We start from the raw sequence: 70745 nt of genomic DNA on the forward strand, positions 1-70745 counted from the left end.
GGCTCCTCAGAGCTTAAGGTGCCTTTATTCTCTTGTCAAAGATCAGGGCCAAGGACCCCACAAGAGTCCCCCAAGTCAACCACTCCATTTTTTTTTTCCTGAGGCCTCTGCAGGGACAGGAGCCCTGTTACTAACTCAGGGCCAGGACATTTACACCATTCCCTTTCTTCATCATTAGAGGTCTAGGTACCAAGAAGGCTCCCAGGGTTGGGGCAAAGACATTAAAAGGCTCTACAGGATTCAGCCTGGAGCTCTCCAGGGAGACTCAGGACATAAGTGAGGACCGCATCCCTTCCTGGGTAGCCCCCAGCGATGCTACAAACAGGCTCAGAAGCAGCTGCAGCCTCCAACTTAGGCTGCTCCCTGACATCTAGCAACACTCAGGGGGATTCAACTGCAGGCTAAGTTGACCTTAGGGAGAAGGAGCCTTCCAAGTATGGGCTGCACAAACTGCCCTCCAACTTCATTGAAACCAGCCTGGCTAGGACGTGCTCTGTATTAAGCTGCCCTGTGCCTTTGGAAGCAGGAAGAAAGAACGTACGCTCACAGTGGACACTTCCGAGGGGGCAAATGTCCCCTGCTTTCTGACAGCTCCAGGGGAGGGGGGGCAGGTCAGAGGGAAGAGACCCAGGCTCTGGATTGCACATCTCCCTCACCTCACTCCCTGCAGCCACCTAGACACCCGTGGGGAACAGTTGGGGCTTTTTATAATCTTTATTTGTTAACAGTTGAGGCTATTTTTCTCCCAGGCTGTAAGAGATGCCAGTGCTCATTAAAAAAAAGTTGTGAAAAACACAAGTCTATTTTGGGGGTGATCAGCCTCCTCAAAGCCTCACACCCCCAGCTCTGTGGAGCTCTGGGGATGAGACCTGCTCTTGCTGGGAAGGTCTGCAGCTTGTAGGAAGCCAAGGATTCTTGGGCCTGTCAGCACTGGCGAGGGGGGACATATTTGTCCCCTCTTCTACCTTCTGGGACAGAAGCAGAACGACCTAGCTCCATTCTGGTGTAGCCCTGCCCGCCTCATGGTGGCTTCAGAACTCTGTGCTGAGAAAGCCACCTCCCAGGAGACTTGGGTTGGAGCCACACCGCTGCCGGGCATCTTGCTTTGGCATGCTAGAGGGCCTGGCATTGGTGGCGGCACTTACAGCTCTTGAAAGACATTAGCCGTCAGGAGATCAAATTTCTCTGCTGAATGAAGAGTCGTTTCAGAGCCGTAGGAGATATTTAATGAGGTCCTGGACCAGCTGTGGGTAGACCTAGAGGGATTAGGAGAAGGCTGTGTATGCCCTCTGCCCGTGGAACCACGCTGATTGCTAATGGAGTCTTCTTGCCGTGGTGTGGTTACAGGCCTGTTGGCAAGGGCCTGGGCCAACCTTGAACGTTCCACCAAGAACTCTCATGATCCCTGTTCCATCTCCCCTGACCTCCCTTTCATTTTGTCAAGTGACCCTTGGGGCCAAGGTGGACATCGGATTTTATTACTCAGCAAGCCTCTCAGAATTCTAACTCTAGCCTCGCTCAGTGCCCTTGTGTGGTCTGCTCTGCACATGGGGACCAGATGGCTGGCATACAGACAGAACTTGGGTTCCTGTTACCCAGAGATGTGAGGGGGAGCACATGGGAAGTGGGAGGTTTCAGTGCTTGAAAGGACAGTGAGGTCAAGTAGTCATCTGCTGTCTTCACAGTGTGACTGGTACCATTGTGCCCAATGGATGGCCAAAGAGATTACAGCCTCTGTCCAAAGTCACATAGCTTTTTGAAAGGTCAGAAGTATGAGGGCAACGGCTGCTTCTCTGCTTTGATTTCTTTTCTTTTTTTCTGGTTTTTTGAGACAGGGTTTCTCTGCGTAGCCTTGGCTATTCTGGAACTCGCTCTATAGACCAGGCTGGCCTTGAACTCACAGAGATCCGCCTGCCTCTGCCTCCTTAGTGCTGGGATTAAAGGCATGTGCCACCACCTGTTGGCTGATTGCCTTTTTGTTAAGGCTTATTTTATTTATATGTATGTGTGTGTTTCTGTGTGTAGTGTATGCTGCACACGTGTGTGCATACCTGTGCGTGCGTGCGTGCGTGCGTGCGTGTGTGTGTGTGTGTGTGTGTGTGTGTGTTCCCTCAGAGGCCAGAAGGGTATGTTAGAGCCCCTGGAGCTGGTGTTGCACATAGTTATAAGCCACCCGATATGGGCACTGGGAATGGAACCTGGGTCCTCAGGAAGAGCAGCAGACACTGTTAATGTTGGGCCTTCTCTCCCCGCTTTGGTTTCTTTTCCTCTCTGGGCTGCTTTCACCCTTCTCCTGTCTCATCACTTCTCCCCGTTCCTTTCTCATCACCAAGTCAACTTTTCCATCCTTAACAGCACAGTGTCAACCGCTCTCCAGGGGGGATCCAGCCGGCTTCTCCAAGCCTTTTGCTACCATTTCTGAGCTCTCCAGAAATTCTAGAATTTTCTTTGGATGGGTGAGACTTGATGAGGACCAAATGGCCTTGCAGAATTAGATTCTCTTTCTTTCACTGTGTGTTAATCCCCATTTCATCCCTTCCAAAGACTTCCCTGTCCGCTCCCAGCCTTGGTGGTCCTCAGCTAGGGTTTGTGGAGTCCTCATTTGCTCAGGAGCTGTTCCCGTGGAAAGGATGACTGACCACATCTAGGCCTTCCATGCTTAGCACCCACATCAGCTGTCCCGAACCTCGAAGGACATGTGGACTAAGCCTTGTCTATGAGAAAACAAACCCAGAGAACATAGTTTTGTCCAGGAACACACAGTTCCATGAGTGACAACCGACATCTCTTCGTCAAATCACTCAGCCACTCAGAATGGCCCGGCCCAGGACCCCATTGTCTGCCTCATAGCTGGCCCCTGTGGCTCCCAAGCTGGAGCATCAGATCTCTGAAGTTGGGTAGCAGCAGCCATGTCCTTGCGCTGGGTAGAGCCTTCCATTTGAGCCGGCTGACTTTGGGGTGACTTACAGTGTGCTCATTCCCTTTCACCCCCTTGTCTCCTCCCATCTTGCCTCAGTCCCTTCTGCCACTTCCATGAGGAGCCTGGAGGGAACCCAGCACGTGAGACGACAAAGGAAAGCCGGCATAGCTCGTGGGAGACATCGCAGAACAGCATGTGAGTGGCTACTTTGTGTGGTGTTGTTCTCTGCCCCACTCTACTCCCTGCCCCCAAACTTTCACCCATCAAATATTTATTAAGCACCTCCTGTGTGCATGTTGAAGCTAGACTAGCATGACAAACAGATAAATATCCCTTTGGGTATGCATGTCTCTTCCAAAAGCGTTCTCAGGACTGGAGGGCTGAGAGACAGCATTGTGACCAGCAGTGTGTGTGTCTTGAGCTACTAGTGGAGCCCAGGAGGTCAAAGAACTGAAGATTGACAGGGGGTGTTGGTGGAGGACTTCCTGGAAGATGTGACATCCAGGCCATCTTAAAAGGATGATTAAGCATTTTTCCAGTATAGGAGGTGGGGGTGAGGAGTATCTTTGTGTCTGGGGGACTGCTTCCACAAAGACCACACCTCCTCATGGGGAGTTGGTAGTGGTCTTACCCTGGGTAGGGAGCTGGCTGGCTGCACTTTCTCCCCTTATCTAGGCTCTGTAGCTCAAAGCAGCTCAGTCTTTGCTCAAGATTTACTTCTGGATTTGTTGCTAGTTCTGAGCGGGGATGCCACCTGCTCCAGTAGGCACACTGGTCATATCACAAGCTCTGGTTTTGTGTGTGTGTGTGTGTGTGTGTGTGTGTGTGTGTGTGTGTTAACTCCAAGAGGAGACGGGCACTGTGAACATGTGCTTATCAATCTGGAAGGCTGAGCTGCTTTTTAAGCACAGAGAACACACAGGCTGGAGGCGGGATGGATGGAGGGGTCTGTCCAAGCTGGGCTGGCCTTGGAAGAGGTGGAGAGAGCCATGGAAAGAGGGTAGCGCTGGGACTAGCCAGGATCTCGAGGTGTGCGCCTTCCCGAGAACCAGGATGGAGGCTTCTCTCTCCAGATAAACCTCCAGCTTAGAAGCAGGTGTCTGCCCACAGGAAAACAGCAGCCTGGTGATGGTCTGGCTTGGCTGTGGGGAGGGAAGGAGGAAGTGACATCAGAGGACAGGTTCAAGGGGATTTTAGGTCCCAGACGGCTGTGGTGAGGGAAGGGATGCTGGGGGTCTAGGACAGGAAATGTTGGGATTAAAACTACCTTTGTGTCGCAGGAATCCCTAACACTGCCATGAGGTACTGCGTCCAGAGCAAGGACGGGAGGTCACAGCAGGGCAGTGCCTAGGCCAGCTGGAAGGGCAGTGCAGATGGCCAGCCAGCCAGCAGGATGATGGAACGGGCAGCGGCGACTCTGAGCGGCAGGAAATGGGCCAAAAGGGAAAGAAGGACCGAGAGCAGAAAGGGGGTGAGGTGGGCAGAAACTCCAGGCCTGAGAAGAAACCTGAAGCAAAGAGAGCAGGGCTCCAGAGCTGGGCTTAGAGGCTCCAACGATGGAGCTGGGAGACTGCTGCCCGGCCATGACAGCTGCTGGCTGCCGCTGTAGGAAGGGGGACAGAGTGGGCCATTGGCAGCTGCTGGCTGTTGTTGGGGTAAATCCAGCCTCGGGGATCTGTCACTGAAAAGTTACGAAGATAAAGTTGGGCAGTGGTGGCTCAGCCCTTTAATCCCAGCACTCTGGAGGCAGGGACAGGCAGTCCTCTGAGTTCGAGGCCAGCCTGGTCTACAAAATGAGTTCCCCGACAGCCAGGGCTACACAGAGAAACTCTGGCTTGACAAGCTGAGAGAGAGAGAGAGAGAGAGAGAGAGAGAGAGAGAGAGAGAGAGAGAGAGAGAAAGAGAGAGAGAGAGAGAGGGAGAGGCCTGGGAAGAAGAGCTACACTTGTTTCTGAGGAGGTACAAGTCAAGACAGGACTGAGTGGGCTCTGACTGGGAATGCTGGAAAGGTGAGGTGATGGGAAGACTTCTCTCTTAGTTAGGGTTACCATTGTTGTGGTGAAACTCCATGACCAAAATCAAGTTGGGGAGGGAAGGGTGTGTATAGCTTACACTTCCACATCACTGTGCATCACTGAAGGAAGTCAGGACAGGAATTCAAACAGAGCAGGATCCTGGAGGCAGGAGCTGACGCAGAGGCTATGGAAGAGTGCTGTTTACTTGCTTCACATGGCTTGCTCAGCCTGCTTTCTTATAGACCCCAGGATGGACTGGGCCCCTCCCCTTGATCACTAATCAAGAAAATATCCTCCAGTCTTGCCTACAGCCCCGTTTTATGGAGGCCTTTTCTCAATTGTGGTTCTCTCCTCTCAGACGACTTTAGCTTATGTAAAGTTGACATAAAACTATCCAGTACAACTCCTGTTTGAAGGAAAGCTGGAAGCAGAGACTGGGAACTGTGTACCCTGGCAGGAGTGGTGATTCAGGCCACCTCTCCAGCTAGCCACTGGCCCAGTCCTAGCCACTCTACTGAAAATGAGCAGGTTTATAACTTCATTTGACATTTACATTGGTTCAAGACTGGCCCCCAAACCTGCATCTTGGACCATTCTATGACTCAGCCTGATTTTCTCTCCCAAGGAGAAGAGGCATTGGCTGCAGAGTTACAGGCTCAGAAGCACACTTCTAGCAAAGGAAAAGTCCTGTTTGTCTGCTCAGCACCGCACCAGTGACATGCGGCAGGACACAGGAAAGGGGATACCAGCAGGCATCAGCACCCAGCTGGCTCTTTGGAGCTGGATGGAGAGACCCAGGCAGGGAGGGAGGCTCTGACCAGATGTAGGAACCCAGAGAGGTTTCATACTGTGTTTTCCTTGAGTACAATCCCTCTTAGGAGTATAAACAATGGAGTGAGGCTCTTCTGTACCAAATACAGGGGGAAGAACATACCTAGGTAAAGTCTAGTTTCTCCTAAACACATATTTGAACTAGTACTTGTTTTATGAAGATTGAGTCTGAACATAAGGAAGCACTCCCAGTCACGGTTAACCTTCTCTCCAGCTCTGGGTAGGTGTTGGAGGTGGGGGAGCATCTGCCGACAGGAAAGTATCTACCTACAATCCAATGATTAAGTGGGCCTGAATGTACACTTACCAGAAGCACCCCAATAGGCAACTTTCAATCACATGCACTGTTTCATATTTCAGACAATACAAATTGAGTATTTATTTGTTTATGGCAAGGTCTCCCTCTGTAGCCCACTTTGACCTCAAACTTTCCATCCTCCTGCCTCAGCCCCCTGTATGCTGGGATTACAGATGTGTATCACTGAATCTGGCTAAAATTCAGTTTTTATTTGACTTTGGGAAGGAGCAGTAAATCTCTCTTTCATATCATATTTTGCATAAACTAATATTAAAATGGATCTACATTCTCAAAGAACAAGTTGGAAGTGTGATAGAGGAAGTTGTGATGTGAGGCTGGCCAGTCTGGGCTTTAAAAACTGTTCAGAGATAATTGACAGTATTTGTAATTTCTAACAGTCCAGACCATCCTAACAAAACCAGCCTTGAACAAGGAAGCTTCCTTCTGATGAACATTAGAATCAAGCCTTTTTTATTTTAGTGTTTGGAGATAAGGTTTTGCTTGGTAGCCCAGGCTAGTCTTGCACTCACGACAATCATCCAGTTTAACCCTCCCAAGCATTACAGCCACCACATCTGGCTTGAATTATGGTAGATTACAGAAGAGCATCTAAGAGCGGACTTCGATAGGGTTTCTCTGGCTAATATTTCCGTGGCATTCTTTGCAAAGTTAAGAAGATACTCGTGAACTCTCTGTGACAACAGGTTGGGATGGGAACCTCTGAGGGTGATACAGGTATCCATGCAAAAAGCTCAATAAAAGCCCCGAAAGTCAGAGTTGCAGGGATGATACAGGAAGGAAGGCCCTTGAGCACTCGGAAAAACTCCCAAGGAGACAGAGGACTCGTGCAGAAATGCAGTTGTATGCCACTGGTGGAGGCTTGGCTGAATTCAGGGAGAAAGAGGAAAATCTTCCCGTGGCCCTCTAACTCGCATTCCCAAGGCGCACCAGGCAGAGTTTCTTCCTAGCCTCCTGGGGAAAACCGTCGTGAGAGTCCAGCAAGTTTTAGAGGCTGGCCAGGTCAGTTTCTGGCCACCATCCGTGGCTCCCAGGGGAGAAGGGAGGGGGCGCAAAAAGCAGCAGAGGAGCGACGGGGCGTGCCCTGGCTTGGGGGCGTGGCCAAGGCGTGGCCTCCGGGTGTCCAATCCCCTTCGCTCCCCTCTCCACCAACCGCGCGCCGCTGTGGGCGGTCCCTGTCACAGCAACCGTTTCTGGGTGCGATATTTTTCCTTTTTTTTTTTTTCCTTCTCTTTTCCCCCCCACCCCCCTCAACTTTGCTTTTTTTGTGAATGAAAAAAGGAGGTCGTGAGCGGTCCCCGGGACTGCGGCGCTCGGCGTCTTAAGACTGCGCGCGTGCGGCGGCCTCGCCCGGCGCCTCGCTCTCCAGCGCGCCGCCTGCAACCTCCGCAGCGCAGCCGGGCGGCGGCGCGGCCCAGCGGCCGGAGGTCCGAGCGGCGGCGCGCAGTCCGGCTCCACGAGCCTCCATGACATTGGGCGCCCGGGGCGCGCGGAGATGCTGATCCGGAAGAGGCAGTGGCTGCAGTGCAGCGCGCGAGGCTGCTCACGCGCCGCGGTCCGGCCTGGGCTCCTGTGCCAGAGTTTCTGATCGCACCCGAACCGGGACCCCAGGAGGCTGGATCTCCAGCACAGAGCAGCGGCGTCGGCGGCGCCCCAACTTGCACGCGCGGAGTGACCCCAGACATCTCACTAAAATGAGCGTGCTTAGCAGGAAGAGATGTGTTCCCTACACTAGAAATTACCCCGTCACATGTAGTGGTGTAAGTACACGATTGATTTCTGTTATGGCCGGGTTGCAAGCAGCCTCTGCAAACGCGCCGCCTCGCCTTGGCTCAGCCTTCAGCGCCCTCCCCTGTCCTGCCTGCGCCCCTCCTGCTTTCCCCCCGGGCTCCACTCTTCCCTTGGGCTCTTGCTGAGGCTGCTCGGTTCAGAGGGGAGAGAAACTAACCTTTCTTGGGTGTTTTTAGGCAAAAGTATGTGTCTTGCATTGGCGTGGTGTGCCCCTCCCCCTTCCCTATTTATTTCATTAAAAAAAAATTGTATGTGCAGAGCAGCAGCATGTCGGGGGAAAAATGAGAGGTTCAGAGTGGTAGAGGTGTACCTTTTTTCTTTCTATTATTATTATTATTATTATTATTATTATTATTATTATTAAGCCAGTACGATTGGGGTGTTCGCTGACGGTTGTAGCGGTGTTTCTTTGAAGTCAACTCCACTGTGGTCTGCCCAGCTGAGTTTTGGCAAAGTATTGGTGGGGAATGTTGAGCTTTGTTTGTTAATGTTCGGGTATCCTCGGATTGAAAAGGTTTATCCTGTATTTAGGCTCCTGTTTTTGTTAACGTGATCATTCAAGATCCCTTTGGGCCTTGCTTTACGTTTTCTGCGTGGGGAGGATCCACCCCTCCACCTTCGCCCATATTACAATGTCAGCTTCCCTAGTGGGAGCGCCTTTAATTCTGAATCCAGCCTTTCTTTGTTCCTCTCCTCCCGATTCTCCCTTTCTATCCATCTTCCTTGATTTTTACTTTCATTTTCTCGATTTTCCTGCCTTTCACGTTTTTTTGTAAGATGCAGGATGTGGGATATTGGTTGCTAGGAGACAAGCCAGGCTCCCAGGGAGATTGTCGTTTCCTTGACAACCAGACTAGGGCAGCCACAGATGAACAAGCCTCCTATCAGCTGTGGGAGGGAAAGGGGGGCTTTTGAGCTCTGCAAAGAGTGTGTGTAGGGGTGCGGGGGTGGGAATGGGAGCCCTTGAGGTTTGTGGGTAATCTGAGCACACCTTCGGATCTGTCCTGGACAGAGTACAAAGAACTGGGAAAGCAGTTGTGCAGAAGGCTGTTTGTGAAGAGGGGAGTGGTGATTTGGGGACAAGAGTTGGGGAAGGAAATATCAGTGACTTGGGATTGTCAAGGAGTGGAGTGGAGTGGAGGTTGTGATACCCAGGGCAGCGTGGAGGGCGATCAGGAGTCTGTGAAGGAATGGGCTGAGACAATTGTGAACGAAAGTCTTGAGTCACTGAAGAGTGCCAGAGGGGAAGGGGCAGTGGGGAAGTTCACTGAGTGGTTTATATCATCATGTATCAGCAGGAATGCAGAAAGGAGTAATATTCTAGAGCAGAAATTATATTAATATCGGCATGCTGTCTCCAGGACAGGATCTTCATTTAAGATAGGCCTGATTAGACAAAAAGTTCTCCTGGCTTAATTGGGCCAGCCTGTATCTTAAAGAGAGATATAATTACACATATGGATATGCAATCTAGCATTATATAATACTATATTACATAAGAAGACAAATGCCTCCTTTCACCCAGGCTCTCTTGGCATGAATTTACCAAAACTCAAAAAATTTCTTCCAACCCTCTTGTACCCATTTTCTGGAGGTAGAGACTGATGTCCTCAAAAAGTGAAGAGGTTTGCCTCTTTCTAGATAGGACAATGAAGCTTGCTGTTTCAACAGGGATGATGATTTAAAAAAAAGGTGGTGGTGGGGAGAGCCAGTTGGTGGATGTGTAAGAGAAGCGTGAGGGGCAGCCAGAGAGGGGCTGGGCTGGGCTGGAGTGTTCAGGTTAGACAGGCTGCTTCCTAAACTCATGGCCAGTGTTTACTACTCTCCTACTTGTTGGCTTGCTGTCCCCTACTGAACTCTGGAAGCAAAATCACAAGGTCTGTGTGAGTGTTATGTCACAGAGCAGCTAACTTGGACATGCCCCTGGATCCAAGAATCCAGGCTCTCCTCCCGTTTGCTTCCAGACCTCCATGCTAGTGAATCAAAACCACAGAAGGAAGTTCTGTTGCCCTCTGGGTTTCTGTCTTCATAGGTGAGACCCTACTTTTCTTTTCTTTTTTTTATTATCCACCCCATAAAGCAGAAACCACACCTACTTGACTCTCCCTGGTGCCCACACATCCCTCAGCTGTCTAACTGGAGACTAGGAACTGTCAAGGAGGATTTTATGCCCTCAGTTCAGAAGAGGAGAGGAAGCAGAAAGCTGATGACTATGACAGTTGCCTGGTGGACAGGACCAGGAAGGGAGCAGGAATGATGCCGATAGTCGCCATAGAGACTGGGTCAAAGCTTGTGGTGACCCCTTGTAGTGGAAGGGTCCAGATCCTGTAAAATTCCGAGGAGGATGAGCCAGTCTCATTGAAAAGTCCTTGCTGCACTTTGTGCTTAGGTTGCTGAGCTGCGTCCCCTTGTGCAAATCCCAGTTGCCATGTTACTTGAGTATTTCAGTTCTGCATTCCTGCATGTTAGCATCTAGTTACAGCCTGCCAGGGACAGAGCTCCTCCGCTGCTGCTGCTGCCGCTGCTGCCGCTGCTGCTGCTGCTGCTGCTGGTGGCTTGGCTCTGGTCTTGGTGGCTCAGCAGTAGAGTGTCTGGGCAGCCTCCAGGATTCCTCTGCGCTCAGCCTTCCTGGACCTGGGAAGGCTTTAATCCAGGTGGCTCCAGCCCCGAGAGGTCTCGCTGTACACAGGGAATGAGCAGGGGCAAACTGATAGCCCTAAGCGCACCTACCCTTCCCCTACCCACTTCCCATCCTGTCTAACCCTAGAAGGGTAGACGCCAATGGAGAGGCTGTCCTCAAAGTCTCCTCAAACTGAGAACCTCAGCTTTTTAACCACGGATACAACTCGCTAACGACAGAAGTGCCTTCTGTCTCTTCATCTGATCAGTTACTCTCTGGGATGGGCATACTACTTCTCTGCCAAGGAAACTGAGGCAGAAATGTAGGCTACGCTTGACCCGCAACTTCCTCCAGCGCCCAGTTTCCCGCATAGACAGTTTGTGTAGCTTCTCCTCAGAGAGCCAGAGGAGTGAGGGTCTTCCGATCTAAGCCTCTTCCTCTGGAGGAGGTTCGAAGGAGGCAGACCTTACTCTTGGGAGCTGGATGTGGGATGCTGCAGATAGCCCAGATAGGGGATGGGAAGCCCTGTGGACCATAGAGTGTATTGTTCTCCCTCCATAGAGCGACTGCCTCCATCCCTATCTCAAAGTAGGTCTTCAGCTGAGAAGATAGCCACGTGGGCAACTGGACCACTCTGGGCAACCAGAGTAAGGAGGGGAGGCTTGTGGTTTCAGCAGGTACATAGAAGGCCCTCCTCAATGAGGCTGCCCGAAAAACCTCTCCTAGCCCATAAAAGGATAGGGTAAGAGGATGGAGGTGAGCAGGCTGGGTCTTGGAAATTTACCATCTGAGAGGGCCAGGGGAACACAGGGAAAGCTGGGAGAGCTGCTGCCCAGCCCTGACATGTCCATTAAATTTTAAAGTGACTCTGCATTGGAGCATGCTGGGAAGGGGTGGGGACCTGGCCCCATGTCTGCTTCTCTCAGCTGTTTGTTCTGCTGCTGCTACAGCCCCAGGGAAGAGGAGGAGAGAAGAGGATGAGGGAGCTACCAGGCAGATTCTCTCTCTCTCTCTGGGGGAGTGGGGATTGGGCCAGGTGCAAGGCAGATTCTGCCTTGGGATCTCTCACAGATCGCCTTCATCCAGAAGCCCAGCCGCAGGATGGTGGGGACCAGAGGGAGATAAGCGATCCATCTGGTGGCATTGTACTCCTCAGCCTGAATGAACTCCTGTCTCCAAGGGCCCCTGCAAAGCTACTTCCCTGAATGTTGCCCACTCCTCTCTCTTCACATCAGCGCCGATGCTTGACAAGGCCACAGACCCAGTGGAGGAGGGCTGCTTGCACTGATCTTGGTCCTCAGGGGTGTAGCACGCCAAACTGTTCTGATACCTCCTCTCCTGCCCCTCAGGTCCCAATTAATGGATTCTGACATGGATTATGAAAGGCCAAACGTAGAGACCATCAAGTGCGTGGTGGTGGGTGACAACGCCGTGGGCAAGACCAGGCTCATCTGTGCCCGGGCCTGCAATGCCACCCTCACCCAGTACCAGCTTCTTGCCACCCATGTGCCCACAGTGTGGGCCATTGACCAGTATCGAGTATGCCAGGAGGTAAGACTCCAAGGCCCCCCTTGCTTGGGGGGTCCATGCTATGTATTTTGAACTGTGGCTTGGTGTCTCTGGAGCTCATGAGAGCCCCCTAGGGGTGAGGCAGAGGTGGATGAAGTAGAAAGAGACCCTGGAGAGAGATCTGAAGGAAGCCGACCCCCAGGAAGGTATCTTTGACCATTTGTGTTTTCAGTGGTGTCCTGGTTAGGGTTTCTGTTGCTGTGATGAACCACCAGGACCACAAGCAAGTTGGGGAGGAAAGGGTTGATTTGGCTTACACTTCCACATTGCAGTCCATTCCTGAAGGAAGTCAGGACATGAACTCAAGCCAGGGTAGAAACCTGGAGGCAGGAGCTGATGCAGAGGCCACGGAGGAGTGCTGCTTATTGGCTCGCTATTCAGGGCCTACTCAGCCTGCTTTCTTATAGAACCCAGGATCACCTGCCCAGGGATGGCACCACCCACAATGGGCTGAGCCCTTCCCCCATCAATCACTAATTAAGAAAATGTCCTCCTGCAGCTGGATCTTATGGGAGAATTTTCTCAATTGAGGCTCCCTCCTTTCAGACGACTAGTTTGTGTCAAGTTGACATAAAACTAGCCAGCACAAATGGGTAAGCCGGTGGCTAGGAATCTAGCTTTGGCTGGGTACCATGTCTTGTGCAATTAAGCCCGAAGTAATAACATTTTCTCCTCCTGCAATAAGCGTGCTCTCTTGAGGTCTCTCCTGCTTCTGCTCAGCGTGGAGACTACCCTCGTTATTGAGTCTCTGGAGATTCCATGTGGACAGCCCTGTCCTCCCCATCAGGGTTGAGCGGGCATCTGCCCCTGAGAACCATTGTCCTGTCTCCTCCATGCCCAGGTGCTAGAACGCTCCCGAGATGTGGTAGATGATGTCAGCGTCTCCCTGCGCCTCTGGGACACCTTTGGAGACCACCACAAAGACCGGCGATTTGCTTATGGAAGGTAGGGAAGGCCTTAGGTGCTTGCAGGGAGCCACACAGGAGAGTTTTCACTGTGTCCTGAGGACCCGAGTAACTCTATACCGTAGAAACTGTGAGAATAGAGTGGAGGAGATATGGCGGTGGGTATTCCCTGGGGCTGAAGGCATTCTGGGCTTCCAGGCCTGGTTTGAGTCCCAGCTCCGCAACCTACTGGCTCTCAGCAGTTCTGGGATGCCTTTTCTCACGGTGAGATGGGGATCATTTCTTTCTTCTTTTTTCTTTTTCTTTCAATGCTGGTCATTGAACCTAGAGCCTCACACATCATAGGCAAATGCTCTACCACTGAGCTATATATATATATATATATATCTAGCCCTTTAAAGCAAAACAAACAAGACCTTCATTCTGAGACAAGGTCTTCCTTGGTTGTCCAGATTGTCCTTGAACTAACTGTTGCCCAGGAAGCCTTGAACTGGAAGTTTTCTGCCTCAGCCTCCCAAATATTCAGCCTGTATCACCAGGCCTGGCAAATATAGTAATTTTTGTGTGATGTATAGATATGTATATTGACATATACATCATGTTCATGTGTGTGCAAATTGGTGGGGAGGAAGCCTTGCACCCGTGTGTGTGTGACTGTGGAGGCTGGAGGACATTCAGTTGTTCTCCACCTTCTTTTTTTGAGACAACCCCCCACCCCTACTACCCCCACCCCGACAAGGTTTCTCTGTAACAGCCTTGGCTGTCCTGGAACTTGCTTTGTAGATCAGACTAGCCTTGAACACAGAGAGGTGCACCTGCCTCTGTCTTCCAAGTGCTGGGATTAAAGGCATAGGCCACCACACCCAGCAAGACAGGGCTTTTTACTGGATCCAGAGCACACAGTTGTGGCTGATCTTGCTGGCTAGAGAGCCCCAGGGATGCCTCCCCCCTGCCCCCCATCTCCATACTGGAGATACAAATGCTTACAGTCATGCTTGACTTTTTATGTGAATGTATGAGTCCTGGGGATCTGAACTTAAGTACTCATGTTTACATAGGAATCATTTTACCCACTTTGCCATATTCCCGGCCCCAAAATGATAATTTTTAACTCACAAGACAGCTATGAGGCCAAATGAATCTTTGTGCTTTAAAATGCCTACATAAATTATGGTCCCCATTATTTTATATTGTGTGGAAGATGGTGGAAGTAGGGTTCATAAGACGGGGCTAGGCTGTAGTGGAGGGGCCAGGAGCAGGCTGACATGTCCTCTTTTCAGGGGCAGGTAAATCCCCACCAACTTCCTCTGCCTGTAACTTTTCTCTCCCTCCCCCCAGATCTGATGTGGTGGTTCTGTGTTTCTCCATTGCCAACCCCAATTCCCTCCACCATGTCAAGACCATGTGGTACCCAGAAATCAAGCATTTCTGCCCCCGAGCTCCTGTCATTCTGGTGGGCTGCCAGCTGGACCTGCGCTATGCTGATCTGGAAGCCGTTAACAGGGCCAGGAGACCCTTGGCTAGGTAGGGGTGCTGGTGCTCAGGGAGAGGGAAGGGGGATGGGGGCAGAGCGTCGCTATGACTCCCTGCTCAGCCCTAAAGGAGTCCCACTAACCCGTACATCTCTCCTTCCATTTGGAGCAAATTCACATCAGAGTCATTAACAAGCATGCTTAATCATTCATTCATTCATTTACTTACTCACTCATTCATCCTTCCATGTCATTGTATACCACTGTGGGAACAGTCCTGTGCTATATTCTGTGAAGAATGACATGGAGGAGAAGATGTGTGTGAGAATATTTGTATGAAAGGGTCTTATAATTTTGTGATGCCAACACAGTTGACTCTTTATGTCATGGGTTCTGCATCTGTGGGTTCAGCCAATGTGAATGGGAATGTCCAGACTCCCCTCACCCCGTCATTATTCCCTAAATAAAGCATGATAACAACTATAGCAGTGGTTCTCAACTTTCCTAACGCTGCAACCCCTTAATTCAGTTCCTCGTGTTATGGTGAACCCCCTACCATAAAATTATTTTTGTTGCTACTTTATAACTGTAATTTTGCTACTGTTATGAATCATAATGCCAATATCTGTGTTTTCTGATGGTCTCAGGCCATCCCCGTGAAAGGATTGTTTGACGCCCCCCCAATGGGTTGTGACCCACAGGCTGAGAAACACTGAGCTATAGCATAGCACTTACATTACATAAATAATCTAGAAGAGTTTTAAAGAATGGCAGGGATATGCACAGGCTATGTAACTACAATGATGTTTTATGTGAGGGACTTGAGTTTCCACAGATTTGAAATCTGAGGAGGATCTTGGAATTGATCCCCTTCAGATACCAAGGGACATCTCTGAGTAGATTAAAGGGCGGATGCCTGGGAAAGAATGGCCAGGCTCCCTCCACCACCAACACAAGTTTGTCTTCCCCTCTCCCACACCCCAGGCCCATCAAGCCCAATGAGATCCTCCCGCCAGAGAAGGGTCGGGAAGTGGCCAAGGAGCTGGGGATCCCTTACTACGAGACCAGCGTGGTGGCCCAGTTTGGTATCAAGGACGTCTTTGACAACGCCATCCGGGCTGCACTCATCTCCCGCCGCCACCTGCAGTTCTGGAAATCTCATCTGCGCAATGTGCAGCGGCCCCTGCTGCAAGCCCCTTTCCTGCCCCCCAAGCCACCGCCCCCCATCATCGTGGTGCCCGACCCCCCCTCCAGCAGTGAGGAGTGCCCCGCCCACCTCCTGGAAGACCCGCTCTGTGCTGATGTCATCCTGGTGCTGCAGGAGCGCGTGCGCATCTTTGCCCACAAGATCTACCTCTCCACCTCCTCCTCCAAATTCTATGACTTGTTCCTCATGGACCTGAGTGAGGAGGAGTTGGGGGGCCCCTCAGGGCCAGGGGGCCCCCGCCCAGAGGACCACCGGAGCCACCCTGAGCAACACCACCATCATCACCATCACCATCATGGGCGGGACTTCCTACTTCGGGCAGCCAGCTTTGATGTGTGTGAGAGTGTGGATGAGGCTGGGGGCTCTGGCCCTGCTGGCCTCCGGGCTTCAACCAGTGATGGGATCTTAAGGGGTAATGGAACAGGGTACCTGCCAGGCAGGGGGCGTGTGCTTTCTTCTTGGAGCCGAGCTTTTGTGAGTATCCAGGAAGAGATGGCAGAGGATCCTCTGACCTTCAAATCCCGGCTGATGGTAGTGGTGAAGATGGATAACTCCATTCAGCCAGGGCCCTTCCGGGCTGTTCTCAAGTACCTGTACACAGGGGAGCTGGGTGAAAATGAGCGGGACCTCATGCATATCGCCCACATTGCTGAGCTGCTAGAGGTCTTTGATCTACGTATGATGGTGGCCAACATTCTCAACAACGAGGCCTTCATGAATCAGGAGATCACCAAGGCCTTCCATGTCCGCCGGACCAACCGGGTTAAGGAGTGCTTGGCAAAGGGCACCTTCTCAGGTATGGGACATGTTTAGAAGACAAGGGGTTCTCTCTAGGAGACTTTCTGAGGGGCCCGGGTTATCCCCATAGGATTGGGAGTTGGCTTCAGCTCCCAATGCCCTGGAAATGTGGTTGTCCTCTTGCTCAGGCCAATAGCTTGGCTGTCTACATCCTGTTACTCATATCACATGGCTCCAGAAGTCAGGTGGGTGGTCAGGACCCGGTGACTGCCCTTGGGGCTAATTCTCCAGCATATCTGCTGTGTCTTTACATGATGCCTCTTCTCCTCCTGGACAGATGTGACCTTCATCTTGGATGATGGGACCATCAGCGCCCATAAACCCCTACTGATTTCCAGCTGTGACTGGATGGCTGCCATGTTTGGGGGGCCATTTGTGGAGAGTTCTACCAGGGAGGTGAGGCTGGAGATGGGAAGGGAGAGGATGGGAGAGATATTCACATCTTTGAATTTGAGACAGCATCAGTTCATGGGACTTTTCCTCAGCATGGGTCATGTTCTAAGCACAGTGATGGACTCAAAACAAGTTTATGAGATGCTGCGAATAGCCAAGAATTCTTCAGTATCCCAGGGGAGGGAATTACAGTATCTTAGTAGTTTGGAAAGCTCTTCCGTATATATCTCATTTAATTTATCCAGACATACCTAGCAAGCCGAACCTTTTATATGCAGGAAAGGGATGTCCTGAGAAGTTATGCAACTTGCACAAAGTTATGCAACTAGGAAAAAAGAGGGTAGGTCTAGAACTCAGGATTGACAATTCCTTGGTTCCTTAATTACATTCCGTTGCTTCCCTGAGATGCATAGAACCACTAGAAAAGCCTGTGTTCCAAGGTGAAAGCAGCAGTGTCTGCAGAGAAGGTTTTTATTATTGTTGAGCTATGGGGAGACCTGTTGGAGATAATGTCATTTGAGATAATGCCATTGAAAAGGGGTTTGCTGTAGATCCCAAGGAGGGGGAATGCACCCTGTGGGGCCACACAGGGAAGGTCGAGAGTCAGCCAGGAAGTGGAGGTGGAGGGATCCTGGCTGTCTGATACCCGGCTCTGGGGTGATGGTGGCAGGAAGTGGTAGACTGAGGTGTGAGTATGGTAGAGGGAGCCCGATTGCAGGCAGCTCCTTTGCTGGCTCCAGGAACTGGCTGGTAAGGCTGGAAAGGACCAGCCAGGCTCGAGGTGTCAGAGCATCAAATACAGAATATAAAAGCACATGACGAATACAGACCCCTTTCTCTCTGATCAGTGCCCGTCCTCAGCTGACCCATCTTCCTCCTCCTCATTTGCCACCCTCTCGGGTACCAACTCAGGCTAGAGTTGGAAGGGGCTTGGTGACAAGCCCTTAGAAATGTTCTCCTGAACCTGATTCTTCTTTTCCATCCTCCCAGACAAGCAGAGCAGCCCAGACACAGCTCTTGGTGTTTTCCATCATCTCTGCCTCCTGGACCACCAGTTGCCCATCACTCTATCTTCTAGTTCACGTTTTCTACTTTGTACAGATGTATAAAATTCAGAGTATCCCCGTGAGGTTTTCCCAGCTGGTCTGTAATTTCTTTGGAGAGCAGGGACATGGTCTTTGACATCTGCCAGGTACCCCTGTTGCCCCCTACCCCAGTTTCTAGCCCTTAGATCATGCTCACCAGAGCCTTGGCTGAAAAACTGAACCAAGAGCAATCCGTGATCACGCGAGGTGAATTAGAATATGAGCTCCCTAAGGTTTCTGGGAAGGAAGTGCAGAGGCAAAGACGAGCAGAATGGCTAAGAGCTGAACTGGTCTCTGAAGTGGGAGTAGGAGTTGGATAGACAGGATATGGGGCCAGGATTCTTTGAAGCCTCAGGGGCCTGTGTGCCCCGGGCATTTCTCAGCACCATAGACGCATTTTAAAGTGCCACCCGATTCCCAGCAAGTCCAGAGAGACTCGCATCTGATGAGAAGGCAGTTTTTGTTTCCCCGCCGCTCTGAAGAGGTCCCAGAGGCCCAAAGCAGCAGCGCTGGGCAGACAGCTGGTTCCCTTTGCTCGTTCTGTAGCCCACTTCAGCTATTCCTGCAGGCACCAGGGGCTCAGGGGAGCAGCTGACCCAAATGGCCCCCTTCAAGCATCCTCCCTGCCAGACGAGTGGCGTCAGGAAGATGCCAGGAATCTAGGTCCCTTTAGAAGACACGAAAGCCCCACTCACTGATGCTGTCAGGTCGCCGAGGATCGGTGCCAAGGTTATGGGGGTTCCCTAAGCAGATTCAGGAACAACCCAGGAGGCTAGCTGGCTGGGGGAGACCGGCCCACCAAGTTAGGTCTTCATCTGCCAGGACCAAGTTGCTCTGGGCCACCCTAGACCTCAGGCCACCTGCCTGCTTCTTCCCACCCTAGGTGGTGTTTCCGTACACGAGCAAGAGCTGCATGAGGGCTGTGCTGGAGTACCTCTACACAGGCATGTTCACCTCCAGCCCGGACCTGGATGATATGAAGCTCATCGTCCTAGCCAACCGCCTCTGCCTACCGCACTTGGTGGCCCTCACAGGTAACTAACTAACTGCGGTGTACAGGGACCTCCCCGGGGCAAGGTCATGGAGACCCCAGGGAGTGATTATGTATCTTTTGTTACCTCTCTCCTCCTGGGGCAGACTGGGATGCCAAGGGAAAAAAAATGCTCTTAGAATTCAGTCTGCTGGGGGCTGGCGAGATGGCTCAGTGGTTAAGAGCACTGGCTGCTCTTTCAGGAGGACCCAGGTTCAATTCCCAGTTCCCACATGGCAGCTCACAACTGTCTATAGCTCCTGTTCCAGGGGATCTGACACCCTCACACAGACATACATGGAGGCAAAACACAAATGCTCATTTAAAAAAAAAAAATCAGTCTGCTGACGTGTGTAGATTTTTCCTGAGGACATAGATGTGCAGTGTGTGTCGGTCTTGGTGGGGTCACTTTAGAGGTCTCATGACATCACAAAATGGTCTTTACAGGCGACGACACTTTGACCTTCACTCGGGCAAGGTCAAGAAGTCAGAAGGACTAGAACATATTTCTGTTTCTGCTGTATGTTTCTTCTGGTCAGCTTCCTGCTCTGTTCTTCTTCCTCTCCTCCTTCTTTGACCTTGTCTTCCTTCTTCCAGAAACGTAAAGCAAACATTGACTAACCCCTCATAGTTCCTTGTGAGGATTGTGTAAGCTGGGCCTGGTACTCCAGGCTGTAATCAGAGCTATCAGGAAGTAGAGGCAGAAGGAGCCTAAGTTCAAGTTTCACCTGAGCTACAGAAGAAGTTTAATTATGCTGGGCAGTTTAGCAAACCTTGTCTCAAAGAAAGTGGGTAGTGATGGGGATGTAGCTCAGTGGTGGCATCTGCCTTCTTGTGAAAGGCCCTGGGTTTAGTAGTTCCTATTATCACACACACACACACACACACACACACACACACACACACACACACACACAGGGTAGGGGGTGGCAGAGAGGGAGAGAGGAGAGATTATGAGAGCCATAGCTCAGCTTTTAAGACGAGCCAATCTCAGAAGCCCTCAAGGCAAAGGAAGATGTGGGCAATTGGGAGATGTAACAGGAAGCAGCCAGGACCCTCAGTGGGAAGGGCATCTAAAGATGGAGACCCAGGCAGGCCAGGCAGGCCAGGCAGACAGCTTCTGTGGACGTTGGGGTTGGTGTTTGTGCTGTTGTTGACTTGGATATGGTGTTAGTGTTGAGGTCAAGACAGGCCAGGAGAGGGCAGAGAGGGGAGCCTTAGAACTTAGACAGGCAAGGGCCAGTGTCAAAGCTGGAACCCTGGGCAGTTAAAGATCGGGGGCAGACCAGGGAGACAGCAGGTCTGTGATGAGACAGGAATCAGAGGGGACATGTCATTCACAGGAAGAAGGCAGAAATGATTGGTCAGGACAGAATATTAAGAGCCAGATCTGTAGGGGGAGTCCAGTGGCCCAAACTAGGGGCAAGAGGGACTTTCGGAGGGAGTAAGAGCTGCATCTCTGAATTATAGTTAAAGCACCCTTTGGTGCCCATGGAAAATGGTGTGATCTTTCCAGAGGCCATAACATTTCAAATTCTGACATGGAGTAATTCTGTTTTCAAAAGACTATCTCTAAAGAAATTACCTCGGGGAAAAACTAAACTCATAAAGGTATTTTTCTAGGATTCTTTTCATTAGGGCAGAAATTGGAAGCAAGTTGGAGAAGCACCCTTGGTTAGGCCCACATAGGTCATTTTCACACGGCTGCCGTTTAAAATGTCAAACCGCCCTGTCTTGTGGAAGGCCTTGCAGAAAGTCACGTCTAATTACTTCACCCAGAAATGATCTGTGAACATCAGAAAACGGGCACTTACAACATGACTGTGCACCTTGTTAAGGATCTGTGGGAGATGCTGAGTTTCAGTTGGTGACTATAAAGCCATTTACATTTTCTGAAGTTATCCCTTCATACTTAAACTTGTTCGTTGTTAAATACAGCACAAATGAATGTATGCTCCATTTAATGGATTACATAGCAACATCCTTTTCTAACCTTGATGGATGTCAGGAGTTTTGAATCTCCCTGGCCACACCAGAAGTTCCCACCCTCACCCCCATTACAATTCCTTTCTTCTCCCTCGAGGAAACCACAGGGCCCACTACTCTTAGAGAAATTCTTACAGACTCACTTCCTTACAATCTAGAGTTTTATCATCCAAGGATGCTTCCTTTAAATGTTACAGCTTGGTTTCTTTTTGTTTGTTTGTTTTGTTTTGTCTTGAGTTGATTTTTTTGAGACAGGGTTTCTCTGTGTAACAGCTCTGACTGTCCTGGAACTTGCTTTGTAGACCAGGCTGACCTTGAACTCACAAAGATCTGCCTGCTTCTGCCTCCCGAATGCTGGGATTAAAGGGGTGCATCACCATGCTCGGCTTGGTTTCATTTTTTTGTGTCATCTTTTGAATTTCATTGAATCAGTGAGTACCTGTTCATTAAAAAAAAAATCTTCCTAAAGTTATTTGTTGAAAAACAAACTGTCATAGTTTGCTGTCTGCTGCTGTGATTAAAAAGAAAGAAAAAAAAAAAAAGGACCAAAAGTAATTTGGGGGATGAACGTGTTTATTTAGCTTACAAGTTACAGTCCATCATCAAGGGAAGCCAGGGCAGGAGCTGAAGCAGAGACCACGGAGGAATGCTGTTTATTGGCTTGCTTTTCGTGGCTCACTCTGCTTGATTTCATATATAACCAGGACCACCTTACAAAGGTTGGTTATGCCCACAGTGGACTAGGCCCTCCCTTGTCAATCAGTAAAGGAGAAAACGCCTCCACAGACATGCCCACAGCCAATCTCATGGAGGCAAATCCTGGATTGAGGTTCCCTTATTGTGGAATATTATTTTAACTATGCAAAAGTGTGTTACATTTGTTTATGCTGCATTTGTTTAATTATGTAAAGATGTGTTGCTGTTTCGCCTTGCCTGGCCAAGGCACCTGATTGGTCTAATAAAAAGCTGAACGGCCAATAGCTAGGCAGGAGAGGGATAGGCAAGGCTGGTGGGCAGAGAGAATAAATAGGAGGAATCTAAGCTGGGGAGAAGAGGGAGAAGAGAAGGGAGATGCCTGGAGCCAGGCAGCTGCCAGCCAGACACAGAGAAGGACATACAGAAAGAAAGGTAAAAAGCCCGGAGACAAAATGTAGATGAAGAGAAACAGGTTAGTTTAAGTTATAAGAGCTAGTGGGACAAGCATAAGCTAAGGCCGAGCATTCATAACTAATATTAAGTCTCCGTGTCATGATTTGGGGGCTGGTTGGTGGCCCAGAGGCTACATCCCTCTTCCCAGGTTGACTCTAGTTTGTAGACAAAAAATAGCCATCCCACTCCAACTCTGGCATTTTAAAAATACATTTATTTGTTTGTTTGTTTGTTTGTTTGTTTATCCATTGTGTGTATGGGTGGTGCTCTGAGGACAGCTTTTGGGATTGGTTCTTTCCTTCCTCCCGGGTGCTTTGGGGATGAAACTCAAGTGGGCAGGTTTCGCAGCAAGTGCCTTGACCTCCTGAGGCCTCTCACAAGCCCTTTTCTGCTGTTTGGGTCTTGTAGTTTCCTGTGGTCTAGATTTTTACTGACTGCATCCTTTTTTTTTTTTTTTGAGAAGGGGGTCCTTCTGTAGGCTAGACTTGCTTCATACTCTGATCCTCCTGCCTCCACCTCATAAATGCTGAGATTATAGTTGTGCACTACCACACCTTGTTTATGTGGTGCTGGGATGGAACCCGGGACTTCATGCATGGTAGACCAGTACTCTACCAACTGAGTTATCACCCCAGTCCCACAATTCCATGTTCATGGTGTAGCTAATATAATTCTCTCCCCAGCCTATTCTTGTAAACTGGCTATTCAATTTAGGATCTAGATCCTGGTGCACTTAAAAAAACAACAGCTGCTTAATATTTCTCTTCTTCAAGAGATGAAATTTGCCTGGTTTTCTTTTCTTTTCTCTCTTTCTTTCTCTCTCTCTTTCTTCCTTCCTTCCTTCCTTCCTTTCTTTTTTTTTTTTTTTTTTTTTTTTGTGTGTGGTTTTAGCAGCCATTGAGTATCACTGCCTAGATCTATCAACTAATTGGCTGCTGTAAAAAGACACTATCCAAACCTAGCCATTCTTTCTTCTCCCAAGTGAGACACACCCACACTTTGGTTACCCAGTAATCGAGTTTATGTAAGAAAGACAGTAATACTTGGTCCTTCCCTTTGATGTATAAGTTTTTGAGATATAGCTCTTTCCTCCCACCCTTGAGGGTAACCAGTGTGTGTGTGTGTGTGTGTGTGTGTGTGTGTGTGTGTGTGTGTTTGGTTTTTCAAGACAGAGTTTCTCTGTAGCTTTGGTGCCTATTCTGGATCTTACTCTGTAGACCAGGCTGGCCTCGAACTCACAGAGATCCACCTGGCTCTGCCTCCCAAGTGCTGGGATTAAAGGCATGCACCACCGCCACCCGGCTGTGTCTGTGTATTTTAAAGTATTATCATGAACAAATTTGATTGGTTTCATTTAAGTGTATTTATTATTTTATTTGTTGTTTTTAAGACAGGGTCTTATAAAGCCCAGACTGGCCTTGAACTTGCTATGTAGCTTAAGCTGGCTTTGAACTCCTGGCTCTCTTGCCTCATCCTCCAGTGCTAGGATTGTAGACATGCACCGACACATTCATTCTTATTGAAGTTCAAATACTGTACCTTTAACCAGTAGCAGTCTCTTCGTGTCTGCTCTGGGGCCCTTGGCTTCCTTCCTGTCTGGAATGAAAAGATGTCCTAGCTCCACCCTGTACCTTTATGTCTCAGACTTGGGATCAGCCATTTCTCCAAAACACCCTGGTTTCTCTGTGGTGATGACCCGGGGCCCTGTACATGCTAGAAGTCCTGGTTTCTTATGGTTGACAATGGAAATGCTCACTGGTCTTGTGATGCTTCCTGCTTCCGGGTCTTTCCTGTGGGAGGAGCTGGAAAAAGGTGCTCATCTTTTAAGGACAAAATACCTCATGGGCTTATTCTGATACTTTGAATTAAATTCAGGACCAAGGGAGTTTACTTCCTCCGTATAAATGTTTTAATGTAAACTGGAAGATTCATGCACTATTTGTTAATAAAGTTTAAATTACTATAAATAACTAGGTTTAACCCACAGTTCTAGATCAGAGTTCTTAGGCTGTTTTCATTTTCAGCAAATAGGAGGCTTCAGGCCCTCTTCATCAGTGGCTAATACTGTGACGCTCTGTCATATCAGATTATATAGTGGGACATGTGTAGTTTGAAAAAGACCGCCTAGTAAGCTTAGCATCTTTTTCATTTCCTATCCCTCCCCCACTGAGGTCATACCCTCATGCCTGTTTCTCCCCAATAGGCACAAACTTAAAGTCTCCCTTGGACTTTCTGGCCTGTTGGGACTTATTCATGGCCTGATCAGTTTGAACCCCTCCCTGCAACAATCCCGTGATGTGGTGGTACATAAGCAGTATGGGTCTTTTGCCATGTTTCTTCAGCTCATTGTTGGCTGTATGTGTGTGTCACAGAGCAGTACACAGTGACCGGGCTGATGGAGGCAACCCAGATGATGGTGGACATCGATGGGGACGTCCTTGTGTTCCTGGAATTGGCACAGGTATCACAGCAGGGGAAGAGATTGACAAGGCCCATAGGCAGAGGATAGGGTTCTGGGAGGTAATGGTTGGGATAGTGGACAGCCTTGGCTGGCCAGCTGGGTAGAGTTTATATCATCTTATATACCAGGAAGCAACTAGAGAACTTTTGGACATCTGCAAAGACAGAGGGGCTGACACCACAGGACATCAGAGGGGACCCCAGAATAGGGCTGGGGTCATCTAGGGGGTACTAAGGATGCCCCTTCCGTAGTTAACTGCCTGCCTCCTTATTGCCAAACAAAGGAGTCACAGTGCCAGGGATTTGGTCTTGGAGTGTGGCTGGTGTCAGGTTTTCTAAACTTCGTTGCCCATTTCTTAGGGCAGACTGTTTTGTCTGCAGATGGGAGGAGAAGGGAACTGGGTGGGGTAAGAGCTGAGAAGGACAGATGCCAGAGGAAGGGCATGTGGGACATGGATATCAGTAGCACCGATGCTGGAGGCACTTGTGGGGTTGGTAATAGGGCCTAGGAGCCCATATCAAGCATTGCCTTCCTCAGTTCTGGGTTAGCTCCCTTATGAGTGTGTGTGTGTGTGTGTGGGGGGGGACTTTATGACTGCAGAGCATCTGCGGGCACTGCCCAGTGCGGCTGCTCCATAGGCCTCTATGCGGAGTCCCTGCTCCAACCGGGATGCGTTTCTGTACCGTTCACAGTTCCACTGTGCCTATCAGTTGGCCGACTGGTGTCTCCACCACATCTGCACCAACTACAACAACGTGTGCCGCAAGTTCCCACGAGACATGAAGGCCATGTCCCCAGGTGAGTCTCTGCGCCAGCCCCAGCAGCTTCTGTAGCAGGAGCTAACCTGGACCCTGGGCAGGAGTGGGCTTAGTGCTGACCTGGGGCGACCTCCTAACTCAGCACCCCTTTGCATTGTGCTCCAGAAAACCAGGAGTACTTCGAGAAGCACCGGTGGCCACCAGTCTGGTACCTGAAAGAAGAGGACCACTATCAGCGCGCGCGGAAAGAACGCGAGAAAGAGGACTATTTGCACCTGCGGAGGCAGCCCAAGCGGCGGTGGCTGTTCTGGAACAGTCCCTCATCACCGTCCTCCTCAGCAGCGGGCTCGGCGTCCCCATCCTCCTCCTCGGCTGTGGTCTGAGATGCTGCCAACCCTCTTCTGATCCTGCTGCTGTTGTCCTCATTAGCCCTTGTCCCTTCTGCTCTTCTTCATCATCCTGTCCACCCGACAGGGCACGAGGGAACTCACCTAACCAGGGCCCTAAGGGCAGAGCTGTTCTCACCAGCCAATGTGGCTCAGGCCAAGAGGAGCCAGGGCCCTGCAGATCAGAACAGGGTCCACTTACAATTCCAGGCAGGGCAGGGAAGCATCTGCTCCGAGGCGGGGAGCAGGAAAAGAACTCAGAGCTCTTGATAGTCTCTCTCTGGACTTGACAATAGAGTCAATGGAAGAAAGCTTCCCTGTACGTGGGCTTGTTTGTATTGGTCTCTGCTTTGGCCGGGGAGGCAGCTTCCTCCCCAGGAGCTGGTCATGTTTTTCCACCATCAGACTTGAGGGTTGCAAGTATTTTGTGAGCACTGTCCTGTGGGCTTACTCAGATCCCGCTTGAGAAGTCCGGGTGGAAAAGAAGTCTGCAGAGCCCATATCAAGGCTTCTGCACCATGAGATGTGGCTGCTGGGGTGGGGTGGGGTGGTGGGGTGGGGAAATGGAGTAAACTGCATCCTGCTAGCATCTTTTCAGGGCTACAGGCAATGCAGACAGACGTAGTGGTGGGCGGCGGCGGCGGCTTTGATTGAGGATTCAGGTTTATAGGCAGTACAATGAGCCTTCTACTTCACCCCTCCTGCACTGCTCACATTTGGACATGAATGGAGGAGAAGGAGGAAGGGTGGGTTCTGTGCTCAGCAATCCCATGCTCCTCTAGGCTTCTTCCCCTGTCTCTGGGTGGCACTGCTTTTTATGGGGGTGAGGCAAAAGTAGCCCAACAAATGAAAACCAAACTCAAAAGAAAATCACCACCAAGACCACGCTATCCTTTGGGCACTCCCCCCCCCCCCAAGAAAGAATGAAGTTCCAAAAAGAGACCCTGGAGGGAATACGTTTACAAAGCTGAAGGAGGCCTCTATAATAATGTGGATATGAAGGGTCCAATGCCTTTCAGGAGAGGACTGGTCCCCTCCATATCTGAGGATGCTGTTGCCCGAGGCTTGATGGTTATAGGTTGCAGGGTCGCAGGGTCGCAGGGAAGGTTTTGGCTTTCGGGCTTAAGTAGCTTTGGACTTTTTCCATCTTGATAAAGGCCTCCTCTTCCAAGGGCGACTTCACAGGATGTACACGGAGCATGTGCTTTCGGGGATGGGGTGGGTGGGGTGGGAGGCTTTTGGCCGGGATTAAATGCCAGGAAAGGACACACTGGAGAACAGGCCACACAGCTCACCCTGGTTCTGGTTGAGGATAAAAGGGAGAGCTGGGCAGGAAGGAAATGTTAGTCCAGAGAGGAATCTGGGTGACTGGAGAAAGAACACAATAGCTTGAAGCCCCCATGGAACAAACACTGGGCCTCAGTTGACCCTTTCCACTTCCTAATTGTGATCCATACTTCACCACCTTTTAGCATGTTTCAGACTTATGAGGTAAAGTCCCACGAGGCAGTAGGAAGTACTGACTGATGCCCAGGACCTAGATAGGTTGCTTAGGTCTGGGATTAAAGCAAACCCAGAAGCAAAGGCAACCCTCCAATTGTGTGGTACCGGGACCTAGAGTTCTCATCTTGCCTTGTCAGGAGGAACAGGCAGTAGCAGGTCTCCCAGAGTGCTGAACTTGGGAGTCTGAGCCTGGACCGGCCAAGACTGCAGCGGCCTCTTGGTCAAGTCCTCCAGAATCGCTGGCTGGGGAAGCGTGTTGTGTGCTGCCTTCTGCTGGCTAGTGTGCTCTCCTGCAGCTGAGCTCTAAAAGGCTTCAAGCGTGAAGATGAGTCTGTAAGCGTGGAAAAGGAAGAGCCTCTCACACCTTCCTTTGAGGACAGAGTTAGGGGTACATCTCTTGGGAGCTGCAGGTGATAAATAGAGTCCAGTCCTAAAGAGCAAGGGGAATTGGGTCTCTCATTCTAGCAGCCTGGGCATTCACCAGTGATGAGAATGGACAGGGTCAGGCCAGTGGGAGAAAGTGAAGATTTGTGGAATTGGTGGAAGTCCAAGGAAGACCATGCCCCAGCCAGGCCAGTTCATCCCTCAGGGACCCACCCCCCTACCCTCCACAGCTGTCAGAGCCAGTATGCACCAGATGGAGCCCTACAGCTTAGTAGAAGCACCCAGGGGGACTGAGTGAGCCAGGAAAGGGGAGGTGCAAATTGCAGTCTCAGTCCATGGGTGCTCTGGATTCCAGGGGGACAGAAGCAGGACACTCCAGTGGGGGGGGCAAGCCTCTGGCATAAAAGCCTCCCTGTCAGGGGGCGGGCAGTGACAGAACAAGAAGCTCCCCTGGACTATGTCACTCAGTATTGTCTTAGAGGATGGGGGCAAAAACAAATGAACAACAACAAAAAAAAAACCCACACCTTTTTATATAAGGTTTCATATTTAATTTGGTCATGAATTCATAATACATGAGTATTTTGTACCTAATGGCATGCCTTGTTTTATTTATTTTATGTTACCAAGGGAGTCAAAGAAAAGGCATCAAATGTGGTGGTAAAACATATACCTACTTTGGGGCTGGTCCAGAGCCCAGCAAACCCTGATGGACAATTCCAGCATCTGCATGTAGGCACAATGCTGATACCCAGAATAATAGCCTCTCCAGGCACTGTCCTGCTGTGTGACTAGAATGTGTTGGAGGAGGTTTGGCCAGAAGTTGGGCTGACAGACTGAGGACTTAAGGAGATGTTCGGCGGTTTAGAGCACTTGCTCTTGCAGAAGACCTGGGCTCGCTTCCCAGCACCCACATAGTGGATCACAACCATCTGTAACTCTAGTTCAAGGTGCTCAGAGGTCGCTGCCTGACCTACAAGAGCATCAGGCACGTTTGTCATGCACATATATGCAGGCAAAACACTCATACATCTACAAAAAAAAATCAATTATTTACCTTTACATTTTTTATTAAGAAAATTTTTTCATTTATTTTACACACCAATCAAAGATCCCCCTCTTCTCTCCTCCTGCCCCCCCCCCAGCCTCTCCTCCCAACCCACCTCCCAGTGGTGGCATACCCATTTAATCCCAGAACTTGGAAGGCAGATGCGGGCAGATCTCTGAATTGGAGGCCATCCTTATCTGCATAGTGAATTCAAGATTAGCTAAGGCTATATACATATTTAGAATCTGTCTCAAAGACAAATTAGTTTTTAAATACAGAATAGGAATCGACACAGGACAAAAATCTGAATGTGCCAGCTCTCCAGAAATCCCTATCACAGCATTTTAAAAATAATTATATATGGCTATGGTGATGCACACAAGTAATTCCAGTTTGAAGGAGGCTGAGGCAGGAGGATTGTGGGTGAGAGCAGTCTGGGATTCATAGCCAAGACCCAGACTCAAAACCAAAACCCAAAGAATTGACATTTCAATGTTTAGTACTGTACAATGCTCAGGTGCTTACAGAGATCACGGTCCTCAAGTATGGGTTTCTATGCCCCAATATGCCCCAGGGCTTGATTCACTAGGACTGAGAATTCATGAGTTACTAGTATTTCACATTCATATATGCCATCCCTGAGAGCATGCAGCTATCAGGAGCAAGTCTCTGTCCCCTCCTCCCTTGACCCCAGGAAGGACTCAGAGTCACTGACATTAAATGCACGTGAGCTTATTAGGCACCTCTGGCCTAACTTACGTCCCATCTCCTCACCCCAGCCGTAGATGAGAAGTCTAGATAGGAACCAGCAGTAGAACACTGTAAAAGGGGACTCATGAAATGGGCTTACATGCCTAGAACCACAGGGCCCTGTAGCTTCTCAGTTCAAATAAGAGGAGTCAAAAGATACCCCAAACCAAGGCTGACGGTCTGAGACGCCTTGGAGAGTCGCTGGGGTTGAGTCTGTGTGGAAAGATCAGAGAGGCTGGAGAAGGGTGCTCCTGGTGATGGTGGCAGCATCCGACAGACCATGAAGAACAAAGTTTGCCAGCACTGGCTGGCTGCCTCCTCCTCCCTCTTTCATCCCATTCCCGGCCCCAGCCTATTGGACAGTGCTACTCAATCTATGGCAAGTCTTCCCATCTCAGCTGCTGTTCTACATGTCAATCCTCTCTGGAAACACCCTCGCAGACACCCCCAAAAATGTGTGCTACAATCTCCTAGGCGCCTCTCAACTGGATTTTAAAAATTACATTTACTTTGTGTACACACACACACACACACACACACACACACACACACACACACGCTTATGCTACATCACACATACAGGGGCCAGAAGACAACTTGTAGGAGTCTGTTCTCGTCTCCCATCATATGGTTTCTGGGGATAGAGCTTGGGTCATCACGCTTGGTAGCAAGCACCTTTATCTGCTGAGCCATCTCCCTGGCCCAGCCTCTCACTGTCTAATCAAGATTACCCATCACCAATGGCAGGTCATGGACCAGCCATGTCTACCACAGTGGATACAGTTCCCAAGTCTTGACTCATCTGGCAACACCTACCTGTAAACATGTAAGTATTTATAGACAACTATAAAGTCATTAAACTTACAGATTAATAAACTGGGGTTGCAGCCCAGTGGCAAAGAAAGTGCTAAGCATGAACTGGGACCTGCATCCAGTACCCAGAACCATAAGACAAAGACAAACAGAAATATAAAGTGGTATAGCTTAAAAGACCCAGTTATCCACACCTAGACAGGTCAGGTATGTGTAAAGGAGGACTGGAACCCAGACTAAGGAGAATTGAGGCCATGGAACAAAACAGAAGTTGTTTCTTTGGGGTCTCAGAGGCACTTGGAGGCAGGATGCCACTGATTCCCCAGCAGGAGGTAGGAAAGGGGGTGGGGGATGGGTTGCCACAGGTAGCGCTTTTTATGTTCTCTGTGTGTCCAGACCAGCAAACACACTGGAGGGAGTGAGAAATCGGTTCACCTGGGAGTTAGATTCCAGACAGACCCTCAGCCTGTGAGCCAGGGGAGCTGTGCAGCTGTGTGGTTGAGCAGCAGTCTGGTTGGATTGGAGGCTAACAATAAAGAGCAGTCACCTTGGTTGGAAACTGGTGACCTTTTAGCTGTTCTCAAGGACAGCTAAAATTTCTATACTCGGGCTGTTTTGTGCTTCCCTCTGTCACAGGGAGGTGGGGGGGGTGGGGGCAGGGGCAGTTTGTCTGTGGACAAGGGGTCTTGGTAGACATGTGAAATGAACATGTTAGACCCTGGGACAGGAACACCCTCTTTGTTTCCATAGTCGGCTCTCAACACGTTTAGACAGCATATGATAATTTACCAATAATGCACATTACAGGTTCTCATGTAGCCCAACTGACCTCAGACTCTTGATCTTCCTGGCTCCACCTCTGGAGGGCCAGAAAGACAGGCTGGTTCTACCATACCCTGCCAATGGCAAACCAAGATGCTGCAGATGCATTTGAGTGTTCAGTGCTTGCCTAGTATTCACAAGGCTCTGGGTCTAGCTTCCAGTATGACAATAATACAGTAATATGACAATAAATACATAAAGATAAAATAAAATTAATTCTAAAGTCACTGAAGGTCTTTAGACCCATTGCAGCTTCCTCTTCTTTTAAGACAGGCCTTCTCTACACAATCCTAGCTATACTGAGTTCACCATATAGACCAGGCTGGTCTTGAACTCATAGAGATTATCCCAGCTCTGTCTCCTCAGTGCTGGCGTGTGTCACCATGCCTGGCTCTGCTGTAGCCTGTTGATAAAGGAACTTTCCAGATTTCACGGCATGGTCTTCAATTTCGTGCCGGGCACACCTCTCTCCCACGGCCTCCAAGGCATCCAGCAAATGGTTGATGGAGGCCCCCCGGCCCGTCTGGTTGAGCCACCTCAGCAGCAATTGGTACAAGACTTCTCGTAGGGCTGGTGTTTCAGCTCTGACCACTTGAATCTCATTGTCTGTGAGGCCCATCTGTCGCATGAGGCTGTTCCAGGAGTTATAGGGTACAACGTTTGGACAGTAACTGAAGATTTGCTTCAGGGCTGGGTGTCAGAAAACAGGGGGGACAGGTAAGCTGCAAGCCCTTCACAGAGCGTGGAGGATCCTAAATCAGATCCAGAAGCCAAGGGGAGGACCTAATGCCCTCCCTTGCCATTCCATGGATGCTGTTGTAGCCTCACCACACCCAAAGCCCACCAAGAACCTGGGTGCTGGAGAGATGGCTCAACTGTTAAGAGTACTGACTACTCTACCAGAGGACTCGGGTTCGATTCCCGACACCCACATGGCAGCTCACAACCATCTGGAGCTGTAGTCCCAGGAAATCTGACACATTTTCAGGCCTCTGCAAGGCACTAGGCATGCAAGTGGTGCACAGACATACATGCAGACAAAACACCCAGACATACAAAGTACATTTTTTAAAGAAGTTTTTTTTTTTTTAATATACCTTAAAAAAAAAATCCCGTTCTGCAAGAGGGCTGCTGGCCCAGTGGGAGAAGGTGCATAGATTGTGTGTGTGTGTGTGTGTGTGTGTGTGTGTGTGTGTGTGTGTGTAGAAGGGTGTTAGCACATGGCATGAACCACAGAGGGGCACAGAGGGGTGGGTGCATAGGATCTCAGGGAAAGGAGGCTGTTTAGGCTGTATTCATGGTGAAAGGGGTACAGGGCAAGCCTATCTGCCTCTGTGTAAAGAACAGAGCAGAGAGGTGGAGGACCTGTCCATGCCAGCTGACCTCCCTCACATGTTACATCACTGCCACTAGATGGTGTACAAGGAATGACTGAAAATCTGAACCTGTCGCTAGGTCACGGAAACTCACTTATGCGGTTAGGATGACATAAATGAGGTATGTATGAAATGTGTCATCCTGCAACCCGAGAAACAGAAGGAGCAGGGATAGCAGTCCCATGAGCTCCAGGAGTCACCACAACATGTTCTAACAGCCTTATTTAACCAGTGAAAGGAGGGTTAGAGGTGTAGCTTAACTGGTAGAGCATTCTAGCACTGAGAATGGGGGCTGAAGAGAGAACCCGGGGGTTAAAAGTACATACTGCTCTTGCAGGGGACCTAAGTTCTGTTCCCGGAACCCATGTAAAACTAACTTACTAACGAATGAAATATGAAAGGAAACAATTGTCATTTGATTCATGGACTCCTCAAACAGTACTCATGAGATGGTCTCCATTCATTCTGCACGACATCTCTGAAGTCAGGTTTGGGCTTTAGAGTCCATACAGCTCATCAAACTAAGTCTGGCCACGTCAGGAGCTTCTAGTGTAAGGCCCGTGGGTATTACCACAGGCCAGTGCACCATTCTCGAGGCCCTGGAGGAGGCAGGGGTGGGAACTACGAGGGAGAAGGGAGGGGCGGTGGCAGAGTGACAGGGAGATTCTAACAATTCTGTCCCGATGGAGACAGAAGGGAGGAGAGGGGGAGTTATGGTCCCTAAGTCCAGTGACAAGAGTACAGGCTTTGCATCCATCCTTAGTTGTCATGGCCAAGTGCCATGTGTCACGGGAATGACCGCTGGAATACTTTTCCTATCCCCCGGGGTTGTGCTATTATTGCCTCATACAAAACACTCACCATCAACTGCGTCGATTCCCTTTGCTGGACCCAGCAACTTCCTTCCTGTTGGAGAACTCACAGTTTCCTCAGGCTCCTGTAAACAAACACCCTGGTCAGAGTCAGGTCACAGACACCCTGGTCAGAGTCAGGAGATCTGGGGCCCGGGCCTGATCCTGATTACCAGACTTAGGTCACAGTACCGCCCCTCTAGAGTCTCTGTGAAGACACAGGTAAGCTTCCTGCCTCAGTAGCTTGAAGGCTCTTGATGCTGGTGGCCCAGTGCGGCATAAATGCTCACATCAAGTGTTCTGCGACAAGCGTACAACCGTATAAGCCTCCATCAAGACGGAACATTCCCCCTTACTCTGGGGTTTTCCTTCTGGCCAACCTCTCTGCCCCAGGCTTCTGACAAAACTCAGTTGGAGACTACAGAGGAGAGAACTTTGCAAAATCCAAGGTCAAGATTTGTTTCAAGGCTCTTAAGGTGTTTTAATCAATAATAACAGCGCACACATCAACTGTCTAAGTATGGAAATGAAAACAATAGCATTGGGGCTGGGAAAGTATTTGGTACAGATGAATATGAAATTTGACCATTTAAAAGATGTTTAGTTTACGCGCATGTGTGTCTACGTGGGTGTAGGTCGTGTGTATGAGAGAGGGAGCTGTGGAGGCCAGAAGGGGGTGTCAGGTGCCCTGGAACTGGAGTTACAGGCAGTTCTGAGCCACCCAGTGCAGGTGCTGAGAACTGAACCCAGGTCCTCTGAAACAGCTAACTGCTGGGTTAGCTCTCCAGCTCCTAAATTTGACTTTTAAAAAACAAATTGGAACCAAAGGATACTGTAAATCTCAAAGGTGGGAGAAAGATCACTGACCTAAGTCATCATGGACAAATTAATTAAAGCAGGTTTTTTTATTGGTACTCACAGCCTGCCTCACCCTAACACAGGATTTGAGAGGTCAGCACTGGATGTGGGGAAGACAGGTCTTATAGAACTCAGGGTACGGGGGTGTTTCCAACTGGGGATTTGGCAGACAAAATAGGTGGGGTTACAGGTGCAGACCATGAGCGTAACAAGTTAGTCCTACATGGGCTCCTGAAACAAAGACAAGGTTGCAAGGTGGGCATAACAAGGTAATCACAACCACTGGTAGTCATAACAACAGGTCGTCATAGGTGGTCACATAACCTTCTGAAACAAAGGTTGGGTTGCAAGACGGTTATTAACTTTCTAGAAACAGGCAGCACAGAACCACTGTAGTTAAGTTTTAAAAAAACAAGTACCTGCTTATTTTAATATACTTGAAAATCTCACGTACAGCTGAGTATTGTATATATGTCTGTGAGTCTTTCATGTAAATGATTTTGATACGGCGTAAAAGTTTAAAGAAAAGATCCAAAGAACCTGGCATCACCAGGTTCTCACGTCTCAGGAGGGGGTGAGCTGCAGGGTCCTCTGACCACTCACTGAGCCCCTTTCTGCACTGTTAGCAGTCCATCACGTAAGCTGAGCGGCTGGTGACCGTTTTTTAAATTGTATTTCCCTTTCTCTTTAGGAAATAGAAACTGAGCATAGTTGCAAAAGTGACCCAGAACTCTTCCAGGTGGAAGGAAGTCCCTGTCAGGATGAACATTTGACTGGTGAGTGAGGAGGGACCAGGGGAGAGGGGGAGGGGGGCTCAATATTTAAATGGAATTGGGGGGGGGGCTATGAGTGGCAAGAAGTAAGTGTATCTGCTGATTTTAACCATTAAAAATGAACCGTTTTAACTGTTAAAAATGAAATATTAGAACAAATCGAGGGACAAACATTAGGAACTTGGGGCTGGGAGGATAGCCCAGTCAGTAAAGTGGTGGCCACACAAGTCTGAGGGCCTGAGTCCAGATTCCTAAACCTGCATCAAAGCCGGGCCCGGAGATGAAGTAACTCCAGTCCCTGAGGATTCGACACCCTCTTCTGACCCCCTCAGGCTCCAGAAACACACGCAGTGCACATACATACATTCAGGCGAAACACTCAAACACATAACATAAGGGGCTGGAGAGATGGCTCAGAGGTTAACAGCACTGGCTACTCTTCCAGAGGTCATGAGTTCAATTCCCAGCAACCACATGGTGGCTCAAAACCATCAATAATGAGATCTGGTGCCCTCTTCTGGCCTGCAGGCGTACATGCAGGCAGAACATTGTATACATAATAAAAAAAAATCTTAAAAAAAATAATAACACAAAGTAAAAAAAGCCTGGGGGTGAGGGAGATGGGCATAGCTGCCTGAGCTTGTAATTCAAGCACCAGGATGGGGACAGGTGAGTCCCTGAGACTTGCTGGCCAGCCAGCCACTTTAGCTAGTATGTCCCAGGTCCAAAGAGAGATCCTGCCTCAGAAAACAGTAAGGTGAAGAAGAGAAGTGAGGAAAACATTTGACAAAGACCTCTGACCTCCACATACCAATGCATACATACATGTATACACACATGAACACATATGTGTAATACAAGAAATTAGAAATCTATTACCCATATGAGAGAAAATACTTATATAGGGGCATTTTTTTTTCTTATGAAGCTCTTAATGACATTAGGATAACGATACGCAAAAATGTGTAAAACAAAGCCATGTACACTGGAGACCACTGATGCTTTGCTGTAACAAAACCAACAGAAAGTGCTAAATGTCTGATTAAAGCTCATGAAAAACAGCAGGGTGTATATGCATGACTACGTGTGTGAGACCCTATATATGTAATTTTGTGTGTGTGTGTGTGTGTGTGTAGGCATGACTGTGTGTGTCTCTGAGTGTGTGCCCATGTGCACACCAAACAGCACTTCCTTAACCTTGACCTGGAAATTCTACTTCGTGGAATCCTCCCCACAGATGTGAACAGAAAACCAAGGAAATGGTAAAAACAGGAGAAGTATCTGGGCAGGACTGGTGGCACAGACCTGTAATGCCAGCTGCTCTGGAGGCTGAGACAGAAGGGCAAAGCTGAGGCCAGCCTGGATAACTCAGTGAGATATTGTCTCAATAAAACGTTTTTGTAAAGTGACTGAGGATGTGGAGTGCTTGTCTAGCATGTGTGAGGCCCCAGTACGTCCAACAAAAATCAAGCCCAAGGACTCAGCCCTTCTTTGCCACAGTATCTGCTCCATGCCTGTGCCTCCCCAGGTTCTGAGGACACAGCAAGAATGTCACAGAGACTCGGCACGTTCCACGGGACGGCTCAGTCACCACACTAGGCCATACGCAGCCTGTCCTTTGTCTCCTTGTCTCTATATCCCCTGGACCAGGAGATCTGGTGACAACTGCCACTTTGTCTATGAACCAGAGCTGTCTCCAGTGACATCTGCCACCAGATCTTGTCTGCCCAATGTGCTCTCAAAAAAGAGTGGACGGCCATTCTCTGCTGCTTAGGGGCTCAGTATGATCATCGCCCTGAACATCAGATCCTCGTGAGGGACACAAGTGTGTGGAAATGACTTTGAGAAGCAAAGAGGACACTCAGGAGTCCATACCCAAGGGCCCCTGCAGGGTCTTACCCATCTCAGTGCGGCCACCCTAGGCTCACATATCCATGACCTGCTGCTGGCACTCTGTGCTCCTGCTACAGTGCCAAGGGGAGGTCACTACTCCCACCTGACCCCACCCACAGGAGCAGGGCAGAAAGGGCAGAGTGCAACATGACCTGGAGCCATGTGGAAGCTAAAAATGGCCACTTGCTTGAGAGTGGACCCAGAGCCCCAATCACTTTAGTAAGCCAGCACAGCAGCCCTGGACAGGTGGAGATGATGTGCCTTCCTCCCTGGGCTGTGCAGCCTCTCAAATGCCCTGGTAGCTCTTCCAGAGGACCTGGGTTTGATTCCCAGAACCCATAATGGCAGGTCACAACTGGCTGTAAACTCCAGTTCTAGGGGATCCGATGCCCTCTTCTGGCCTCCATGGTCACCAGGCATGCATGTGGTGCACAGACATACATGTAAACAAAACAGCCATACACATAAAATTAAAAAGCGCTCTGCTCTTCAGCAGAGTTACAGTCTCGGGGGCTTTCATTGCAAGACTGACCGTGTTGCAGTGAGAGTCACTTCCCATGCTGGATGTCTGCATTCTCATGAGAGACACATTCACAGCGCTTGCACTTTCAGGGTTCCGTTCACGGCCTAGAAGAGAAGGAGGTCCCCAGAGCAAGTGGGCAGGGGACTCATCAGACCTTTTTATTTGAGCGGAGTGAGCTAGAGGCTCCAACACTGGATAAGGAGGGGCCATTCCTGCTTGGGGCTACCCTCAGGCTGAGAAGGCACTTGGGGAGAGACTGCATGAAAATAACATACCTAGAACCTCTGCTGGTTCTGCTGTAACCAGAGCTGTCCCCCGCCCGCTCCTGTCCTGACCTTTATCCTCAGCTGAGGAGTTGATGTCTCTTTGTCCTGACCACGCCCTCCTCTCTCAGACTTGGTTTAGAGAGTGAGATGGACTGGTAAGATTCTGGGGCTCCGTGGTTTTGGGGAAGTGGGAGATGGTATATCAATTGCTGGAGCAAGAGAGGGCTAGGCTTCAAGGACACTGGGGTTTGGGACACAGGGAGGGCAATTCTGAAGGAGAAGAGCAGGTTAGGGAGATTCAGATTCGGTGTCCAAGGGACCCACCCTCAGCTAACACTTACCTGGGTAGGCTCTTTTCATATACTGCAATACTCGCTTCCAGACCCCAGTCTTCAAAATTATAGCCAAAGCTACAATTGCCAGCAGAGATACCACAAGTCCTATGATGAGGCCTAAGAATGAGTATTTGGGGTCACACTTCCGGTTTGTCTTTGGGGTACAAGGAGTCTTTTCAACTTCTCCGTTGGTACACCTGGGCACACACAAGGAACAAATGATAAGATTTTGTGAGAAGGCTGCTGGCCAGATGTGATGAAAGGGGAGTCACCCACTCTGCCCAACGTCCCTGAGATGGCATTAAAGGAAGGACAGGCTCCTGTGTCTACACTCCAAATTTGTTCCTACATCTGGGCGCACACAGTGCAGACTTTGGGGAACTCTCTGTAGGCATGGTGGCAAATTTTCTGCCTTTTCTACAGGGTATGTGCTGAACTGCCCTGGGCCACAGGGAGATCCTAAGTTAGGAAAGAGAAGGACAGAAGCCTGTGTGTTCACTGCTGAGCCATGTCTTTAATAAGCAGACCTTTTTACTAATCATAGTAAATACCACGTGGTCAGGGAAGAGTAAGTGAACTATTTTCCCTCAAATTGCTGAAGTTAAGACTTCAGGGACAGGGTCCTGGGGTGAGGCTGGCCGAGTTGGCTCAGGTGCTCTGAGAACCCTGAGGGAGCCACACACACACAGCCTCATTATATTTTTTTGCGTGCTTGTAACACTTTTGTCTTTATAGGCTTCTGTCTGCACAAGAATTCTGAGGTGATGTAAGTAAACACAAGCCAGGCTATAGTCTACCCATTCTCATGCTATATTCTACAGATAGTAGACAAATTATCTGGCCAAGGGAAAAAGAATGGGTGGGAAAGTCCACGAAGGGATTGGTGGGGGACAGGGACATGGAGAGGTTTGCAGTTGGACATGGAGAGGCCACAGCAGGATCAGAAGACCCCAACTTCTTAGAGATACCCTGTGGTGTGGGAACTCCGTGGAGTCGGAGGAAAAGAAAAGGATACAAGGAAGCTTGGGTCTTCTGGGGTTCCCCTGGGCTTGTAGGAGTTCCAGGGCCCCTGTGTCATACTCAGAGCATCTCTGGCAGAACTCAGGAGAGTTTTCATCTTCAAAGGTGCCTGGTTTACACTGACACACCGTGTCCTGGGTGGAGTTGCATTTGCTTTTTTCCTCTTTATCTGTAAGAGTTAGAAGGATCAGTTTTCCTGGTTACTGGGGTAACTCTTCCTCCTGACACAGTTCCCTCTGCTCAGCTCAACTGAACTTAGGAACTAATAACCAGGGCCGGTTTCTATAACACCACGGCCCGGAGCATGCAGACGACGGCTCCCATGAGCAGCTACCAGTACTCAGAGCCGTACAAAAGGAACACAATTTATGACCTCAAGCATCAGATTTGGGAGGAACAGTCTTTTAGATCATGAGGACAGGTACTAGGGATGCACAGAGGATGATCTTCAAACTCCTGGAAACAGGAAGAGCATGAAGAAGCAGAGACTGAGCTCTCACACCTAGCAAGAACTCAGAGCCTAGAACAAGAGAGCCTAGCCCAGAGCCAGCTGGGAACCCAGCCTGAACCCGTTCAGCCATTCTTTTCTTTGTTACCAACTATGATGGTTAATCTCAACTGTTAACTTGATAAGATCGAGGATCATCTGGGAGACGGGCCTCTGGGCATGTCTGTGGGGATTATCTTGATTAAGCTAATTAGGTGGGAAGACTCATACACTCTGGGTGGCACCATTCTTGGACTAGGCTCCTGAACTGTATGAAAAGGAGAAAGTGGACTGAGCACACACATCTGTTACTCTCTGAGAACGGGAGTTGAGCAGCTGCTTCAGGCTCCCACCCACCTTGACTTCCCTGCCATGATGGGCGGTTGATACCCTTGAACTGTGAGCCAGTTCGACCCTTTTGCTTTGTCTGAGCTTTCCTCTCGGCAACAGGAAAAGAAACTAAAACAATAACTACGACCTCAACACTTTAGCAGGCCCACCACAGGAAAGATGAATGCACATTGAAGTTTCTGTGGAAGGTTCTAGGAGTGGCCTCAGGTCTCACAGGACTAGAAGGCAGCCATTACTAAGAAAAAGCCAATGGATCCTGAGGGTAAGGATAGAACACGGCATGTCACTTGTAGCTGGAGATTGACTACAGGGACGGAGGGGAGACTCTCAGTGGCTCTTTTCCTTTCTAAGCTGGGGTTGCATCCCATGATCCACACTTCTGACTTCAACTTCTAGAAAATGCAAAGCCGGCAAGTTACTACTTGTGGTAACTCAAACTTTGTTCCTGGGTATCAAATCCATTGCAGAGTTGAGGAGACTCATGCTGAACCCAGAATGAATTAATGCCCTATTCCAAACATGCAGGGCTCTTTACTCCTCAATTCTGGAACTCTGGCTGGAGACCTCCCTGTTCCACTCAGAACCCTGTATCTATCTATCCATCAAGGCCCAGCTCTAATGCTGTGCGCTCTGTGGAACCCCACCACTCCTCAGGACAAGTCCTTGCCCACAGGCACCAGGGTGCTTTCTGTTCACCAAGTGTGCCAGCTTATAAATCAATGGGTAGTGAAGGCAGTGGTAACCGCCCCATGATGCACCCGGGGGTACTAGGCCCTGCTCTCCACAGGGGTAGAGTAGTTTCTACCTCGTTCTCAACGGATGATTGCAATGATTCCTAAAACACAGCACAGATGAATTCCCCAGGGTTTTTGATTTTTTTTAAATTTTTGTCTCATTGAATTAAGGATAGGGGGAGAACAGCGTGGGGTAAAGATCAAATTGGGCTGGAATTGAGGTTTCCGAGTCCAGAGCAGTTATGAGTCCCACCCCCACCCCCCAGGCCCCACCTATGGGAAGGAGGCCCTTTGCTCCGTACCTTCCTTACAGTCGCTGCAGGGTCTGCATGAGGCCAGGCTGTTGAGAGAGCTGGTATAGTCTATACCATCCGTGCAGGGATTGCAAGCCCTGGTCTCAGGTGACAGGTAGGAGCCTGAGGAGGGGAAAAAAAAAGATGATGAGGGAAACCACAGGACTTGCAGAGCCACGGTGAAGACCTGTGTCCTAGTTAGACCCGGGAAGGGGAGATCACTACTGAGGAACTGCCTTCCTCAGACTGGCTGTGGGCATGTCTATGGAGCATGCTCTTTTCTCCCTTCCTTTCTTTTCTTTTTTTAATGACAGGGTCTCACTATGCAGCCCTAGCTAGCCTAGAACTCACTATGTAGGCTAGGCAGAAACAGGTCAAAGCTTATGTGGTCTACAGAAGCACATTCCAGGATAGCAAGCGCTAAATAGTGAGACCTCCCACCCCAATAAAAAAGAAAGCGGATTATGAAAGATAATGAACCTTGGTACATCAACAGAGTAGGTAATTTGTAAAACAGACAATCTATACAGGCAGACGATGGGAAACCAACTCAAGATGCAGCGATCAGGTACCCGTTCTCTTTCCAACCCTTCTGGGACCTCAGGCCTGCATCCCTATCAGGGTGGGAGAGGTTGGTCCTCCACCGACTGGAGCAGTAGACAGTGTTCCTAGTGACTGGGTCTGTGTAGTGGAGGAATAGAAGGTACCACTGTCTACCCTCTGTGTATGCCTGCACCACTCAGCAGAGATGGACTGTCCTCAAGATAGGTGGCTCCAGCACAAAGTCACCTCCTTGGGAACTGTGTCTTCTCAGCAGCTGCCTCCTGTTCCACTCATTCCTGGAAGAAGGCTGAAGCCATGGCCAAAAGGAAGGGAAGCAGCCTCTTCTTCTTTTACTTTTTAAATTTATTCTGTGTGTCTTTCACAACATGTATCTTGAACCCATGCATTTGCCCATCTCTTTGCATCTGCCCTCTGCTCCTACACCCCCCCCCAAATAAAACAAAATTTAAGGGGAAAAAAAATCTCATCATGGAAGCTGCAGTGTGACACAGTGAGTCACACAGTAAACATCTTTGTCCACATATCTTTACTTGCAAGTGTTTATTACAAAGAGTCACTGGTCTGGTTCGAGGCCTCTAGTTTCTACTATACCATCCATGCTGGGCCCTCACTGGGACTCTTCCTGAATATCCTGTTGTTGCCCTGTGTCATAGAGATCCTTCAGCTCTGGGTCTATGGGTCAGGCCCCTTCATGTGCTCTAGCAGAGCGTAGATGGGGTAGATGTTGGGGTGGGCCAAGTCATAACCCTGGTTCTGGGCCTGGGCACCTGCAGGGTTGGTCTGCCTGCCAGTTCTTCCCATCCTCGACACCAGGGTGAACTCTCCAGCATTGCCCCAGCTAATTTACCCCTTGTAGCAATGAGCGAGGGGCCAGGCCAGTTCTCCTGCCTTTGTGCCCTCAGACTCAGCTCTCCCACACCATCAGGGCCAGCTCCACTGTTGCCCAGGTGAGGGGCAGGGGCCACTCTCCAAGGCACTGCAGCTGATGAGGGGCAGGGACAGCCTTTCTGCTTCCATGACCCCAGGGCCAGCTCCTATACCTGTCCCAGGTGTTGGTGGGTAGGGGGTGGAAGGAGGGCATCTCTCGGTCATCCATGCCACCATTTGTTAGGTGAGAAATGGGGACAGCACCCCCATACACAACATTGGGCCTCGGTCACCCACACCTCTGACAATAGGGCCAACTCTGCTGTGCTGCCTAGGTGAGGAGCAGGGTCCGCTTTCCTGAATGCCATAGCTTGTAAGGGGGGGGGGTTTCAGGCAGTAAGGGGTGAGGGGTAAGGGGGGCATCTCTCCCCTACCCATACTACCACATGACAGTAGTGGGGATAGCTCTCCACGCTTACAACTTCAAGGCTGGCCCACCCACACCTCCACCAACAGGGTCGGCTCTACTGTGCTGCCCAGGTGAGGTGCAGGACCTGCTCTCCCGAGTGCTGCAGCTGGCGCAGGGCAGAGACAACTCTCCCACTCTTGTGACCTCAGGGCCAGTTCTCTCACCCGCCCCAGGCATTGATGGGGGCAGGGAAGGGCCCCCCCTCCGCCCCATCCATGCTGCCACAAGATAGATTGGGTACTGGGGACATCTCTTCCATGCTCATGGCTTCAGGGCTTGCTCACCCACACCTGCGCCAACAGATTGGCTCTATTGTGCTGTCCAGGCAAGGTGCAGGACCGGGAGGCAGCTTGGCAGCTTCTTTAGGAGGCCAAGGAGCGTGTATCTTATCTCTGCAGTGGTACCACAGGCACAAGGAGCAGCCAGAGCCTGCAGGGTTGTAATGGGGCAATTCTAAAGAGACACTTGTGACCTCTACCTTTGACTATAAGACAATTGAGACACTGCACTCCAACCAATTGGAAATCTTGTACTGGGGAGAGAAGAAGAATGATGCTATAGCTAGGCAGAGACAGGAATTTATAAGGAAAGAGACTTGTAACTTGTCAGACCACCCTGCAGGACAGAATGGGGCCAAAACAATGATGGGTCAATAATTCTGGTCATCAAAGAGATAGCTCAGTGGTCAAGAGCCCTGGCTGCTCTTCCAGAGGAGCCGGGTTCAATTCCCAGCACCCACATGGCAGCTCACAGCTGTGTGTAACTCCAGTTCTAGGGGATTTGACACCCTCACACAGACATACATGCAGGCAAAACACCAATGCCCATAAAATAAAGTTATTAAAAATATGGAAATAAAACAACATATAACTTTGGCCCCCCACTTAACCCTAAACATCATGTCAAAGATGGATTTGGGGGGGGGTGTCACTAGACCCTCTGTCTGTTTCCAATATGGCCACAATAGACAAACGACCTTCTTCTGAATTCTAGTGTCAATCAATGACTCTTTTGATTGGCATACTTATTGAGGATGATGGTAGTGTCTGGCTTGCCAGGACTGCCAGAACACGGACTCTGACTTTGATAATTCTGGGATAGGACCAGGCTGGGAGCTACCTAAGGTTCCAAGGAGAGTTAAGATGGGGGAAAAGCATGTGAACACAGCGGGTTTCTATGGTTTTATGACTGTAGGTAGCATCCCCAGAATTCACACGATGCAAATAAGTGAACCATAACTGGACGGCAGAGCCGGGGCTACAGGTAATGTGCTCATCCAGCATGAATGAGGCCCTAGGTTAGATCCAGCAAAAAGAAAAGAAAAAGAAAAGAAAAAGGAACTGGATAGCCAAGGGTAAAATAAGAAGCTGGACCCTTACCTGATACTGTGTACAGATACCTAAACGGAAGCATGGAAACTACCAAACTCCTAGAAAACATGGAGATAAATCTTCATGACCTTGCATTTAGAAGATACCAATAAGTATCTATGGCATAAAGAAAAAATGGGAACTTCAAGGACCAGAAGACTGGAAGAACACGGAGCTGGGGGTGGAGGGTGGGGGCCACAGACTGGCAATCAATCTAGAACGCACCTGGTTGACACTTTATTTCTGATGGGCTCTGACCGGCTCTCTGGAGGTCAGTGTGTAGATCACCGACTGGCTCAGCTGTCACTGTATCTCCGAGGCTCTATAGGAACAAGGCAGGGACTGCTTTAACTGGCTGTTGGGTCTCACCATCACCAGGCCATCTCCCGTTCCCTTCCCTCCAGCTTCTAAAACAACCTGGACCTTCGACCCTCCCTCACTTTTTTTTTTTTTTTTTTTTTTTTTGGTTTTTCGAGACAGGGTTTCTCTGTGTAGCTTTGTGCCTCTCTTGGAACTCACTTGGTAGCCCAGGCTGGCCTCGAACTCACAGAGATCCGCCTGCCTCTGCCTCCCGAGTGCTGGGATTAAAGGCGTGCGCCACCACCGCCCAGCCTCCCTCACTTCTAAAACTGCCCAGTACTTGTGTTCATATTCCTCTTTGCTTCTTACAGAAACTTGAACTACTCCTCTCTTTTACTCTTTCCTGTTTAAACAAATTAAATTTGTATGCACATAGTGGAAAATAAGAGGAAAGTCTTTAAAATAAAAATTTCATTTTCTCAACTAGAAATAACATGTATCCTTTACTGTCTTGTTTCCCATGTGACTACTTAATCACATGTCTGCCTTTCTCTCTCTCTCTTTCTCTCTCTCTCTCTCTCTCTCTCTCTCTCTCTCTCTCTCTCTCTCTCACACACACACACACACACACACACACACACACACACACACAGAGTTTTTAAAAACACAGTCAGGAGCTGAGAAGATGGCTCAGTGGATAATACACTGGACACACAAACATGAAGACCTGAGCTCAGATTCCCCAAACTCATATAAAGCTGGGCACAATGGCACACATCTGAAATCTCAGGGCTCCTATGGCTGGCTAGGAAGTGGAGACCGAGAATCCCTAGGAGCTCATGGGACAGTCAGCAGTATACTCAGTGGTGAACAAGAGAGATCCTGTCTCATGAGGTGGAAGGTGAGGGCTGACACCCGAGGTTGCCCTCTGATCTCCAGACAAATTCCATGGCACTGCATTCACACAACCTCATTAAGTGTGCACACACCGATTTTTTTTTCAAAATGCATCCAGGTATACCTTAGGTAAAACAACATCTTAATCACTTTAAACATATAGGCCAGCAGTGCTAAGAGTATTCACATTGTCATGTAAACAAAATCCAGAATTCTTTTCATCCTACAAAACTGAAAGTCGGTACCCATTAAAATAACAAACTGCTCACTCCTCTGTCTACCTCTCCATGCTGTTCTGCTTATCCTCTTTTTCTTTTTTGTTTTGTTTTGTTTGTTTTTCAAATAGCTAAAATGGTACCAAAAGTAGCTAAGAGCCAAGAGAGTATGGAAAAACGGTTCTTACGCAGGGCTGCCTGGCATTAACTGAACCTGTCCTAACCTTGGTTCCTACTTTGATTCTACTTACTCGTTTTTCAGACATAGGCATGTTCCACCTCAACAGCGAAGTATTAAAACAGAAGGTAGAAAACTGTAACCAGCCCGGCAAAAATGAATACAATAAAATAAAATTAATATATGAATTCTTCAGAGACACTGGTGTGCCTCTCTGACGATTAGAAATTAGAAACAATGGACTCCAAGAAACTGGAATTCCCCTCAGTAATCTCGTGCTAGCAGAAGAGGAAAAGTCTGGATTCTTGCCCTAAGAGCCTTTTTACTCTTTTTAAAGCCAATAAATTTCTAATCCAAGAAACTTCATTTAAAAAAAAAAAAAAAAAAAAAAAAGCCGAGCAGTGGTGTCACACGCCTTTAATTCCAGCACTCCGGGAAGCAGAGGCAGGCAGATCTTTATGAGTTCGAGGCCAGCCTGGTCTACAGAGCGAGTTCCAGGACGGCCAAAGCCACACAGAGAAATCCTGTCTTGGGGGGTGGGGGGTGGGGTGGGGGTGGGGGTGGGGGACACCGGGACAAAAAACAAAACAAACAAACAAAAACAGTGATGCCACCCTAGAAATGAGTTCTTGAGCCGCAGGTATCAGAGGCCCGCGCTAGTAGCTGGGCAGGGTCAACCCTCCAGCCCCTACATCTAAATTCTTTCGGCCCTGTAGGTCCTCAAAGAATACCGGGTCCTCCCGCGCCCCACCGTCCCGGCTTTCCCTGCCCCATCTCGCCCCAGGCATGGTGTCCCGGTGGGTTTTGCTGGGCTAGCTGGGTCCTTCCTCCTCGCCCCTCGGAGTCCCACCTTGGTCCTTCTCCCCTGCCCCGTCCCTTCCACCCAACGTCAGAACCTCCCTCCCTCCACTTTTGGGTCCTCTCACCCACCCACCGTCCCCTCACCGGAGCTGCGCCTCGTCACATCCTCCCCAGTCGAATCTTCCGCCCACTTCTCCAACCTACCCTGCCCCTTGGGGTTCCCCACCCCACCATCGAACCTTCCACCCTTCACCATCGAGTTCTCCCCGCTCCACAGTGGTGTCCCCCCCATATCGTCAGGCCTTTTCCCCAGCGCCAAGCACGTGCGCTCCAGGCCCGGACGGCACCCTGCGCCCAGCTTCCTGCGCCGGACCGGGCACCGCCTTCTCATCAGGCACCGCGCGCCCACCGGGCACCGCGCGCCCACCGGGCACCGCGTTCTCACTGGGCGGTACTCACCAGGAACAGAAGGACAACAACTTGTAGTATGAGGAAGGTCTTGGGGACCCTAAGCCGAAGTCTGAGCCCCAGGAGTGACCCGGGACCTGGAGTGTGACCTGCCCAGGCCGCTGAGCCTGTGGGCACGCTGCGTCCCCGAGACTTCATCGAGTTAGGTTTGCACTGATTCCCGACCCCGAAACTTCTCAAAAACCACCAAGAAGAGCTGTTTCCCCTCTGGATTTCCACCCCGTTGCTTGGCCGCGCTTCATCTGCTCACGCGCGAAGCGGGAAGAAACTTTTCTGGAGTTCTGGGCCACACCCATTCCAGGAGGAGCTCAGTGACGTCCAATTAATCCCTTTCCTACCTTTATTGGGAGCCCCGCCGCAGGGCGCACAGTCTCAGGACAGGACTTGGTACAACTTTTTTTTTTTTTTAAAGAACCATAACATTTTTATTATAGTTTTCGAGTCATAGGTATGTTTATGATTATAAAAACTCACAACACTCAATAGTCTGCCTGCCCCATCATACTTTGACTAATATTATGATATTCACCCTAGTAACAGAAGATAAATTTATGCTTCTCTACCGTCTAGAACACTATTTGTACCACCTAGGAAAACCTGATTTCACTGAACAACTACCCCTCGCTGCCTGCAGACCTTCATCTTTCACACTGGGCACAGCACAGAGCTGGTCGCAGGAACATCTGCCTGCGCCCTTAGCGTCCAACCATGAAGACACCTGAGTTTTCATCTTGTGTGGCTGGAGGAGCTGACTCAGAAGGTGGCTGACGTGGTGAGTCCTCCTCCTCCCCCTTTCTACCTTTTCTTCCTCTTCTTCTTTCTCTTCTTTCTTCTTTCTTCTTCCTCTTCTTCCTCCTCTTCTTTTTTCTTCCTCTTCCTCCTCCTTCTCTCCTCCGATTCCTCCTCTTCTCTTCTTGAATTTGTTATTGTTATAGTTTTTATGCTGCCAGGTCATATCCGAGACCCCAGAACAGGAAATGATAGAATAGATGGCATCGCTGGGCCATGGTGATGCACTTTAATGCCAGCACAGGCGGAGGCAGGTGGATCTCTGAGTTTGAGGCCAGCCTGGTCTACAGAGTGAGTTCCATGACAGCCAGGACTACACAGAGAAATCCTGTCTCAAAACCACGTGAACACACACACACACACACATACACACACACACACACACACACACACACACACACACATCGGGCTTAGTGATGCCTTTAATCTCAGCACTCAGGAGGCAGTGGCAGGAGGATCTCTGTGTGTTTGAGGCTATCCTGGTCTATATAGTGAGTTCTAGGACAGCCAGAGCTATGTAGTGAGACCCTTGTCTTGACTAAACAAGCAAAAAAATTATAACAAGAGTTAGACTTTACATCTGCTGCTGGCCTTTGGGTTTTCAGTACAGTATATCATTGAACAAACTTCTTCACACAAACTTCTTCACATTTGTCTCAGTATAGGTTTTTTTGTTTGTTTTTGTTTTTTTCTTTTTTTGGTTTTTCAGGACAGGGTTTCTCTGTGTAGCACTAGCTGTCCTGGAACTCGCTTTGTAGACCAGGCTGGCTTCGAACTCACTGAGATCTGCCTGCCACTGCCTCCCAAGTGCTGGGATTAAAGGTGAGCGCCACCACTGCCCAGCCATCAGTTCAGTTCCTATTTTTTTTGTGTGTGTGGGTGCCGGGGGGGGGGGGGATGCACACTTTTCAAGGAAGTATGCTGCTCAAAGCCTGAGATAATTCAGTAAGGTTTCTGGTACTCAAATAAAGTGTTCAATTTATTAATAATCTGTAACTTCTGGAGCTGGGTGTGGTGGTACACCCTTTAATCCCAGGACATGGGAGGCAGAGGCAAGTGGATCTCTGTGACTTGGAGGCCAGCCTGGTCTACAGAGCAAGTTCCAGGACAGCCAGAACTACATAATAGAAAGAGACTCTGTCTGGGGGGGGGAAAAAACAAAAAACAAAACAAAACAAAAAACCCCCTCTGACTTCTGTGCAATCACTCACCTTCTCCCTGGTTGGCTCAGACAACACCAGCATTACAAGAAGCGGCTCCAAGTGCTCTATCCTAGTGGCCTTTCAGGTGAGTGTTCTCAGCACACATCCCACCAGGTCACAGAGGATGATGTTTGATGATCATGGGAGACATTTGGAAACTGGGTGTGGGCTGGAGGTGGTACCCGTGAGGTGATTGACACCTCTCCTAGGTGTCCTTGATCTGTACTCCCAGGGTTAGGAGACAGCCTGTGCCGTCACTTGCTACTGAGTCCTTTGAGACATTCACTGCAAAGGATAGCCAGGAGGAAAAAGATGGGACAGTATGTAGGGGTATGTTTGTAACAGGACAGAGCAGGCCAGAAACACAAGCCAAGAGTCACCAGACAGTGACATTTGCATACACTGCTTGATTACCCCTGGAAGTCAAATCTACCGTCAAAATTGAAGTGCTGAGATTTTTGTATCCAATGCTATATATCAAAGGTCCTCAACCTGTGAGTCGTGACCCCTTTCACAGGGGCCACCTAAGACCATCAGAAATATCAGATATTTGCATTACAATTCATAATAGTAGCAAAATTACAGTTATGAAGTAGCAACGAAAATAATTTTATGGTTGGGGTCACCACAACATGAGGAACTGTATTAAAGGATCGCAGCATTAGGAGGGTTGAGAACCACTGTCATAGACCATGCTACATTCCTTCGCTTTGGTGTATCTGGCTTATTTCATTAGCGCGGTGTCTTCCAAGTCCATCCATGTGTCCATGAATGATAGAATTTCTTCTCTTTATAGGGTGACGTAAGCAAAATTACCTTTATACACCAGTTTTGATGGTCTGAGCCTGAACCTGGGAGTGACATTTCTGGGTCATATAAGAGTTCTACTTGCCGGGCGGTGGTGGCGCACGCCTTTAATCCCAGCACTTGGGAGGCAGAGGCAGGCGGATCTCTGTGAGTTCGAGGCCAGCCCGGGCTACCAAGTGAGTTCCAGGAAAAGGCGCAAAGCTACACAGAGAAACCCTGTCTCGAAAAAAAAAAAAAAGTGTTCTACTTTTTGTTTTGTGCAGAGCTTCCACAATTTCCCCATATAACTGTACACATTTATATTCCCAACAATGGTGTACAAACACCCTTTTCCCCAGAATACAGAATACCACTATTCCATTCTTCTCTCTTCCCAATGACCACCACACAAAGTACCACACTCCTTTTGTAAATGTTTTCCTAAACATTTGGATGCTATTGTTAGTGGAACTGGTTCCGATTTTGTTGCTTTGAAATTACTTGCTACACCTACATACAAATGTTACTCTGTTGCTTTGAAATTGCTTGCTTCACCTACATACAAATGTTACTCTGTTGCTTTGAAATGCTTGCTACACCTAGGTACAAATGTTACTGAGTTTCATGCACTGGTCAGGTAGTCTATGATCTTGTTACATTTATATATTATGACCTAGTTATAGATCATTTAGAGTTCTGTATGTAGGCAATCATTTTGACTGTAACTAAAAAAAAATTTAGTTCTTCTTTTCCAATATTTAATGCCTTTTAATTATAGTTCTTATTTAATTGCCCTGGTTGGGACTCATTCTTAGTACAACATTAAATGGAAATGGTTAAAGCTAACATGCTTGTCATATTCTTAACCAATATTAAGTATTATTATCTGAGTACATACCTGCTAGTGAGATTTCTGGGTCATTTGGGATGATATTTGTGGTAGTCTTAACATTTTTTCCCCCAGAGCTGAGGACCGAACCCAGGGCCTTGCGCTTGCTAGGCAAGCGCTCTACCACTGAGCTAAATTCCCAACCCCTTAACATTTTTTTATTACATTTATTTTATTTGTGTGTGTGTGTGTGTTGCCTGCACACATGTACATGCCACAGGGTCCGTGTGATAGTAGGGGACAGCTTTCAGGAGTTGGTTTTCACCTTCCATCATGTGAGTTCGTAGGTTCAAACTGAGGTTATTGGGCCTGGAGGCGGTGCCATTAGCCACTGAGTTATCCCTTGGAACCTGTTGTAGTTTTTTGTTTTTGTTTTTTGTTTTAAATAGATGCCCCTTTCAGATTAAACTCCCTTCCACTCCTAATTTGCTAAGAATTCTTATGAATGGCAGTTGGAATTTGTCAGATAATTTTTTTTTTGTATCTGTGGAGGTGATCTTGTGGTTTTTCTCTTTCGTGTTATTAAATAATTTGAGGACTTTCAAATGTTGCATCTTGCTTGAGTTCTTAGACCACATTTGGCATGTTTTTTTTTTACATATTGCTTGATTTGATTTGGTAATATTTTCATGTCTGAATTGACAAGGGATATTAGCCCATCAGTTTCTTTTTCTGTACTGACTTTGTACAATTCTGATGTCATTATCATCCTGGCTTTAGAAAATAGACTCAAGTTTCTGGGGGGAAAATTATATAAGAATAGTTAATAGTTCTTTCTTAAATGATTGACAGCATTCAGCAGTTGCATCATTCATATTTTCCTTTTTTTAAAAAATAAGATTTATTTTATTTCATGTGTGTGTGTAAATGCCTCCATACATGTAAGTGAATTGCAGGCATACCTGGTGCACTTGGACACCTAAGAGGGCATTAGATTTCCTAGACCTGGAGAGCAATTGTGAGCTGCCTTGTGGGTGTTGGGGACCATACCTGGGCCCTCTGCAAGAACAGCAAGTGCTCTTAACAGCTAACCAGCCACCATATTTTCTATTCCTTATGTTATTTTTTAATTAAAGAACACTTTTTAAAAGATGGTATTTATTTTTATTTTATGTGCATCGATGTTTTGCCTGTTTGTATGTCTGTGTGAGGGTGCCAAATCCCCTGGAACTGGAGTTATTATGTGGGTGCTGGGAATTGAACCGTGGTCCTCTGGAAGAGCAGCCAGTGCTCTTAACTGCTGAGCCATCTCCCCAGCCGCCTTCTGTTTTAGCAAGTGAACATTTTCAAGGTATTTGTCTCCCTTAGGTAGGCTCTAACATCACAGTATTAAAGCAGCTTGTAAAGCTCTTGAACACTGGTCATAATAGTGATATCCAGTTCCTAAAATTCTGATTTTTATAATTTTTGTTTTTTTCTCTCTTTTTAAATGAGCTTTGCTAAGGGCTACTAAATTGTCTTACTCTTTTCTTTTTAATTTTTTAAAAAAACTTTAATTTTATGTGTATGGGTGTTTTGACTGCATATGACTATGTATCATATGTATGCAGTGCTTGAGGAGGTCAGAAGAAGGTATCTGATTTTCTGGAACTGGAGTTGCAGATGGTTGTGAGTTGCCATGTGGGTGCTGGGACTTGAACCCCAGTCCTCCAGAAGAGCAGCCAGTATTCTTAACAGCTGGGCCTTCTCTCCAACCCTTTTCTTAGTCTTTTCATTAAATATGCTATCTATATTAGTGTTATTGGCTTTTGTATTTTATAGCTATTCTCCTCATTATTATTTTTCTTCTATTCATTCTGCTCCATTTTGTCCAGCTTTTAAGTTAAAATCTTGATCATTAATACTCCCCCTCCTCTTCTTCCTCTACAGCAAGACCTTGCTATGTAGCCCAGTCTGGTTTGGAATCTGAAACTCTTTCTGTCTCAGTCTTCCAAGCGCTAGGATTACAGCTGTGCACCACCACATAGGCTCTTAAGATTTTCCTTTTACTATTGCAAGCACTTATGTTTTAATGAAGCCCTGCTCTGTTTGCTTACCATTGTTATCATTCAGCTGAAGTGTTTTCTAATTTCCACATAGTTTCTTCTCTGACCCATATTAATAAGAGTATTGTATAAATTATAAATGTATCTTTTCTTTCTTTTTTCTATTTTTTTCTCTTTATTGAAAAGAAAAAAGATTTTATAGATTTTTCTCCCTCAATAATATATCCTTGTAACTGGATGGTTCTCTCCTGTGCACTAGTTCCTGAATAACCCCTCAGAGGTTTAATATTATTTATAAAAGCTTGGCCATTATCTCAGGCTTGTTACTAACTAATTCTTACACTTAAATTAACCCATAATTCTAAACTCTGTTTAGCTACAGGGCTCATGGCTTGCTACCTCATTTTCTACACATCCTGCTTGCTCGGCTGCTGGCTAGTGTCTCTCTCTTGCTCCGCCCTTCTTCATCTCCATCCTCAGTTTGATTGTACTGCCTAACCTTATCTTGCCTCTCCATTGGCCAAAACTGCCTTATTATCAACCAATAAAAGCAACACACATTCACAGCCTACAGAAGGACATCCCACAGCATATCTTGATTACAGTTTCTCAGTCCTCTATTCCTCCTTATTACTCTCCACATCCCCTCACATCTAAATCAACTTTCTTTCTGACTCTCATTAGAAAAAAAGGCTTCTAAGTAATAATAATAATAAAATACAACAAAATGAAATATAATAAGATAAAACAAAATTATCACATCGAAGTTAGACAAGACAAATGAAGAGAAAAAAAAAGCACAAGAATCAGAGACCCACTCATTCATACACTCAGGAGTCCCATAATAAAACACTAAACTGGAAGCCATAATATATACAGAGGACCTGGTACAGGCCCGGTTCATGCTGCCTTGGTCTCTGAGTTCACATGAGCTTTGATCCCGGTGATTCAGAGAGCCTTGTTTTCTTAGTGTCCTCCATCCCCTCTGGCTCTTACATCGTTTCCAACTTAATGAGGGGTTCATTAAGTCCTGAGGGGAGGGATTTGATGGGGACTTCTCATTCAGGATTGAGTGTTCTGAGGTTTCTCACTCTCTGTGTAATGTCTGGCTGTGGGTCTCTGTATTTGTTCCCAACTGCTACAGGAGAAAGCTTTTCTGATGATAAAATATGGCTGAGCAAAACACTGATCTATGAGTATAACAGAATATCATTAAGAGTAATTTTGTTACTTTTTGTTCTTTTTTTTTTTTGTAACAGTAGTATTTGGTTTTACCCTAGGTCCCTAGGCTATCTAGTCCCTGGTTTTTGGTCACCTAAGCAATGTCAGATATGGGTTCTATCTTGTGGTGTGGGCTTTAAGTAAAATCAGATATTCCCACAAGCTTTGTGCCATTGTCCTAGCATTTGCTGCAGGCAGGACACCATGGTAAAAGGTGTTTGTGGCTGAGTTAGTGTTTGTGTTTCTCCTTTGGTAGCATGCAGAGTACCTTCCTGTATATAAGACCCTAGCATGTAGTGGTGAAAGCTCTATGTAGGCACCAGTTGGACTTCTCCATGTTCAATGAGTTGTGTAGGTATTGTCTTCAGCAACAGGACTTTGCTGTCTGTTTGTGGAGAGCAACCTATAGTCTTGGAAACAGCCTGGGTTGTTTGGGGACTCCCATGGGATCCCTTTAGCCAACATTTCAATTAGATGTAACCCAATCCCAGTACTAGAAGCTTCACTTGATGACAAGAAATGGCCAGTTGGAACTCTGTCTCCCCTATTTTTATGTAATTTCATTTAAATTGTCTTCATATATGTATATATTTTAGAAAGTGTCTAGTGTATAGGGTTTTCACACTGTTCCTCAAATGGCCCTTAATTTTAGCTGTCTCTCCCTGTATTCCCCCTTCAGCTCCCTTTCCCTTCCCCTTCCTCACTTGATCTCCCATTCTAGCCCTCCCCATCCATCTGTAACTATCTCTTCTATTTCTTTTTCCTAACACAATCTATCTGTAGCCTATGCTCCCTTACTCTATACCTAATCTTGGTGGTTCTATGGATTGTAGCTTGGTTATATTGACTTAACAGCTAATATCCACATATAAATGAATACATACCATATTTCTCTTTCTGGGTTTGGGTTACCTCACTCAGAATGATTTTTTTTTCTAGTTCCATCCATATACCTGCAAATTTCACGATGTCATTTTTAACAGCTGAATAATACTCCATTGTGTAAATGTAACACATTTTCTTTATCCATTCTTCTGTTGAGAGACATCTAAGTTGTTTCCAATTTCTGGCTATTATGAATAGAGAAGCAATGTGCCTTTGTGGTAGGAGGAAGCATCCTTGGGTGTATGCCCAAGAATAGTGTATCTATCTGGCTCTTGAGGTAGATTGATTCTCATTTTCCTGAGGAACCACCACACTGATTTCTACAGAGGCTATACAAGCTTGCTCCCACCAGCAATGGAGGAGTGTTCCCCTTACTCCACATCTTCATTAGCATAAGCTGCCACTTGTTTTATTAATTGCAGCCACTCTGACAGGTGTTAGATAAAGTCTCAAAGTAGTTTTGATTTGCATTTTTCTGATGGCTAAGGATGTTGAATATTTCTTTAAGTGTTTTGTAGCCATTTGAGTTTCCTTTACTGAGAACTCACTGTTCATATCTGTACCTCATTTTTAAATTGGATTATTTGTTTTCTTGATATCTATTTTTGGTTTTTATATATTTTGGATATTGCCCCCTATATTGGATATGTAGTTGGTAAAACTCTTTTTCCCATTCTGTAGGCTGCTGCTTTGTCCAAATGACAGTGTCCTTTGCTATGTAGAAGCTTCTCAGTTCCATGAGATCTTGTTTACTAATTGTTGATCTTAGTGCCTGTACTAATGGTGTTCTGTTCAGAAAGTCTTTTCCTGTGCCAATGAGTTCAAGGCTCGTCCCCACTTTATCTTGTATCAGGTTTAGTGTATCTGGTTTTATGTTGAGGTTTTTGGATCCATTTTTAGTTTTGTACAGGGTGATAAGTATGGGTCTTTTGGATTTTTTTACATGCAGCCATCCAGTTTGACCAGCATATTTATTGAAGATCCTGTCTTTTTTTTCCAGTATGTGTTTCCAGCTTCTCTATCAAAAACCAGGTGTCCATGGGCATGTAGGTTTATGTCTGGGTCTTCAATTTGATTCCATTGATCAATGTGTCTGTTTTTATGCCAATAGCATGCTGTTTTTATTACTCTATCTTTGTTGTTCAACTTGAAATCAGGGATGGTGATACCTCCATCAGTTCTTTTATAATTTAGGAATGTTTTAGCTATCCTGAGTTTTTGTGTGTGTGTTTCGATAGGAAGCTGAAAATTGTCCTTTCAAGATTTGTGTTGGAATTTTGATGGGGATTGTGTTGGATTTGTAGATTGCTTTTGGTAGGATGGCCATTTTTACTATGTTATCCTATTGATCCATGAGCATGGGAGATCTTTCCATCTTCTGATATCTTCTTCAATTTATTTTTCTCAACAACCTGAAGTTTTTTATCGTACAAATCTTTCACCTACTTGGTTAGAGATACCCCAAGATATTTTCTATAATTTTTGGCTACTGTGAAAGGTGTTGTTTCCCTGATTTCTATCTCAGTCCATTTGTCATTTGTATATAGGAGAGCTACTGATTTTTGTGAAGTAATTTTGTATCCAGCTGTTTGGCTGAAATTGTTTATCAACTGTAGGAGTTTCCTGATGGAATTTTCAGGGACTCTTACATACATTATCATCATCTATAAATAAGGATACTTTCACTTCTTTCTTTCCAATTTGTATCCATTTGATCTCCTTCGGTTGTCTTATTGCTCTAGCTAAAACTTCAAGAAATATATTGAATAGGTATGGAGAGAGTAGACAACCTTGTCTTGTTCCTCATTTTAGTGGAATTGTTTTGAGTTGTTGTCCATTTAAGTTGATGTTGGCTATGGGCTTGCTGTAAATTACCTGTATTATGTATTATGTTGAGGTATGTCACTTTTTTAAAATTCACAAATAGGATTTATTATTCAGTTTCTCCTATTTTCCATTATCTTTCAATGAAAATATGCTTACATTTTGAAAACACAATATTTTACAGATTTAATGTTTCAACTAATCTTATTTGAGCATTAATGAGACAGCTCGGTTGGAAATGTCTGTCTTGTGCAAGGCTGTAAACTCTTCTTGAGTTACCATATGAAGTTGGATAAAAGTAGACCCCACAAAGTGGTCTTCTATTCTCCACATTTCTGTCATGGTCCCAAAACCCATAGTCACATTACACACAACACAATAGAAAAAATTTTAAAGTAAATCTCACTGCCATTACATTATCTGGCATTTCTATAATTCCCTTAGAAGGCAATACTTTAAGATATTATGCCAAATGGATAACTGGTGAGGACATTAAGATGCATGGAACTTCAAATAATTACATATACACAGTACCTCAAGTTATATTGAAAAATATGGCCGGGCGGTGGTGGCGCACGCCTTTAATCCCAGCACTCGGGAGGCAGAGCCAGGCGGATCTCTGTGAGTTCGAGGCCACCAAGTGAGTTCCAGGAAAGGCGCAAAGCTACACAGAGAAACCCTGTCTCGAAAAACCAAAAAAAAAAAAAAAAAAAAATTCAGTTGATTACTGATTAACTTAAATTATTACATTTCTTCCAAATAGATGAAAATATTTCTTTGGATACATACATGAAGTGTTTAATGTTTTTCATATTCTCGATTAAGTATTTTAACATTAACATTGTTAAAAAGTTTTGACAAAATAACAATTGTTGGCAGTACATCATCTACCCCTAGACTTGTACTAAGGAGATGACACAAGAAGATCGTGAATTCATACACATCCATGACTAATTACTGACATTCAAGCCACACTGGATAGCAAACAACATTTCAAGGGAACTTGTGAAAAACTATGAAAAATAAAACCAGGAACAAAAATCCAGTACCCTTTTACAGACACCCTTGCTTGAAAAGCATAGTCACATACTTCCTGAGAGTTAAATAGAAATGAACCACTAGATGACGGCCATCCCATTCTATATATTGAAGCAGATAAATACCTCTTAATAAGTGAAAGCACAAAAGAAGATGAACAAAAGCCACAAAAGGAATATAAGGACCACAAAATAAACTTCACTAATTGGATTTGCCACACATATAGTACTCTTCAATATCTATCTCAAATGTTGCAAAATAGAACTCACAGTGTGGTCTTCATATCAGTCTTTAGTGAACTTGGTTAATAATTTACTTACTTCAAGGCTACAATGAAAAAGACTTCAAACAAGTTTTTTTTCCCTTGAAACTGAAAACAATTTTGATGTCTTAACCAAATTGTTTGCATGAATATGATTTTTCTTTTATATGAGTTCCTCTCTATTTCCTGATATCAAGATGATTTAAAAAAAAAACAACAAACTTTTAAAATATTGACAGGGATAGAGACATGGCCAAGCCTTTAATACAAGTTCATTCCCTGGACCAAGATCTGGTTTTTGATGACTTCCAGTAATTCTTGCTACAAAAAGCTCCTAAAAAGGATCTAACCTTCTTGAAACCAGAATGCACATACACATACCCACACAAAGACACACAGACATTGCATGATTAAAATAAGAAAAAAAATCTTTAAGCTAATTTTCAATCATGAATGTTTTTCTATTGTAATTCCTGTAACTCCAGTGTTGGGGCATCTAAAGGGTTACAGAGTTTTTCTCCATCATGAATTGGTTCATGTAACAGAAAGCAAGCATGTATACTTGAAGTCAGAGAAATCAATCATTCTCAGTCTGTGATATCATTTGGGAAGATGTAGGAAACGCTGCTCTGCTGGGACGAAATATGTCATTGGGGGCTGGCCTGAGAATTTACATCTGCACAGCATTTCCAATTTACACTTTCTGCTTCATGCTACAGGGAGAGGATGTGCATTCCTAGCCTTCTGCCTTAGCTGCCCTGTCTGACACTTGTATCCATGCCGCTTTCACAGGGTTCATGTATTGATCTTTTACATCTTCTAGAAATTTGACAATGTTCTTCAATATTATGGTCTTCCCAACTGTATCCATGTTGTAGTTTCCCAGCTTGTCCATGCTCTCTGCTCAGCTCCCTGCAGCAGCACTCACAGCACAGCACACAAAACTACAGGCTCCTGCTCCTCTTCAAAGTCAAGCCTGAAGCCAGCTGCTGGAAGGACCCTGCACCACTTCTGACTGGTAGGTCGCCTGGAGGGCCTGATTGGCTAGTGAGGCCTCACAAACTCTTCAGCTGATTCTGTTTCCTCACACTGAAAGCTTCTGAGTCCTCACCTCTAAAGGTCTCAGTTGAACTGCTTAAAAGCTGAGGTATGTCACTTGTATCCCTATGTCTCCAGGACTTTTATCATGAAGGGGTGTTGGATTTTGTCAAATGCCTTTTCTGCATCTAATGAGATGACCAGGTGGTTTTTGTCTTTCAGTTTGTTTATATGGTGGATTACATTTATTGATTTATGTATGTTGAACTATCCTTGCATCTCCGGGATGAAGCATACTTTATCATGGTGGATAATCTTTTTGATGTGTTCTTGGATTCAGTTTGTAAGTGTTTTATTAAGTATTTTTGCATATATATTCATAAGGGAAATTAGTCTGTAATTATCTTTATTTGTTCGGTCTTTATGTGGTTTGGGAATCAAGGTGACTGTGGCCTTGTAAAATGAACTGGGCAGTGTCCCTTCAGTTTCTATTTTGTGACATAATTTGAAGAGTATTGGCATTAACTCTTCTTTGAAAGTCTGGTAGAATTCTGCACTAAAACTATCTGGCCCTTGGATTTTTGGGGAGTGGGAGTGGGTGGGAAACTTTTAATGACTGATTGTATTTCACTAAAATTGCTTATCTGATCTTGATTTAACTATTTAAGTGGCATGTATCGAGAAAATTATCCATTTCTTTTAGATTTTCCAATTTGTTGGAATACAGATTTTTAAAGTATATTGTTATGATTCTCTGGATTTCCTTGATATCTGTTGTCACGTCCCCCTTTTCATTTCTAATTTTGTTAATTTGGATATTCTCTCTAAGTCTTCTAGTTAATTTGGATACAGGTTTGTCTGTCTTACTGATTTTCTCTTTGTTTCATTGATTCTTTGTATTGTTTTGTTGTTTCTATTGTATTGATTTTAGCTCTGAATTTAATTATTTCTTGCCATTTGGTCTTTTTGGGTGTGGTTTCTTCTTTTTATTCTAGAGCTTCCAGGTGTGCTGTTAAGTTGCTAGTATAAGATCTCTCCAATTCTTTTATGTAGGCACTTAGTAATATGACTTTGCCTCTTAGAATGGCCTCCATTGTGTCCCATTAGTTTGGGTATGTTCATTCAATTCTAGAAAGTCTTTAATTTTTTTCTTAATTTCTGACTCCACCCATTTTTCACTCAGTAGAGAGCTGTACAATTTACATAAGTTCAGAAGTTTTCTGTTGTTGTTGATAACCAGTTTTAACCCCTGGTGGTCAGATAGGATGCAGGGTGTTATTTCAATTTTCTTCTACCTGTTGAGACTGGATTTGTGTCTGTGTATGTGGTCAATTTTGGAGAAAGTTCTATGAGGGGCTGAGAAGAAGGTATATTCTTTTGTGTTCTGGCAAAACGTTCTGTAAATATTTTGTGTTCATTTAGTTTATAATGTCAGTTAGCTCCAACATTTCTCTGTTTAGTTTTTGTCTGGATGACCTGTCTATTGGAAAAAGTGGGATATTGAAGTTTCCCACTATCACTGTGTGAAGATCATTATGTGATTTAAGCTCTAGAACTGTTTCTTTTATAAACTTGAATGCCCTGTGTTTGATGCATAGATGTTAAGAATGACCATGTCCTCTTAGTTGGTTTTTCCTTTGTTGAGTATGCTTCCCTATCTCTCCTGATTAGTTTTGGTTTGAAGTCTATTTTGTCAGATACTAAAATGGCTACACCAGCTTGCTTCTTAGGTCCATTTGCTTGGAAAATCTTTTTCCAATTTGTTATCCTGAGATAATGTCTATTTTTGATGTTGAGGTGTGTTTCTTGGATGCAGCAGTAGTATGAATCCTGTTCTTGCATCCATTCTGTTAGTTTGTGTCTTTCTATTGGGGAATTGAAACCATCGATGTTGGGAGATATCAGTGAGCAATGACTGTTGATTCTTGTTACTTTGTTGTTGCTGTGTACTTCCCCTTTTTTTATTTTGCTGGTCTGGGGTTATTTATTCCTTGTGTTTTCTTGGGTGTGGCTAACCTCTTTAGGTTGGAGTTTTCCTTCTATAACCTTCTGTAGGACTGATTTGTAAATAGATAGTGCTTAAATTTGGTTTTATCATGAGATATCTTATTTTCTCCATCGATGATGACTGAAAAATTTGCTGGGTACAACAGTCTGGGCTGGCATCAGTGGTCTCCTAGAGTCTGCAGCACATTTGTCCAGGCCCTTCTGGCTTTTAGAGTCTCCACTGAGAAGTCAGGTATAATTTTAACAGTTCTGCCTTCATATGTTACTTGGTCTATTTCCCTTGTAGCTTTTAATATTCTTTGTTCAGTACATTTACTGTTTTGATTATTATGTACTGAGGTTAGTTTCTTTTCTGGTCCAGTCTATTTGGTGTTCTGTATATTTCTTATACCTTAATAGACATCTCCTTTAGGTTAGGAAATTTTCCTTTATGATTTTGTTGAAAATATTTTCTGCACCTTTGACCTGGTATTCTTTTCTTTCCTATATTCCTATTATTCTTAGATTTGGTCTTTTCATAGTGTCCAGATTTAGTGGATATTTTGTTCCAGGAGTTTTTTTTTTTTTTAGATTTATCATTTTCTTTGGCCAATATATCCATTTCTATTGTGTCTTTAATACCTGAGATTCTCTCATCCATCTCTTGTATTCTGTTGGTGAGGCTTGCCTCTATAGTTCCTGTTCAGGTTCCTAAATTTGTCATTTCCAGAGTTTCCTCAGTTTGGATTTTCTTTATTGAGTATATTTACACTTTTAGGTCGTGAACTGTTGTATTCATTTCCTTCCACTGTTTGTTGGTCTTTCCATAGATTTCTTTAAGAGTTTTATTCATTCTCTCTTTAGGAGCCTCTATCATATTCAGAAAGACTATTTTAAGGTCTTTTTCTTGTGCTTCGGCCATGTTGGAATGGTCAGGGCCTGCTATAGTAGGGTTTCTGGGCTCTAGTGGAGACATATTGTCCTGGCTGTTATTGTGTTTTTATGCTGGTGTCTAGACATCTGGAATTGGGAAGATTGTAATTCTAGGCGCTGGTGTCTGGTCTTGTCTTGGTTGGGTGGGTAATTTTTTTGGGGGGTGGGGTTCTGTTTCCTCTATGGTTTTTAGGGGAGTATGATGGCTGTGCTCCCTGTTAGGAAATTCTTCAGTCAGCGTGATAGGTGTGGCTACTAAAGGATCCAGGTAAAAATGTTTCTGGGTATTGGGAGCTGACACATAGGATTGGGGATGGGGAGGGGATGTGAAGGGGTCCACAGGAAGGAGGAGAGCAGGAAGTTCCACCAGGATCTGCTTAGTTCCCTGGAAATTAGAGTAGAGAATGAGAAGAGGCCACAGCAGAGTGTCTGCTACAGAGCTGGGGATGAGATTTGGGGATTGGATTTGGAGTGTAGGTGAACAGTCTTATTAAATAAGAAACACAGAGCCAATTACAGAGTTAAAAGCCCAAGAGGTCAGCGCAGTAGCTGAGAGCTGAGCTTACCCTTCGCTGACACTGCTGTCCTTCCTCTCAGCAAGAGCGCTACTTCCTGTGTATCTGTCTTTTTATAGACTTTCTGTTCTGCCTTCTCATTGGTTGTAAACCCAACCACATGACCTCCTCATCACTGCCCATCTATACAGACCTCCAGGTCTTCTACGGTTGGTATTGAGATTAAAGGCGTGTGTCTCCATGCTGGCTGTATCCTTGAACACACAGAGATCTGCCTGTCATGTGATCAGGATTAAGGGTGTGCACCACCACCACCTGGCTTCTGCTATGGCTTGCTATTAGCTCTGACCCCCAGGCAGCTTTATTTATTAACATACAAATAAAATCACATTTCAGTACAAATAAAATATCACCATATTTCCCCTTTTCTATTTTAATAAAAAGAAAAAAGGAAAAAAGTTATAACCAATATAAGAAAAACTATATACAAAAGTATAATAACTATATTCCACATATACAAGCAATAACTACCTAAACAATGTCTAGTCCATTTGTATTTGGCAAATTCAGAGAAAATAATTCCATTATCTATCCTATTTTGGTAAGTCCAAAATGTACCTGATTCACTTTCTATCCTAACTAATCTTCAACTATAACTAACTAATCTTCAACTCCCTCAGAGACCCAAGAAGGAAATAATTATTACCTAACAAAAAATAAAAACAGGAAGTGCATGCAAGCAGCTTCCAAAAAAATGTGAGTTGACAGAAACAGCCAGCTGCCTGGACAGTCACCTGAGGTTTCTCTGCAGTGTTGGGGCATCATCTTCAGCCTATAGGCTTAGCATATCTGACAGACTCATTTGTGAACTAGGATGTACACAAGGTCAACAGTTTGATCGCACATTTGGTGAGAGCAGTCCATGTACCAGAAACACCTGAATTCCACTAGTGTCATGTCATGATTCAGGATTTTAAATTCTGGAAATTGTTGATTTTTTTTTTTTGTTTTGTTTTGTTCTGTTTTTAATCCAGCTGTCCATTCTTCTTGGCGTGTGTGTGTGTGTGTGTGTGTGTGTGTGTGTGTGTGTGTGTGTTCATCTTGGCATCCCATTCTTCTCCACATCCTTCTATTAAATGCCAGTCTACTATTGAGAGGTGTGAGCTTAGTCACTCTTCAAGAATAACTGTTTCAGCTGCTGTTCCACTGCACATCAGAAGCCATCGGCCCACTGCCTGTTCAGCTGCCTTAGAAGAAAAGGGCACTGTACCTTTTCCAGATTGCAAAGGCCACTTCAGGGATGGTGTCATAATGTCCTGGCCTCAGAAGATGCCTTTTGATAAAGCCACAACCACACTTGTCTTGGCAAGAATCGGTAGTCCTTTGTTTCATGTCCTGTCTGTCCATTTTGTCCTGTTTGTCAGCAGTCAATTCGAGGATACTTTGTTGTCCAGTGGCTAACTTTTGCCACAATGAAAGTTACTCTGACCCCCATGCAGCTTCATTTATTAACATACAAATAAAATCACATTTCAGTACAAATAAAATATTACCATACCATTGAATAATAATGTAAGGTTAGAGGTATGGAAATCTACCAAGACTAACTTCTTGGAGGAGGAGATTATGCTAATGTAGAAAGGCAATCACTATATAATGACCACACCCTGACTTTATGCCATGCAGCAGCCTTGGGACAGATATGAAGAAGTAGGAAAAAAAAAACTTAGTCATTTACTAAAATTATACAGGACCCAAAAGAAATCTTCACTGATATCTTAAAAAAATTGACTTCACCAGTAAATAGAATGATACCAAATTCTGAAACTAGACAAATAATAATTGAATCTCTGGCTTTTGAAAATGCTAATGCAAAAGGGTATGGTGATATTTTATTTGTGCTGAAATGTGATTTTATTTGTATGTTAAAAAATAAAGTTGCCTGGGGATCAGAGCTAAAAAGCAAGCCATCTAGCAGAAGTCTGGCAGTGGTGGGGCAGGTAGAGTCTCTGTGTGTTCAAGGACACAGCCACTGGTGACCCGAACCTTTAATCCCAGTACGAACCATAGAGATCTGGAGGTCTGTATAGACAGGCAGTGACAAAGTGGTTGGGTTTAGAGCCAATGAGAAGGTAGAACAGAAAGGCAATAAAAAGACAGGTCACATAGGAGAAGGTCTCTCTCTCAGGGAAAGGACAGCAGTGACTGGTAAGCTAAAGGCTATTTGTTAGTGCTCTGACCTCTTGGGCTTTTAACTCTGTATTTGGCTTTGTGTTTCTTATTTAATAAGACTGTTTAGAATTACATTTACAAAAGGGTAATTAGGCCATTAAAGGTAAGATCAGCACCCTTAGAGGAATGGATCTGAGATACAGTCAATATTGAATTTCATAATTATGATGATGCCTGGATAGGAGAGGTGATTTCCAGAGGTTTGAAGGAAAAATTGAAATATCAGAGGTTTCAATTGCAGTAAGCAAGGTCACCTAAAAATGGATTGTAAAAAGGGCATTCCTAGAATTATTCTAAAAATAATCCCAACAGAATGTCCCTCCCTTCTAGATTACACAGAAGGTGTAAAAAGACAGGTATTGGACTAATAATCATAGATCAATAGGGGACAGACAAGGTAACCCTTTGCCATTAGGAAACACCTTGGGGGCCCTATCTCAGGCCCCCATGTCAAATTTGGTTCAGTCATTTCCTGTCATCTTGGAGGAAACTCCTTCCCAGAGCAATTAAAGAACCTAATGCCTATTGTAAGAAACCATACTGCTCTCAATGATAGAACAGCCATAGAAGAAAGAACAAAGAATTTAGGAGAAACCATAAAGTGAATATTTTGACAAACTTCTATAAATGAACAAAGACCAAAATTAAAAATATGAACAAGTGACATCGTCATTGAAGGTCTTGTAGGCATAGATGTGAATGTAACAATCATTGAACCAGAATTTTGGTGTCCAAATTGGCCTCTTCAGGAGGTAAATGTTCAGCTATTAGGGGTTGGAATGTTATCTCAGGTAAAACAGAGCATGAGATGGGTCAAGTGTATAAGGCCAGAAAGACAGAGTGGAAAATTAAAGCTATATGTGGTTAACATCACAATGAATTTATAGGGATATGATTTGTTACAACAGTGGAATACCCAGATTAACATTCCTCCAATCTCAGAAACAAACCATAAATTAACATATGTTTCTGAAAAAAATATTAGAAGGCATTATAAAAACAGTCACCAACCATTCAGGTTGTACAAGAACAGGGCATAACAGCTACTGATCTTTCAAAGGCACCAACAGCCCTACCTTTAAAATGGTCAACAAATGAAACTATATGGGTTGAGCAATGGCCTTTAACACAGGCCTTAGAACAGCTGATGTAAGAGCAGCTAAATGCTCAGCATATTGATGAACCAACTAACCCTTGGAATTCTCCTGCATTTGTTATTAAAAAGAAATCTAGAAAATGGAGAATGGTAACAGATCTAAGAGTTGTTAATAAAGTGATTGAGCCAATGGGCTCTTTACAGTCTAGAATTCCTTTGTCTTCTCTGTAACCCAAAGGATGGTCTCTTATAGTTATTGATTTAAAAGACTGTTTCTTCACTATACCTTTACAAGAAAAAGACAGAGGAAAAAATTGCCTTCACGGTGCCTGTGAAGAGATATCAATGGAAGGTTCTCTCATAGGGAATGTTAAATAGCCCCACCCTGTGTCAATATTTTATACGACAGCTATTGAAATGATACGTTAGCAATTTCCTCAGTCTACTATTTAGTTACATGGATGACATCTTACCAGCTGGCTCAAATGTAGATACTTTAGAAAGAATGTTTGAAGAAGTAAAGAAAATTTTGCCTTGTTGGGGATTACAAATTGCGCCCCCCCCCAAAAAAAATACAAAGTGGAGATTTTATTAATTATTTAGGATATAAAATAGGTCTACAAAAAATTAGACCCCAAAAGGTGCAAATTAGGAGTGATCAATTGTGGACTCTTAATCACTTTCAAAGATTGCTAGGAGACATTTCCTATCTACGGCCCACTATTGGGGTAAAAAATGATAACTGAGTAATTTGTTTAAAACCTTAAATCATGACAAGGACTTAAATAGTCCAAGAGAACTATCAGCTGAAGCTGAGAGAGAATTGGCTTTGGTGGAAAAGAAATTACAGGATGCACATGTGGATCATTTGGATTCAGAGCTTGATTACAGTCTGGTTATTTCACCCTCTACACATTATCCTACAGGAATATTAATGCAGAAGGAAAATATTATCTTAGAATGGATCTTTTTACCACATAAACAGAGTAAAAAATTAAAAAGTTACATGGAAAAGGTCTCTGAGTTGATGCTAAAGGAAAATTGAGACTTTGTCAATTAGCAGGAATAGACCCAGCAGAAATTGTAGTACCTTTTACTAATGATGAAATTGACATATTATGGACAGAAAGTGAACCTTGGCAAAGAGCTTGCAGTAATTTTTGGGAGAGATTAACAACAAATTATCCCCAAAGCAAGAGAATACAATTTATAAGGAGAACTGATTGAATTTTTCCTCATACTGTCCGAGGAACACCAATATCTGGAACCCCAATATCTGAAATCCTGATATATATATACTGATGCAAACAAATCAGGAAAGGCAGGTTATAAATCAGAAAATTTAAGTAAAATGGCTCAAAGCCCTTATAATTTTGAATTATATGCTATTCTGATGGTATTAATGGATTTACAGAACCTCTTAACATAGTTACTGACTCTCAGTATGCTGAAAGAGTTTTTTTACACATTGAAATTGCTGAATTTATTCCTGATGAGTCATAATTAACTTTGTTACTTATTCAGTTACAAGAAATAATCAGGAATAGGAATCAACCCTTATATATTGCACACATCTGATCCCGTATGGGTCTGTCAGGCTCTCTAGCAGAAGGTAATGATGAAATTGATCAACTATTGATAGGAAATATGCTGGAGGCCTCAGAGTTTCACAAAAAACACCATGTCAATTACAAGGGTTTGAAAAGGATTTTTCCATCACTTGGCAACAAGCCAAGGAAATTATAATGAAATGTCCTACTTGTTCTTTATACAACCAAACTCCACTACCTGCAGGAAGTAACCTAGATACTCAAAGGAATGAAATCTGGCAGATGGATGTGTTTCATTTGGTAGAATTTGGAAAACTAAAATATGTACATCATACCACTGGATACCTATTCAGTATTTCAATGGGCAACTGCTTTGAGTTCTGAAAAAGCTGATTCTGTAATCACACATTTGCTAGAAGTCATGACCATCATGGGAATACCTGTACAAATTAAAACTGACAATGCTCCAGCGTATGTCTCTGGTAAAATGAAACAGTTTTTTGCTTATTACAATATGAAGCATATTACAAGTATGTCACACAATCCTACAGGGTAAGCAGTCATAGATCAAATTGAACTCTAAAGGATATGCTTAATAAACAGAAAGGGGTAATAAAGACCCCGGAGATAGATTGCATAATGCTTTATTAACTTTGACTTTTCTCAATGATAATGAGAAAGGAATGACAGCTGTAGACAGACATTGGATAATAGAAAAAAAACCTACTGAATTAAATCAGTCTGTATACTTTAAAGATGTGCTGACCTCAGAATGGAAACCAGGATATGTGTTATGTTGGGGAAGAGGTTTTGCTTTTGTTTCCACAGAAAAAGAAAAGCTATGGATACCACCAAAATTGATAAATATTCTATTTGAACAAGAGAGACCTCTTAATTAGAAGAGGTGATAGTTCATCAAACAGCATGGCCATCCAATCCAAACTAACTTTAAGACTAACAAATGCTTCTCATTTGATCAGATATAACTTGCCAAAAGTTATATCTTCGGGAAACTCCCCAAAATTAGGGTTGGAGAGGGTTTTGTTTTTGTCTTTTCAGGAGAAAAGGAACCTGGGTGACTATATAGGTAGTCAGCTGTTGCTGTCATTTCTCACATTTTTTGGAAGTTGCTTGCTTGCACTTTTTCTTACTCAGGTAATATTTCCTTCTCAGGTCTTTGAAGGAGTTGAAGAGTTTATAGTTATAGTTGTTTTCCTTTTTGCCACATTCAGAAAAAAAAATTCACTAAAGAAATGTAAAGTGTATAGGGTTGAGAGACACAAAAAGATAGTTTTGTTAATGCAAGTTAGAATAGAAAGTGAATCAGGTACAATCTTTTGATAGGATAGATAATGGAGTATTTTTTTCTGAATTTGTCAAATGTTAATGGACTGGACATTGTTAATGTAATTATTGCCTGCATATATTGTATATGGTTATTTTACTTATTGTATATTGTTTTTCTTATATTAGTTACAACCTTTTTAAAATTTTAGACAAAAAGGGGGGAATGTGGTGGTATTTTGTTTGTGCTCTAACAAAGTTTGCCTGAAGATCAGAGGCAGTGGTGGCACACAACTTTGATTCCAGCACTTGGGATCTCATGCCTTTAATCCCAGCACTAGGGAGGTGGAGACAGGAAGTGATATATCTGGGCAAAGAAAGGAATACAAGGCGGGAAAAGACAGGAGCTTAGCCCCTTTCAGACTGAGGAGTTGGTGAGGTAAGAGGTGACTATGGCTTGCTCTTTTGTCTCTCTGATCTTTCAGCATTTACCCTGATATCTGGCTCCGGGTTTAAATTATTAAGACCAATTAGGATTCGTGCTACACAAGGGTCTCTACCTCAGTGAAATTTTTAGGAGTCCAGTGGTTCGGGGCATGCAGAGAGATTCCTTGTAAGGTGAAGGGTAAGTTATTGCACCTAATCCCTCCTACCACCAAGAAAGAAGCACAATGTTTAGTTGGCCTGTTTGGATTCTGGAAGCAGCACATTCCTCACTTGGGTGTGTTACTATGGCCCATATACCAAGTGATTTGGAAAGATGCTAGCCTTGTGGGGGGCCTGGAACAGGACAGAGCTCTTCAATAGGTCCAGGCTGCTGTAAAGGCTGCTCTACCACTTGGACCATGTGATCAAGCAGATCTGATGGTACTTGATGTGCAGTGGCAGATAGAGATGCTACTTGGAGCCTTTGGCAGTCCCTATAGGTAAATCACAGAATTGACCTTGGGGATTTTGGAGCAAGGCTCTACCATTATCTGCAGACAGCTCTTGGCCTATTATTGGGCCTTATAGAAACTGAATGTTTGACCATAGGCCATCAAATTACCATGAGCTGGGTGTTATCTGACCCACCAAGTCATAAGATAGGACATGCACAGCAGCAATCTATTATCAAATGGAAGTGGTACATATGTGATCGGGCCTAGGCAGGTCCTGAAGGCACAAGCAAGTTACATGGAGAAGTTGCCCAAATGCCTATGGTTTCTACATTACAAAGCTGTCTGCTGCCAAGCATGTGCCTATAGCCTCATGGAGTGTGTCCAATGATCAGTTGACTGAGGAAGAGCAGACTAGGGCCTGGTTTACTGATGGTTCTGCATGTTATTCAGGCACCACCCAGAAGTGGACAGTTGCAACATTACAACTCATTTCTGGGACAACCCTGAAAGACACCAACAAAGGGAAATTTTTAGCAGTGGGCAGTACAAACAGAATGGTCAGACATTGTGTTTGAAAGGAGAAATGGCCACATATGCAATTGTTCACTGACTCATGGGCTGTAGTCAATGGATTGGCTGGATGGTCAGGGACTGGAAAGAGCATGATTGGAAATTGGTGAGAAAGACATCTGGGGAAAAAGTATGTGGATAGATCTCTCTAAATGGGTGACAGATGTGAAAGATACTTGTGTCCCATGTAAATGCTCATCAAAAGATGACTTCAGCTAAGAAAGAATTCAGTAATCAAGTAGACAGGATGACACATTTGTGGACAGTCAGCCTTTTCCCTAGCCATTCCCGTCATTGCCCAATGGGCCCATGAACAAAGTGGCCACGGTGGCAGAGATGGGAGTTATGCATGGGCTCAACAACATGGACTTCCACTCACCAAGGCTTACCTGACTATAGCTGCTGCTGAGTGCCAGCTCTGCCAAGAGCAGAGCCCAACAGGGCTCCTGATATGGCACCATTCCCAGGGGTGACCAGCCAGCGATGTGGTGGCAGGTTGACTACACTGGACCACTTCCTCCATGGAAAGGACAATACTTTTCCTTACTATTCTTATTCTGATTGTAGATTTGTATTTTCTGAATGGATTGCTTCTGCCAAGACTACCGTCATGGACTTACAGAATGTCTTCTCCACTGATACGGTGTTCCACACAGTATTGCTTCTGACCAGGGAACTCCCTTCACAGGCAGAGGAGTGCAACAGTGGGCCCATGACCATGGAATCCACTGCTCTTACCATGTCCCCACCAGTCTGGAACAGCTGATAGAAAGATGGATGGCCTTTTGGAGATACAGTTACAATGCCAATTAGGTGACAGCAGCCTGGAGGGCTGGGGCAGGGGTCTCCAGAAGGCAGTATATGCTTTGAATCAGCAT

General features: G+C 46.1%; 2 protein-coding genes and 1 long non-coding RNA gene across 6 annotated transcripts; 2 read left to right on the forward strand and 1 right to left on the reverse strand.

Annotated features, from left to right (window-relative positions):
• Positions 1–3022: 3022 nt before the first annotated feature.
• On the forward strand, positions 3023–26003 carry Rhobtb2 (Rho related BTB domain containing 2). 4 transcript variants are annotated; one of them, XM_059273387.1, is made up of 10 exons: positions 3023–3115; positions 11843–12044; positions 12904–13007; positions 14306–14491; positions 15424–16442; positions 16722–16840; positions 18806–18956; positions 24460–24548; positions 25241–25346; positions 25472–26003. In XM_059273387.1, coding segments are annotated over exons 1-10 (2196 nt in total). In that variant the 5' UTR covers positions 3023–3113; the 3' UTR covers positions 25690–26003. The 4 variants fall into 4 exon arrangements, with proteins under 4 accessions (XP_059129370.1, XP_059129371.1, XP_059129369.1 ...); XM_059273388.1 differs by lacking the exon at positions 3023–3115 and adding an exon at positions 7575–7842; XM_059273386.1 differs by lacking the exon at positions 3023–3115 and adding an exon at positions 8727–9905.
• A 2737-nt stretch (positions 26004–28740) lies between these two features.
• Positions 28741–47143, reverse strand: LOC131919259 (tumor necrosis factor receptor superfamily member 10B-like). The gene is made up of 8 exons (XM_059273390.1): positions 46893–47143; positions 44268–44364; positions 40782–40895; positions 38968–39076; positions 37894–38084; positions 37296–37390; positions 33250–33325; positions 28741–31702 (listed from the first exon to the last, which is right to left on the reverse strand). Exons 1-8 carry the CDS (start codon positions 47037–47039, stop codon positions 31356–31358), a joined length of 1176 nt encoding a protein of 391 aa, XP_059129373.1. The 5' UTR covers positions 47040–47143; the 3' UTR covers positions 28741–31355.
• Positions 33446–36279, forward strand: LOC131919260 (uncharacterized). Its single transcript, XR_009381200.1, has 3 exons — positions 33446–33688; positions 34789–34873; positions 36108–36279. It is a non-coding gene; the product is annotated as an uncharacterized LOC131919260 (long non-coding RNA).
• Positions 47144–70745: the final 23602 nt, after the last annotated feature.

Source organism: Peromyscus eremicus, chromosome 9, assembly GCF_949786415.1.
Source record: "Peromyscus eremicus chromosome 9, PerEre_H2_v1, whole genome shotgun sequence".
Lineage (NCBI taxonomy): Eukaryota > Metazoa > Chordata > Mammalia > Rodentia > Cricetidae > Peromyscus > Peromyscus eremicus.

Bases quoted from the DNA above. Each gene is read 5' to 3' on its own strand.
- Rhobtb2 (XM_059273386.1), top strand. From the start codon at position 9,844: ATGCTAGTGAATCAAAACCACAGAAGGAAGTTCTGTTGCCCTCTGGGT. The intron at 14,492-15,423 runs GTAGGGGTGCTG...CCCACACCCCAG, and splicing joins GCCAGGAGACCCTTGGCTAG to GCCCATCAAGCCCAATGAGA. The intron at 18,957-24,459 runs GTAACTAACTAA...TGTGTGTCACAG, and splicing joins GCACTTGGTGGCCCTCACAG to AGCAGTACACAGTGACCGGG.
- LOC131919259 (XM_059273390.1), bottom strand. From the start codon at position 47,039: ATGAAGTCTCGGGGACGCAGCGTGCCCACAGGCTCAGCGGCCTGGGCA. The intron at 44,365-46,892 runs GTGAGTACCGCC...TTGTTCCTATAG, and splicing joins TTGTTGTCCTTCTGTTCCTG to AGCCTCGGAGATACAGTGAC. The intron at 40,896-44,267 runs GTGCGTTCTAGA...TCCCCTCCTCAG, and splicing joins AGAAATAAAGTGTCAACCAG to GCTCCTACCTGTCACCTGAG.